The sequence below is a fragment of the Chroicocephalus ridibundus genome, chromosome 1 (assembly GCF_963924245.1).
Source record: "Chroicocephalus ridibundus chromosome 1, bChrRid1.1, whole genome shotgun sequence".
NCBI classification, from domain to species: domain Eukaryota; kingdom Metazoa; phylum Chordata; class Aves; order Charadriiformes; family Laridae; genus Chroicocephalus; species Chroicocephalus ridibundus.
Window position 1 is genome coordinate 124922917 of NC_086284.1, and position 60948 is coordinate 124983864.

The 60948-nt window shown below is 44.9% G+C and overlaps 2 protein-coding genes across 18 annotated transcripts; both read right to left on the reverse strand.

The window, feature by feature from the left end:
- Window positions 1-11603: 11603 nt before the first annotated feature.
- On the reverse strand, window positions 11604-30256 carry NFKBIZ (NFKB inhibitor zeta). Of its 6 annotated transcripts, none has more exons than XM_063349741.1 (12): window positions 19830-20187; window positions 19273-19412; window positions 18346-18382; window positions 18139-18242; window positions 17229-17986; window positions 16678-16783; window positions 16200-16346; window positions 15774-15837; window positions 14936-15105; window positions 14172-14282; window positions 13887-14054; window positions 11604-13158 (listed from the first exon to the last, which is right to left on the reverse strand). In XM_063349741.1, exons 1-12 carry the CDS (start codon window positions 20077-20079, stop codon window positions 13105-13107), a joined length of 2109 nt encoding a protein of 702 aa, XP_063205811.1. In that variant the 5' UTR covers window positions 20080-20187; the 3' UTR covers window positions 11604-13104. The 6 variants fall into 6 exon arrangements, with proteins under 6 accessions (XP_063205811.1, XP_063205806.1, XP_063205826.1 ...); XM_063349736.1 differs by having other exon boundaries at window positions 18139-18245; XM_063349756.1 differs by lacking the exons at window positions 11604-13158; window positions 19830-20187 and adding an exon at window positions 30231-30256 and having other exon boundaries at window positions 13166-14054; window positions 18139-18245.
- A 2433-nt stretch (window positions 30257-32689) lies between these two features.
- On the reverse strand, window positions 32690-59867 carry NXPE3 (neurexophilin and PC-esterase domain family member 3). Of its 12 annotated transcripts, none has more exons than XM_063349803.1 (9): window positions 59751-59798; window positions 58596-58706; window positions 58318-58370; window positions 56847-56936; window positions 56239-56451; window positions 47293-48053; window positions 45230-45303; window positions 41533-41739; window positions 32691-40606 (listed from the first exon to the last, which is right to left on the reverse strand). In XM_063349803.1, the coding sequence occupies exons 5-9, from the start codon at window positions 56329-56331 to the stop codon at window positions 40056-40058; spliced, it is 1686 nt and encodes a 561-aa protein (XP_063205873.1). In that variant the 5' UTR covers window positions 56332-56451; window positions 56847-56936; window positions 58318-58370; window positions 58596-58706; window positions 59751-59798; the 3' UTR covers window positions 32691-40055. The 12 variants fall into 12 exon arrangements, with proteins under 12 accessions (XP_063205918.1, XP_063205911.1, XP_063205936.1 ...); XM_063349794.1 differs by having other exon boundaries at window positions 56847-56939; XM_063349848.1 differs by lacking the exons at window positions 56847-56936; window positions 58596-58706 and adding an exon at window positions 53574-53662 and having other exon boundaries at window positions 32690-40606; window positions 47293-47981; window positions 59751-59867.
- Between the last annotated feature and the right edge of the window lie 1081 nt (window positions 59868-60948).

Genomic DNA, 60948 nt, shown 5'->3' on the forward strand with positions numbered 1-60948 from the left:
GAGTCTAATGTGATGTTGCGACGGTTAACACCAGACTCAGTCCCCATCTCGCAGACCTCTTTCCCCGTGCGTGCCTCATGAGCTTGCACGCAGCTCCAGGACAGGCTGTGTGTGGTGATATGCTTTCCCTCACAGGACAAAGAGCGCGTGTCTGCCCTTCATCCCCAGGCCTCCACACACACTCACGCACGCGTTTGCATGGACAGCTTTGGGAGTGGGGTCACCACCAGAGAGCAGCTTGGGGTCTGAGAGCACCCTCCTGGTGCCAGCATCCCAGGCAAGCTTCTGCATGGCCCTGGGATGCGGGAGGTGCTTCGATGCTCCTCTAAGAGAAGGAAAGGGAGAGGCACAAGAAAGCTTTAGGAACAATCTTCTGCCCTCCCCACTGCTGAGGACCTCTTTCACTTGCACCAGTATCCCTCTGTCTCCAAAACAAGGTTTAGCTCATCAGGAAGCAGAGAAAAGCATGGGAGGGAAGGGGAAATGTGAGTGGAGCGGCAGGGAGAGCCAGGGCCACAGCCTGGCACGGCAGGGGAGAGCAAGTCGAGCCATGCCACTGAGAGCTCCCAGGCTCACATCACCTCCCACCCGCTTCCGTCGGAGCAGGCAGGGGCGATGCTGCTCATGCTGCCGCGGTGCCAAGGAGTATTCTCCACACATATCCCTCCTGCTCCTCACCCACCCCAGCGCAGAGCGTGCCAAGGCACACAGGCATTGGGCTGTGGGCCAGGTGCAGATTCTTTTTTTAACTTAATTCAGCCATCTTCTGCTCAGCAGCCCGGTCACTGTGTTTACAGCTTAACCATCAATCTCAGCATCAGAGCCCATCCTCACCCCAACCAGCCATGGGGCACAAGGTATCTGCAGAAAAGGGCACCCTGCGCTGATGATCTAGGGTTTTTTTAAGGGAGTTGTGTACCATACAATCAAAATGACCAGGTATTTCCAAAACTGTTCAGTGAGGCCTTCTTTTCTGATTAGCATGTCTCGTGGAGAAAAAGCAGAAGGTGTGAAGGTCTTTAATACCTTCACCTAACACCTAACAACACAGAGCGCTGTGGTGAGGACCAGGGAATCCTACCCTACTGCCATGGGTACTGCCAAGGTGTTCTCAAGTTATGCAGCAAAAGAGGCTGGTGATGTTAGAAAATGGATATGAGGACAGCTGCAAGACCCACAGTGTTTCTCTAGGTTGCCTTTTCCCCAAGGCACCTCCACTTGGAAAGAAGGTTCCAGCTGGGCTGACAGACTTGGAAGCTGAACTTCTACTTAGCAAGAGAATAAGCCTAACACAGATTTCCCCACGGCTTTCTGATAAGGACATGACAGTCAGGAACCACACCTAGGGAGGCTCTTTCTGGGCTTGTTGCAGGCTGCAAGGTCTCTGCCAGCCCTGGCCAAGGATGGTAGGAGGGTTGTGTTGTCCCCTCCGCAGCAGCCCACCGGGATGCCCCCAGGGAGCAGCAGCAGCAGCCTCCTCCCGTCTGGGGTACGGCTGGAGCAGCACAGGGAGAGGAGGGCACCGCACTGGCTCTCGGGCACGTTTCTTCACAGAGGGAGCAGTTTCCACACAGGCGTTTTAAGAGTTTGCAAAGATTTATCATTAAGTCAACAACTCGTTGTGCAAGAGGCCCTGTGAGATGTAACAGGAGCTGGTAGATGCCATGGCACTATGAAAGGAGAGTCAGGAAGCTCTGTTCCCCGCTCAGAGATGTCACAGTGTTTTTATACCTTAAGTCATGCACCTGGTGTGTTTCGAAGGGACAAGTGACTGGGCTACATCCTGGTGACCCAAGATGTCAGCACTTTATTAAGAGGGAGACTGAAGACAGGCAGATGAGGACGTGCAGGTATTCCATTGCTTTAAAAAAAAAAAAAAAAAAAAAAGAAGAGAAAATATAAATTTCTGTGGGAGACATAGTCTCCCCACAGGAAGAAGTAGAGGTTTGTTTTAAGTGGGTTTATTTTTTTTAACATTACGAGTATTTTGTTTTAGAGGAATGGTGTTTCACCTGCAAAACCAGAGTTCATTTTATCTCCACCCACTCCTCATTAATCAACCTCAAAGAGCATTTTTTACAATAAAGAGATACAATATTAGTTAAACTAATGACTTACATAGGCAGAATCATTCCCGCAATCTCACCGAATGCTTGGAGCAAGCAGACAGGTCCTGAGAACTGACAGCATTGGCCAGGTCCAGGGTATGAGGCTCCTGAACAAGGGTTGCACCACGGGGGAATCCCCAGTCCCAGCAAAAGCCCCCAGCCTCACCAGCCCCTGTCAACAGCATCGATGAGGTACACAACCTGTACCATGAAGATGTGGCACAGCAGAGAAAACACTTAGGTTGGATATTAGGAAGAAATGCTTTATTCTGAGGGTGGTGAGGCATTGGAACATGTTGCCCAGAGAAGTTGTGGATGCCCCATCCCTGGAAGTGTTCAAGGACAGGTTGGACGGGGCTTTGAGCAGCCTGGTCTAGCAGGAGGTGTCCCTGCCCATGGCAGGAGGGTTGGAACTACATGGCCTTTAAGGTCCCCTCCAACCTGAACCATTCTATGATTCTATGATTTTCACAGAGAAGTTTTGGGAAGAAACGTCAACACCAAGGCAATTGCTGGCCCCCATGTTGAGAGGCAGGATGCAAAGCAAGTCAGAGTGGCTATTCTAGATAAAGTCCTATGTGCAGGGAGCAGGAGGGCAAGCTGCAGGCGGTGGCCAGCTGACAGCATGGGTGAATGAAAAGGCACAAGGGCTATGGAACTGAGTGAGCACTGGGACTTGCACGTGGGAGAGAAAAGCAAGCACACAACATTTCAGCGATGGGTTATGAGCAGAGGAATTTGAAGAGGAGAGTAAGATCGTAGAATAGGTTCATTCTAGATGCATCAGCAAAGTTTGGCTGTGTCTAGCTTTGACCACTTTTCCTTCCTCTTCTAGTCTCCCTAAGTTTCAATTTGCCTTCTCCACAGCCAACACTTCAGTAGTAGCAAACACGAAAGGAAATGCGTTGGTGGTGCTAGAAAGGAAAGCTTAAGCCAGTAGGATTTGCACAAATGGGAAAACGGGCAGGGGAGAAGATGGCTGCACAACGGTGAGGCTGGAATGGATGCGACCCTGGGAATAGCAACATGGAGCACGACAGAGAGGGTGGTGACTGGAAACCAAATGCTGTGACAATGTGGGAAGCCTGAGCTGGTGACAAAGGTGGCTAAATGGGGGGCCAAGATGGAGGCATGGATTTAGTTAGTGCTCAGGAAGTGAAGCAGGCACAGCGGGACTCAGAGGTAGAGCGCTCAAAGGCACCAAGAGAGGGAGGATCTGATGGCCCGAGCATAGGCATGGTGCTCCAAGGAGGACACTGAGCAGGAGATGGGGAAAAGCAAGTACCAGAGCTAGACGTGGTGGGCTGAATACAGCAGTATGGAGGCTCTTGGGAGCTGTGCAAGAAAAGAGACACCAAAGAGCCATCAGCACCAGTCTTGAGTAGAAAAGTGGCTCTCAAGATGAAGTTTGGCAGCAAAAGGGAAGAGAAAGTTGCAAAGTGTATACCACCAAAGTAATTGGGACACCAGCAGAAAAAAAAAACCCAAACCCCTAGCAAAGCAGGAAATAAGAGAGATGGGGGAAACTGGACAGAAAGAGGACATCAGAGTACGCATAAAAGCGGAGAGAAGACAGAGCAACAGAAATCCACCAACACCCTGCAGCCCTGAAAAGGCAGGTATGAAGCGGGCTGTGGAGGAGCAAGGCAGTGGGGAGCTGATGGCACAGGATGAGCCAAGAGGGTTGCAGTAAGACCATAAAGGCTCACAGGAAAGGATGGGGATGATGCTCCATAGTATCAACACACGACACAAGGAGATAGGGAAGGAGGGGCAGGGACAGCTGAGCAACTGGTCAAAGCAAGCTGAAAGCAAAGCTAATGGATTTAACAAAGGCACGGAGGAGTCTCCAGCAGAATGGCAACACTTATTAAGAGGATGTGGCACCAAGATATGATGGCAGCAAATAATTAAAGGTTGGTAACAGGCACTAATTTAAGGCTAATAAGAGGCAGCAATTTATCAGGAGACAACAAGAGTAAAGAGTCCAGGAGCAATAAATTCAACAATGGAGTAAAACCAAACAGGCATAGCAAGAACCAGAGCCACCAGCATGATAACAAGGACAACAACGCAGCAGCATATAAACTCTGTACACAAATAGAGAGCAGCTGATGGAGGCCCAGATGGAGCTGCCGGGCCTCCTCCCTCTCCTTATTCAAATCTTCGCCAAATACCCATCTCTGCTGGGAGGCCTTTGGGAAGAAGTCAAGCCAGTGACCAGGGAAGACACATCGTTTTGAAATAGGGCCCCTATTGCGCTTGTCTCTGCACCTGGCATCTAGACCAAGAGCTCTTCAGAGCAGAGGCCGTCACAAGATCCCCACCACTTGTGGGGTGGGCAGGGTGGGGATGGACACAAGGTTAGTAAGGAGGGGCATATCCAGGGAACGGCAGCCATGAGTAGATCCCCGAAGGAAGGTGCCATCGCTGGGCCTGCGGAACAGAAGCAGCATGAGGAAGGGGCAAGAGGACATTTTAGTTGCAGCCCCAGTTAAGGAACAACCAGGCACCTCCCTGGAGACCAAAGGACCGTCTTCCCATGGGAATGAGGAAACAGGAGCCCAAGTGTCAACTGGTGATCGGGAGGGCAGGAGGAGCAGGCTGTCCTCCCCATAGCTCTTACTGCGTTTTTCCAGCAGCTTCCTAGAAAGCACACAAAGCTTACTAGCCATGCTCCTGTTCCATCCAGCCTGAAGTAACCGGGGACAATTGCCATTGTCCCTGCAGCAAGGATACCTCTCGTTCGCTCATGCCCAAGGACCAAAGCCAGGCAGCGGGAGGTACACACCCGCCCCATTGCTCTCTGCCTCTGAGCTCGAAAATCCCGATCCTCAACTTGGGCCACTCCAAAGGAGGTCAATGCCCAGCAACAGCACGTCGGCGGTCAGGTTTGCTCCAGCTCTCCCTCCCGTCAGCTGTCCCCGGGGCTCCAGCCACCGCAGCCACCGCAGACCAGCCTGCGCTTACAGCTAGGGACACGAGGCGTGGAAAGAAAGGGCTGCCATGAAGCTAAGAGAAGCGCCTTGAGACACCAATGCAGAGAGCGTGGGAAAGAGGCTAACGACATTCATGTTCATCAGGAGACAGATAAAACCACTGCAATAATAAAATTTCATTATGACAGCTAAGGAAGAAGAAACAAAAATTCTTTGTTTACTGTGTCTATAATAAAGTACAAAGGTATCTGCCTTTGCGCTACTGGTTGCACAGGCAGGTTTCAGCCCTGGGTGAGGGCCAGAAGTTGCTGTATGTCATTTTCCAGGCAGCAGATGGGCTCTTTACAGCGTTAACTCAGCTCTCTGTGCCACAAGGTGCATACAAAACAACTTTCCTGGGGTCCCTCTCCTTATGGGAACAGAGAGAGGACACTGCAAGATTTACTAGTTCACACAGACTTACAGATTTATGAATTTATCAAGAGAAACGGGGAGGACATTAGGGTCCTCACCAATGGCTGAGGACTGCTTCATCCTTGCTATGCATGGGAGAGTCGACGTTGGCGTTCATTCTCAGGGCAGAAAACCATTAGAAACCTGACTTTTATTCCCTATAGAGCTTTGTTTTTTACTACAGGTCTTTACTAGTGCATTCAATTTGCAAATCCAAGGGAATAGTATGGGAAAAGTTTCTATTTTTAACAAAAGAAAGTAAAAACTTCTGAAGTAATGAACTGCTGGATAAAAAGATTAATCTTCTTGAAAGAGTTTTGCTGCCTTATGTACTCCCACACAATACATTTTACATACTTACATTTTGCATGCATATATACATACGATTCTCCTACAGAGTACAAAAATAAATTGATCCATATTATAAACTTACTCTACATATGCATGGTTTTTATTCACAGACGTGTGTGAGAAAGTTTGAGAAAATGAAAAACCATACCAGCCTGCGACTAGGGCCAGGGGCAAGGACAGAACTGGATAAAAGCAGTATATTCTAGGCAGTAAAGCATCCTCTTATCTGCTCACTTTTAAAGACACTTATCCCCCCCCGCCATTATTTTTGTTAAGAGAAGTTCGTCTATCCTGAGCACCAGAGCAGCTGACCCAATGGCAGTAACCTCCTGGTGAGTCAACTGTGTCCTGAGCTGAATGTCCCCACCCCCATCCCAATAGGAAGACTTATTTTAGATAGCTCTGTCAGAGCATTCACGGTGATGTCTTAAGCACTGTTAAAAGCTTATACCAGCAAGACAAATATTTATTTCTCAGTTTGAATCATCTCCCTTCTTTTTTAAGAAACCCATTCATGACTAAGCATGTTTCATCACAAGCTTTTTAAAATGTCTTTATACGATTCCACCTCGCTTACAAAAGGCCTTCATAGTTTTGCCTCAAATGCTCACAAAATGTAATGAGGCTCGAGACATGAGTCTAGCTCGGAGTTCCCTGCAGTCGTAGCATACTCAATTTGCTCTAGTCTATTTTTTCCTAGTCTGGCTCTGCTTTTTCTCTTTCTGTTCCAGCAATCATGGCTTAGAAAGGAAATTTTTCAGGGAAGAAGAGTTTGCAGCTCATTTTTGAGGTTTTGACCAATGTCTGATCTGAACAGTCTGGCAATCCCAGCAGTGAGCAAAAGCAGAATGCAGGCAGGGTCTCTGAAGTGAGTGCACAAAAGACATGGACTAAACATGAATGACTTGCAAAAGGATCATGAGTGACCTACAAATCAGCCATTGCTCACTGCGTCATTCAGCAAATTTAGAAAGAGCAGGCAACTAGGACAAATGCAAGCCTGCACTGCCTTTGGATCAAGTTCTTTGAGTATCTTCAGACGAGCTTCTTTCCTTCTCTCTGCCTCTGGTTTCTTATCTAGCTGATGGGATTAGTGATTATTACTGGCTTTTGAAGCCACCTGGAAATTTACTGATGAATAATGATAACAGCACACTACTATCTTGATGGTTTTCCTCAAGTTGCTCCTAAAACACTTCCCCTCAAAACGTACGTGGGCTGCCACTGGTGACCCAGTTCTTATTCCTACCTAGTATGCCCAAGTGCAGTGCAAAGGACAAGGTAGCACCATAAGCATCTCTCAAGAACATTCATTGCTGTGACCTCAAATTTCCAATTCTTCTTACAGAAACCCCAAATTTATTGGCATCACTTACTGGGCTGTTTTAAGTGGAGGGAAAGTCCTTGGGCAAGGACCTGTGGTCTGCCTGAGGATAATAACAAGAGGTACCTGCTCAGCTCCACAGGGTTTATTGGCTGGCCACAAACAGCAGTATTTATGTAGTCCCAGTCCTCTTTTATGGCAACTTGAGTTTGAAGCTTACAGGGCAGCTCTGTGCCTTCCCAGAAGGACCTTGAGAGCCCCATGAGCAATGACTGAAGGCCATCCCAAGGAGCCATGGACCAAAATGATCCAACTTCCACCTCTCTCCCAGGTCAAGTCAATGGAAAGAGCTCAGCACTGCAGAAGAGATTTTTGATCCACAGGCAGCCAACATGCAGTATTTGGTACCATGACCTACCACGGTACCAAATGGTACCTATCGTGGTACCAAAAGGTCACATATGTGACTGAGACCATCTGAATAGAACTACAAGCTTTCATTAAACATATGCAAAAGCATCTCTGCACTGCATCCATGTGAAGACATTTCACTCGGACACTTCACAGTCTGACTCACAGCCCAGACAAGTTTACAGAAGCAATGGGCAACTTCTTTCAATTTTTCCCCCTGCGCCCCTAAATCTAAAGCACCACCTTAGTCATCTTTCCCTCAGGCTCGCTGACTAGCAAAGGGGAAGGGAGACATTTCAGCAGAAACTAAAAGGAAAACCACGTGTGAAGTACAGGTTGGTTACTGCAGCAACCACTTTCTCAAAACAGCCTAGATTGCGATTTCAGAGCTAAGAGTAAGGTTTACCAGGTAAAACAAGGACTTATTCGGTCAGCCTCTTAATCACAAGAGCTGAAAACAAAACACACTAAACAAACACAGCCCAAGATACATTACCTTTCTCCAGCAAGACCAAGATTGGCGCCTGAGGGAGAAACCAACCCCCAAATCCAACTATTTGGAAACAGACAACCTCTGTCTGGTGTAGCCTCTCCACACTAGTGAGGTTCCTAATTTCATTAGTGCTGTCTTGCGTTTTTTGCTAACGGTGATAGGATCTAAAGAAATACTGTGATCTCACACACTGATCCATTAGCCAGGAAACAGATCTGCCCATATAGCCTTTGTCTACGGATGAGCATTTCCAGATAGGAACAACTTCATTTAGAGACTAGTTCTGCCTCCGTTAGAGGCAGAAATATCAGCAGTCCATCCCTTGAGAAAACTGAAACTTTCTCCTCTCAAATCAGCATTTCATCTTCTAGAAGAAATTCAAAGATGCTAAGAGAGGCTTCCTCTCAAAATAGCGAAATGCTGCCAGGTGAGCCCTCACTGCAGCCCTGGGGGCAGTGGGAAGGGAGGTGGGATGCTGCTTGGAAGGTGCCCAGACGTCTGGGGGTGCCGCTTGCCTTTCTAAACCCCATCTCAGGCCAGTGTCTGCACCAGCAATGCTGGTCCTTGTCCTAATCGTGAAAGGCAGCACTATAGGAGGCTGGATGACACTTAGCCAACTTGATGAGGAGTCAGTTGTACAATTCATCCCAGCCATCAGTATCTCGGGCCCAGACTGCCACCAAATACTCAAGAAAGGTAACAGATAACAATAGAAGAATTTGTTTTGAATGCACTGAAAGACCAGGTCAAATTTTGGCAGATAATTGCAGGAACCTGTTCTTTATCTTCCCATGTTCACTGCACTTTAATCCTCCTCAGCTCTTCTCTTATGCAGGAGAGCATATATATTTTTAAAAGAAAGGCAACCAGATAAGCAAACTGTCAGGCGAGAAGAACAACCAGTTCATGTCATATCTTTGCAGTCGCTTCTACCACACCCAACCTCTCTAAGAATGCACTCCCTGGATTTGTTTTCTTTTTCTGATAAAAATATAAAATGAGCAATAAATGTGGGAAATGTACTTTTTCCATCCCCGGAAGCAGAAAACATGTCTTGTAAATCGTGGATTGCCACCTTCCACAACTCCATCCAGACGAGTAGCCCACAAAGATCAAAAAGCAACCCTTTCATGAGGTTTGGCTTACTTAGACAAACAAATCAGAAACATCCTGGGAACAAAGCTCCATGTGTCTTAATATCCCTACTCGGACCCAAGCCAGAGTCTCTTCTGCCTCTACTCCAACCAGAGAAATAAATGGTGTGCCTGCATCCACATCAATAAAAACTATTCATCACTTTCCCAGCACCGTAAGTGTTCCAGTAAACACTATTTGCCTGCTAAATATTTAGTGTCGCTTGCCCTTCAGTGAAAAGGGATCCTTTCTGACAACTAGTTATATCATGTCAGATACTCCAGAACTTCCCAATACCATAAGGGAGAAAAATGAGTCAGTTCTACTCAGAGCAGGGATGCTTGCTTGCGAAATTGCCCGCTGAGCTCTTGAGACAGTGAAATTAGGCTCTAGGCAGATTAAATTAGCTTCAAACACTTCAAGTCAGAAAATCCCTGAGGGGACACTAGAGTGCCCCTTCCAGAAGGGCACAAGTGCTACTGAAAGTACCACACCACTTGCTAAATGCCTCTCACCAGCAGCACCTACTTCATGCTCAAGCATTGACTGAACACATGCTTATGCTCTACCACCCTTACAAGCCCAAGGTACTTTATCCCTTTGTCAGATGACTCGGTTAACACCACCCAGCAAGGAGTGCCAGGCAGTCAGATCAGGCTGATTTGAAGGGCCAGAATATCTCACCAGTAGTTCTTTTTCCTGTGTAATCATTTCTTTTAAAGAAAAAGGAAATGAAGTGGAAACAGTACTATCAGGCTCCTCATACAAAAAAAAAAACAAAAACCACCCAACCAGTTTGAAAACAAAAAGACCTAAGGCAGGGTCTCTTGCAGCAGGAGGTGCAGATGGCAGCATCTTCAACACAGTCTAGGCCCAATTAGCTGTTCACATAAAGAGGTGCCATTTCATCTTTGCATACCCTAGCTAGAAATTCAATTCCATTTCCGGTCTGCATCATCATTTCCCACTCTTATTTGCTAAACAACAAACGGCCTCCTCTCTCCATCACCTTACCTCAGCACCAAAAGACATTTTTAAGACTTCCAGGGACAATTTTTTGCAGAGAACAGCCGAGCAGAGGACCTGCAAGCACTCCCCTGAAGCACTCAACTGGCTACAAGATGATTTTCCTACATTTTCTTCTCATGAGAGGTACAGCCAGTATCAGTTGAGCCAGATGACTGAACCCATGAACCACTAAAAGCCTAACCGCAATGATTTGGGTAAAGGGTATAATCTAGTCTGGTATCAGGTCTGCAAGAGCTGCCATTAGCAAGTCCCCAGGGAAGAGCTGAGAGCAGGACAAGCCTGAAGTACAGTTGTTCTTCATCCTTCAACACCGGGAGGACTGCCTCATGTGGTTATTCTCTTTAGTAACTCTCCACAAAAAGGTCCTTCTTTTAAGTATGCACCCACCAACCAGTGTCTTGTTTCTACCACATTCTTCCACTATCTCAAGGAATCGCAACCTGTTGTCTGTTGTGTACTTGGTACCTTCATTAATAGCCTCCAGCTCATGCTGGAAACACCAGTGAGCAGAGTTCATCCCAATCCAGTTTCTCTGCCCTGACATGGCTCTGCGCACCTGTCATACCTGCTGCCAGCCATTGCTTTTGCAGCTGAAGAGTCCTAGTTTGCTCTGTCGCTCCCTGCAAGGAAGCTCCTCCACACCTCCAGGCCTCTTCCAATCCTACAACACTTTCATCTGAGAGGACACCTTTACCACACACAGCAGTAAGGCAGGGGTGGACAACAGGTTTATACATAGCATAGAAGCGCTCTTTTCCTTCAGTTCCTTTCCTACGTGAATGCATCACTTGCTTTTCTTGACTGTTGCCATCTCACCAGCTCAGTGCTCAGCAAGGGCAGTTTGTGGTGACAGTTCTTCCTCCTGAAAGGTCATGGCCAGCTCAGAGCCCATCTTTTTATTTGCGAAGCACGGAGAGTCGTTCCCCATGTGCATAGCCTCCTTTGCTCATGCAGACTTTCACCTGTGCTAAGGTGACCAGCCTGAGCCGTAAGAATTGAGGACCAAGGCAAGGAAGTCATGGGGAAAACATGACTTTATCAGAACTGCTATCATTCTTTCAAGTATACGGGTACAACCTGCACTTTGGACAACCTGGTGACCATCAGTTCTATTTGGGGCGCATCTACTGAATACACAGGCAATAGAGCTGCATGGTGCATGACCCAAAACACCCAAGCACCAGCTCCAAAACCAGCATCAAACAAGAGAAAGCATAAACAGTGGGGTGGACAGACTTCTTTTCATCCTTAACAAATGCACCTTTGCACCTACTGTGCGAGATCAGTTTTATCTCAAAGCTTGACTTCATCATCGTTATTTGTATCATAGACAGTAACCACCAAAATTTAATTAGCATGTTTATTCGAACACAAGTTACATGAGACCCTTCAACAAAAATATCATAACTAGGCCTCTGCGTATCAGATTTTTTCCACTTAACTTGTCCACAAGACATACTTTGTCAAAACAGCAAAATCAGACTAATTAAACAGTTACGGCAGACAATTGCATGTGAGGCAAAAAGAGTTTTAAGAGCAAAGACCATACAGAGAACATATTACTGGATTACAGCCCAGCATGGATCGTTCTGAAAGCGATAGGAGGATGAAGTTTTCTCCAACACAATACAAGTATACAGCATCACTAGTACACATTTTGCATTAATACCCATAATTATTAAAAAATAGAAATACACTAACTTCAAATATTACTTGGCTAGCCACTATACCTATAAGGTAAAACCATAAATGGACTAACTCTGCTTAGAAGGTGAAAAATACTAAGTCTCTAGAATTAACTAGAGCCCAATTCAGCAAACTACTTACGCATGTGCTTAAGTCCTACTGACAGTAGTGGGGCTTACACATATTGAAGTATTACAATTAACATGGAGCAATTTCAGCATGCATCAACAGTTAAGTACATGCTAAATACTTTCACTGAATCAGGATCATATTCCTTAAAGTACAACAAAGTTATATACACTATAAGAGTCACGATCTTTCTCCCTCAAACTACCGCCCTATCAGAAGACAAACCTCTACTAGGTACAAGAAAAACTGATACAGTCCCCTGAAAAAGCATGGCTTTTCACGTTTTATTAACAACTCCAAAAGCATGCAGAAATCAGTGCTAGGGACAATCTATCTTAACTTTCCTTTTGGTCTTCAGTCTTTCAAAACAACAGAATTTACCCAATTTGCACCGGTATAGTATTAAAACTCTATATGCAATTTGCAAGTTCAAGATCAAGGAACTTGTTTCTTCAGTTCATTCCCCAAGCGACCAATAAGTTCTTAGAACTATACAGCTGTACAATAATGCCAGTGATTATATACAATCCTGCACTAGATACTGGAAGAAAGCTACATAGTTACATAAATAAATGTTCAACTTCAAAAATATTTTATTTCTCTTGCACTTAATATTTAAGTGTTTTTAAAAACACAACAAAAAAAAAACCTCTGCAATGTTGACATGTATCAGCCCTCTCCAATAAAAAAAGATTTCCTGTAGAATTCTTCTTGTCCAGAAGTTATCTGCATGGCTGTTTAAATAACATCAGTCTTGCCGTAGCTATGAAATCCAGGTATCCAGGCAAATGTTCCACATACCTGGGAATGAAACATTCCCATTTTTCTCAGAGAAATTTGATTGTTGGGTTTTGGTTGGTTTGTTTTGTTGTTTGTTTGGGTTTTTTCACTCTTATATAACCCACTATATGATAGTGAACAAAATACTTTTGTTTCATAGAAACAACTAACATTTGCCCACACCGGGCAAATGGTCTATTTACAGATACATTAGGACTGCCTGACTGACAGTGAGTGTGAGTTGCTGGACTCCAAGAAACACGGAGCTTAAAACGGCGACGCTCTCTGCTGAATCGCCTTCCCTTTTAGGATACGTCTTATCTGGAGAATAGAAAAAGACAAAACATCAGTATTCATCATCCTGAAGTGAGTCATAATCTAAAATAATAAAAAAAAACCACCACACCCTAGACCCAGTTCTGCATTCCTCATTTATCTGAGCCTAGGTTCAGTTACACCAGAATTGATCCAATTTTACAGCATTTGAACCAATGAAAGGGAACAGAATCACTCAGTTGCTTAAGTTACTAGCTTCTTAGATCAACAGTCCCCTTTTTCATCATGTATTTGTACAGCTCCTAGGAAAAAGGGATTTTCTTCATCTGTTATTCAGGCCAGAGAACTGTCATTACTAATTATTACAAGAGCAATAAAAGCATGATCTCAGGCCATGCTGACATGAACAAGAGAAGGAATATTAACTCCAGTATGTTGCAGGGTTACAAAGGGAAAAAAAAAAAAAAAAAACACCCCGCTTGGCAGGAAAAAGCTTTTGAGATGGAAAAAAACCAAAAGCTACAAGTGAAACCTGTAATTTCAGGTCTTTGTATATTCTGCCTGATCCTGACATTAAAACCAAAGATCCATGAAAAAAAAAAGGCAAATCTCTTAAATGCTCTAAATCTCTAATCTCTAAATAAAATTGCTAAATCTCTTCCCTACAAGCTGCAACTCAAAATCCAAAAGCAACTTTAGGAGAGGAATAAGGCTTTTGTGAAGATGGGGACAGAAGGGACCAGAGGAAAGGGTTGTTTGGTTTCTTTTTTTACCTGTTCTCCTACAAGGCCATCAGGAACCAGATGAACTGGCTGCTCATTCTCCAAGTTTCTGGCACTCGGATCAGCTCCCTTTCGCATTAGCAGGCGCACAGCATCCAACTGACTCACCCGATACTGCAGGCTGGCAGCCACGTGGAGTGCTGTGTTGCCATTGTAAGCCTGGAGAAGAAAAAGTAATTCCATGAGGAAAAGCCAGGAGCATGCGTCTCCGGACACCGCGGTGCCATACACATGCACATCCCAGACTGTATCTGCATTACGGAAAAATCATGGTACCTTTGCGTTAACGAAAGAGAGGCAGTTGGGCAGCTCCAAAAAGAGACGAATGAGCTCTAAGTTCGCTTCTTCTGCTGCCAAGTGTAAAGCTGAGCGACCACTTTTGCGATCCTAGCAAAAAAGAAACTGTTAGTCTTCCCTGCGGGTGCTTCACCTTACCCAGGGCGAACACGCAGACAAATAAAACAGAAAGCAGAGTAACTGCAGAGTGTTGAACAAACATATTTACACTACAATTCACTGCAAGCCAATCCGAATACACATTTTAATATGAATACCTAACAAACAATGGACCAGATCTCATTTGGCAGTAAGCTTACAAAGCCAAAATATCAAATGTCATACTAAGTAACGATCTGGCCCAGCACAGACCTAAACTAGACAGGGAAGCAGTTTTTAATTAAAATTTGCAGTTCAAGAACAAGGTATCATCAGCACCATATTCCTACAGATACCTCAGAGCATTCCAAACATACTCTTACTTTTAAGACACAACCAGCTGCAGCCAGCGTAGCACCATTCTTAATCCAGAAATTAGACTGTCACCTCCCTCTTTCCCTATGGTTCCATTTGCATTGATAATACCTTGTTCTGAATAAATGCAACATTCTCATTCCACTTGGGGTAAATTAAGCTGTAGGGAAGCTTTCAAATTAGTCTACTTCCTTTGTAATAAAGCTAAGACGTGGTGTGGGAGAAAGGGACATGTTCTGCTTCCACATTCTCTCTGGATCTGGCACTTCACACAAAGCCCCTATACTTACTTTCGCTTCAACAGATGCTCCCATTTGTATTAGAGTCTTGATGGTTTCTACCAGGCTCTTGTTTCTCAGCAGCAGCTCCTGGACCTCAGGGGAGTGAGGTGGCTGGCTGTTTTGCAGCTCATGCAGCACAGCATTATGGGCCAGAACAGCACAGTGCAATGCCGTCAAACCTTAACGTTAAAAAAAAAAAAGTAACTGTCATTAATGAACAAATGCAATACAGAAGTATTGACTGGCTGCTTGGTTTGAAGGATGGATAAAGGAACTTCTCTCCCTGTTAAGCCCAGGGACGGTTCCACATTTCTAAGTGACAGTGATTGCTCTTGAATGGCTTGGGATTTGGGCTGTCCATCGCCAGAGGAATTAAGTATCAACCTACTGTGAGCTCTCAGACAGCAGATAATAAAAGAATCAATTTCTAATACTTCCCTCCTCCTCCTCCCCCCCCCGCCCCCACTGTACTTTAGAAAGAGCTGTTATATGGGAAGCGATTCAATTAAAACAGCTCTCTGGTGTCAGAAATTGTGGCTTCTACATCCACCAATGTATCGCTGGCAACTCACATGTTTTTAACAGCCTGTTACCACCTACACTCTCCATGCCAAACACAGGGATTGCATGTAAGAGGGAAGAGGCCCTGACAGGCACAGACTAACCATGTTTTTATCTGACAGATATGCCAATTGTAATGTAATTTCAATTGTAATTGCAAATTTTAACCTGGCAAAGATACGCTCCATTTTTATTGCTTCTCAACCCAGGACAACCTCCACACCAGCAGCCATAAAACATTGTAACATCCAGTAACTCTGTAAATTATCAACTCTTGACTACTCACCATCATAGTTTGTTGCCTCGAGGTCCACATACTGATTGCTTCCCATGGCTCCCTTTTGGATCGCCTACAAAAGTGGGAACAGGTATGCATTTAGGTCTTATCCAAACCACATATTGCTTACTTAAGTTTGTAAACAGCCTTACTGCAACCAAGTTGCAATAAATAACGGCATTAAGAAGATACTTAATATGTAATTGTTTTCGTAGACTAGAGGATCCCACCAAATTACTCTAAAACACTGGTGAGAATAATCTGAAATTCAGTCTCACATTAAGCCGGTTACTGCAGAGCCCTGAGACCTGCTCACAAGGCTACACAGAGAGAAGGACAAAGGGAGGAGCAGTGTTTTCAGAGTTTCCCCAAGACAACTAATACCAAGTACAAGCGTTAACGCTCAGGGCAGAGCTGCGCCTGACGGGTTCTCACCTGGAGGACCTGGGCATGCCCCTTCTCAGCGCAAACGTGCAACGGCGTTCTGCCCCAGCAGTCGGTGGTGTTGACTTGAGCCCCCAAGCTAACCAGGTCCTGCACAATGAGATGCTGATTGGCAGCCACAGCCACCTGGAAAGCACTCTGCAAACATCAAGAAGAAAATTTAAACTATTAGTCATCTGACCCCGAACAGGAAAGAGCGACTAAAACAAATAAAAAGCCTAGCTACCTGGTATTATTTAAGCAGTGATTATGAATACCAGGAAGCCAGGACAAATGAGGCAGAGCACATAGTTTTACCAGCTCAAGGTGATCCCAAGAAGTATTAATAGCTCAAGGTTAATATTAGTATGCAGGCTAAATCTTGGGGTTAATATTAAATAAGCATTTCACCACATCTTCCTCAAGGTCCAGACATGCAGAAGCACTCAGGTGCGCAAAGCGGGTGCGAAGATTTTTTTGAGAACCTCACCTGGCCGTTGTGCTCTTTAATATCCAGCATGTGCAGGGCAGCCATCTTCCTCGCAAGGACGTAGGAGAGAGCTCGTCGGCCCTGGGCAACCGCAATGTGAAGGAAGCTGCAGGAAAGAGGGGAAACACAGAGTTACACCACCACGCAAAGCTGGGGCTCAAGTCATTACAGAGATCCAAACACATGGGAGTGGTGTTACACTGCCAGCTTCAGACCTCCTCTGGGTGACTAAGACAGAATTACAGGCACCTTCTTCCCAGGGCAATTTAAAGCATCTAAATTACAATCTTTTTCTCCCCATTTACTAGATAAAAGTCTAACAATAAGTACCTGAAATTAGACAAATACCTTATCTACCCAGTCTGCTGCAACTCTGTGCATCGCAGCCCGTCAGCAAGACCATGGGTTTCATTTGACTAGCGAAACTACTGCACTCGTGACACACAAACCCTAATAAACAGCATCCATTAACAACCCCTGGTCCACCAAAACCCCCACAGAAATATTCCCCAGCCTTCCACATCAGAAGCACAGAAACAAACAGCACTCACGTGTCTCCATCCGCGTCTTTTGCAAGGAACTGGTCTTGAGAGATGTTCGCCAGCTTGTTTTCCTCCTGCTCCACTTGCCACTGAAAAAACGACTTGCCCAGCTGCGTCGTGTTTCTGGTGATGTTTTGGTCAGGCAGAGAGACATTCAAAGTCGCCAAAGAGGCACTACGCTCCAGACTACCACAGATGTTATTGGAAAGCAAGCTGAAGTTCGGAGCATGGGGGCCAACATCAGCCTGCGGGTGGGTCATGGGCTGGAGGGGAGCAGAGATGCCCTCTGAGCCTTCGGAGTCATTCAAGAGGGAGGAGAAGCTCTGTGATGGGCAGTACTGCAGCTCGTGGTTCTCAAAGGTGTTCTGCTGGTAGCCAGGAGACTGGTCACTGGAAGCAAATGGCCTGTAGTCCAGGGAGGCATCCGAAGGGTAGCTCTGTGACAAATCCTGGTTCTGCGACGGAGGGAACTGGTAATGCTGCGGTGGATCGAGCATGTGCTGGGAGGTGTGATCTGGGAACGCCTGGTACTTCTGGGATGGGGAGAAAGCCTGTGTTCCTGGGCTGTCCTGGTACTGCTCTCCGGGCGAGCCGTGACTGGGGACGGTGTGCAACCAGCTAACCTGCACCGTGTTCAGAGAAACGGGGCTTGACTCATTCTTGATGTTTATAATGTTCTGAAGCAGGTCAGAACTGCTGTCATGCTTTGGGTCGTTTTTATGCGTCTCCTCCATGTTATCCATAGAAGTTGGGGTCTGGGGTGGTGTCTGTCGGGAGGGGGGGAAGAAAAAAAAAAAAAAAAGAAAAGAAAAATCAAAACAAGCCCCAGAAAGTTAGAGGTATAATTGTATCTGTCAGTTTCTGATCACACAAAGCAAACTGAAAAATAAAGGCACAGAAAAAATTACTGCAAGCTTACCAGGAGGTGTGGGTGAATATTAGCTTGCCGTTTGAAAGAAGGTCCATCAGAAAGGAGCTCGGGAGCCTTTCTTTTGCCACTGTGACCTAGTACGCTCTTCAGCTCTGCTGAAAACAAAATAAATTTAGAATCCACTTGGAGGTTACTCTCACAATCGACTTTAAAAATCTTATCGAAGGGTGTTTAAAAGAAAGGGCTTTTTTTTACCTGTGTACTGCTCGTAATTCACCAATCCTCCTTGTGCCTTTTGAGAAAAATCCAGATTGTTCCATTATTATAATGTTATTTTAGGGGAGAAAAAAAAAAAAAGAAAAAAAAGAAGAAAGAAGCAGAGACATGCTTCTATAAACATAGAATATACCTTAGAATAATTCTAGTACATGATTGTCTAACCCTAATTTAATTGCTTTTAATTAAGGTTAGAAAATGGAAAGACTTTTATGGAACTTAAATGAGAACCACCATTTTTCTTAAGGCTTTTTAAGCTATTTGTTACAATACCACAAAACTCAAGAAAATCTAGAGAAAGACACTGTTCCTTACTGAGGTCTGAGGATTGTTGGGTTTTTTTCTTAAAAATAAACAAGCCAGCCAATTTTATACTTCTTCAATGCCGTGAACAAAATCCCCTTTATTCTTCCCATAATTTCTTTTTTTTTTTTTCCCTTGTTTCTATCTTTTCAGACTGGAGGGGGACGCCTTTATATCATGTGCTCTGCACGGAGGAGCACAACGGCATGACAAACTTCTCTTCTGAGAAGATTCCCCAACTCTCACAATGAATGACCTCACTCCAGCTAACAGGGAGTTTCTGAGGTTTCATAACACAAACTTATCTTTATCCAAACTCCCTTTAGAAAATAAAGCTTAGTAAGAATGCTTTTAGGTGCCTCCTCCTCCTCCCGCCGTAAACCTTCTTGCTAATTTCTTCCCAGCTCTGTTCTTCCACTACGCATTGAAAAGGAAAAACACTGACTCCATCCACATCAGACAAGGCAGCAAGCTCGTTTCTAGCGTTATCGCATGCCTTTTTTTTTTTTTTTAATATATATATTTTTTTTTTCCCCTCCTCCTTTTTGCCAGCTTCAGGAACCACGAAAAGCACTTATGTCAGTGCTGAAAAATGCAGGTTACCTTGCCTTCCTCCGCGGCGGGGCCCGAGGACATCTGCTTGCTGCTCCTGAAGTGCAGCAGGAGCTCCTTCACCGAGTTCTTCACGCGGACCCCTTGGAAAGGTCCTCTGTGCTGCTTCCCCCCCGCCATGTGCTGTTCAACTGTCGGGGCACGAAAACAAAACACGGATTTAAGCGACAACGGAGCTGGCGGCTTAAGCAATAGATAAACAAATAATAATAAAATAAAAAAAACACTGGTGGAAAACAACCTCAATGCCCGGTCTCGCCGAGAAGAGCCGAGGCGAAGCCCCCCTATGCCCCCCTGCACCCCCCGGTTCGCCGCCTCAGGGCCTCGCCCGCAGACCCGGCCCGATGCCGCTCCCGGCGCCGGGCACCCAGCGCCGCCGACGCGCTCCCGCCCGACGCCGAGCTCCTCCTTTTTCACCGCTTCGCAGCTTTTTAAGCCCAAAAGGGTCCGCGATCGATATAGGGGAGGGAGCGGGAACCGCGGCTCCGCGCCTTCCCCCCGCGCCGGGCGCAGGGGACCGGGACCGCCGCGGCCGGGGCTCGCCGTACCTTGCAGCGCGGGGCGGGCACCGCCCCGGGGGTCCCTCCGGCCGCCGCCGCGGCTGCTCACCGAGAGGTCCGAGTCGGAGCCCGGCGACCCCGGGGCGGAGTGGGCCGGCGAGCAGCTGCCCTCGCTGGAGTGGGGCGAGGCCCCGTAGAAGTAGGCGAGGTTGATGGGGCTGCTGAGGGCGCCGCCGCCCCCACCGCCGCCGCCGTCGACGCCATCGGGCGCCGCGTCCCGGCTGCTCTCCACGATCATGGCGGTGCCGCGGGGCGGCGGGCGGCGGCGGAGGAAGAGGGCGGCGGGCGGCGGAGCGGCAGCAGACACTGCCAGGGCTGAGCGGGCGGCGCGGCGGGAGTGGGGGGCGACAGCGCCGCCGGCGGCTCTTATAGAGGCTCCGCCCCCGCCCCCCCTCCCCCCCGGTCGTGGCCGGGGCGGGGCGGGGCCGCGCTTCCCGTAAGGGCGGTGGGACGTGGCCGCGCGCGGGGCGGGGCGAGGGGCGGGGCCGGCGGTATCGACCCGCTCCCCCAGCCCGGGCAGCGGGGTGGGATGGGGATGGTGAGGATGGGAATGATGGGGTGGGATGAAAATGATGAGGATGGGGATGATGGGGCGGGATGGGGAGGATGGGGAAGGGGATGATGAGGATGGGTTTGGGGTGGGATGAGGACAATGGGTATGGGTTTGGGGTGGGATGAGGAGAGGATGATGGGGTTGGGGGTAATGGGGTGGGATGAGAATGATGGGGATGGAGATGATGGGGATGGGATTGGGGTGGGATGGAGAGGATGGAGAGGATTTGGAGGGGGATGATGGGGTGGGATGGGAATGATGGGGATGGGTTTGGGGTGGGGTGAGGACAATGGGTATGGGTTTGGGGTGGGATGAGGAGAGGATGATGGGGATGGGAATAATGGGGTGGGATGAGAATGACGACGGGGATGGGGTGGGATGGGGAGGATGGGGTAGGATGGGATGCCACCTTGCACCCTGTCCTCCAAGGTTATCCCCAGAGGCGTCCCGCAGGTTTTGCAGCCCCCACTCGCAACACCAAATTGCAACCCCAAATTTCCACCCTCTTGTGCGGCTGTAGAGGTGGAAACCACAAGCACCACCCTCGGTCCCCCGCCGCTGCTGATACAGGCTCACATCCCCACACGCACTTACCCCTCACCCCAGGTGTGACAGCGTGGGAGCATTTGCCCTGCTCCTCCCAGGCCTCGGCTCCGGGGAGCCTGGTTTGGGAGGATGGGGATTTTTTTTTGGTCGTGCACGTCAAGTGGGCAGGATCCAGAGAGAAGGGGAACGTGAGTGGTTACTCACGATAGAGATGAGTCATCTCTCTTCCCCTGTTATCGGAGCGGGTAGTAGGCAGGGGGCAGACACAGAAGTTATTTTGTTTTTAGGTTGCACCACACTGCGGTGGCAAAGCCTCTCAGTCGAGGCCAGCGGGAAGAAGCGGGTAAGCAACACGACGCCGAAACAAAAAGCGGGCAAAACCATGTGCCTGCGATTACTGTTAACATCACTACCGAGCTATTACCAATATTCGCAGGGGAGACTTCTCAGATTTCTACTTTGCAAACAAATATTTCTGCTTTCCTCATTTCCATTGAGGTAACCATCTTGTAAAATACGAGCGAGCTTTTTTGTCCACGAGGTTGCGATTGGGATGTTTTTAGCACCGCGGCTGCCCCCAAAATATGTAGTAAAACAACATGGTATTTCTAAAGTCTATTATGCAAATTGGAGGTCTATAATTTAGATTATTATACATGTTTTAACTGTATTAAAAAACATGGGACAGGTGCAACATGAAATTATATTAATCAGCCCATGAGGAGGCAGGAGGGAATTACTTTATATTATTCAAATATTTCTTCCACTGTCAGGTGAAGGAAGGGTTTCACTGGGAATTAGCTAGGCAGTTTTCTACTCCAAGGACTGTTTTTTTTACACCATAGATTGAATTTATGCAGTCACAGTAAAATTTGCAAATGTAACCCATAAAATCAAATCAGATGCTGAGTAGTGCCAGAAATAGCACAGTCTAATAAAGGTAAAAACTCGCTTGCTCCCTCATCAGCAGCTATCTCCCAAGTGCACCTTCTCCCTCATTCAACAAACCTCTTTATGCAAGTGATGATTTGTTAAATCAGGCTGTATGTTTTAAACACGCAAGGAGATGGTTGTTCTTCAAGCCTCAGATCTCAGTTACAATACCTTAGCCTTAGGTAGATGCTTTTAAGTATTTCCTCTTTGAAAAGCACTTGCTGCTCCGAAATCCTTCAGCCCCCGAACACTCTTTGCACCGTTGGTGGCCGATGGGAGGGCCTACAACCCAGCTTTCCAAAAGCGGATCCGACTTGATCAACCTTTGCGTCCGCATCCCTGCCAAGTAGCCCAGAAAGCCAGTCATTTTTTTAATCTAGCCGGGAGGGTCCCAAACTGCTGCAGCAAATGGATCTTGCCTTTTAACGAGCAAATGGTAACGTGAATCTGAGAAGTCTATAATCCCGAAAATCAGATTTGGCATCATAGTTGCCTGCAGTTCCCTTAAAAACGTCAAGATTAAAAGTGGATTTCAAACCGAAAGTGCATTTCTCTCATTGTAGTCCTACTGTGTCATGGAAGGTCCCTAAACCACACGCAGGCAGGGACAGACAGCACCTTTACCCTTGCCATTCAGTAACGATTTAATTGAAGATTAGTCTCTATGTATGAATGGAAACTATTCTACGAAACAATTTAATGAGGTTTTTGTCTTAAAGAGGGTGTGGAATTTCTTTTTCTCTTCTATTCCAAAGTTTCTACTTTCCCGAAGGCTGACTTGCTCTCCTTTTACCAAGCAGAATCCACTTCAGGCAACACTCTGATACCTCAACTCGTACGTGTTTCATCAGCTGCATCTTATTTCTCAGGTCTTCTGGCATAAATCTACTCCCAGTCAAAGCAGATTAAGACAAGTCTAATTCCACCGAGCTCTGTAACAAAAGGCTCTTTCAAAAATACACACACCCATCGGTTGCACAAGATGAGCTGGCTCCCAGCAGCCTTCTGCTCTCAAAGCACTTCCATGCGAGTTACTGGTAAATTATTGCTACATCTACAAATTGTAATTATTAATGCTGCAGACCTTGAGCGTTTGGATTTTGGCCCAAACACTACGTAACATCTGCAGTGACCCAAACCCCGTGAGGTGTCTTCAGCCTAAGAAAGTTCCTCCTGGGCAGGGTGGTGACCAAAAGCGCTTGTCACCTCTTCTCCTGATGGGAAACCCAGCGCAGCCCGTACAGACAGCAACAAACCAGGGGAAAGGGAAGGTGGGCTGGAAAGGTGCAGCAGGCCTGTGGTGTCCAGGCGGTTCCAGCCCGCTTTGGCCAGGCTGTAGCACAGGGCAACCATCAACCTCCAGAGCTGGAGAAGGCTGCGAAGCCAGCACGGAGGAGGAGGAGGATGCCTCAGCTCCCCCAGCGCTGCCCTCCCAGGTTTTTATTGCACCACCTCCATTTACTGGGATGGATCAATAATGCCAACTAGCGGCCGGTATTAGCAACGTTTGTCCTGAAACCTTTCTTGCATACTCCAGGAAACAGTGAGATGTGCCTATCTTGGTATCTCGGACCACTGCAAAAATCAGAAACAAAACGCATTTGTTTCCAAAAACCCTGCTCCTTCCTTCTCTTCAGAACACAGCCTGGGCAAGTATTGTGGAATTAAAGCTCATTTCCACCTCAACATGAGGAAAAACTTCTTTACTTTGAGGGTGACAGAGCACTGGAACAGGCTGCCCAGGGAGGTGGTGGAGTCTCCGTCTCTGGAGACATTCCAAACCCAGCTGGACGCGTTCCTGTGCAACCCGCTCTAGGTGACCCTGCTCTGGCAGGGGGGTTGGACTAGATGGTCTCCAGAGGTCCCTTCTCTGTGATTCTGTGAAAGCTAATCAGCCTTGGTTTAGGTTATATCACTATACTTGATCACTGAAACAGCTTTGATCGCTGCTTTTGAGCGTGTGACTTGTGCACACACCCGAGCTGCTTTGCTGGGATCTGGAAAATCAGACAAGAACACAAAAAAATTCTGCTGTGTCAAAGCTTGCACTCGCTGGGTAGGGGTCCCATCACAAAAGTCAGGAGGGTTGAAAGTTAACACCTTAGACTTTTACCACCAACAAAGCGTCTAGGCTCAGCACAGTCATGTGTCTGCCTTCTGCTGCCCTGTTCAGAGCCAGCACCAGGAAAAGGTGCACTGGACCTGCTGTGCTGGGCTTCCCTCTGCATCAGGCCTCCACGGACTGTGTCCTCGTTACACGGAAACAGGTGAGCCATTGCCCTATGTCAAAGCAAAATCAAGGACCCTGCTCAGTGTTTTGAGTTGGTTTTTTTGTTAAAACAGACTTCCACGCTTCCAACACCCTTTTTAATTGTAACCATGAGACTTTCTCTCATATCTGGGCCCTCATACTGAGAGCAGCATTTTGATAATGACAGCACAAATTCAGACTGAGGGAGACATTTTGCTGCCTGGCTTTCAGCCATCTCTGGTTTATCCTTTCTGACAGGAGGTTTGCAGCCCGAGCTGCAATGCCGCGGGGCAGGAGACGACTCCTGGGCCATCCTGTGAAGGGACAGCAAAGCAGCTGAAAGGAAACCTCCAGCACAACCGCCTGGGATCAGACTGGCAAAGCCCACGCACGGCATCAGGCAGCAGAGGGGGTACCAGGCAGACAGGTCGAGCACTCTCAGCTTGGAAAAGTTTGTGCTGCAAAGCTTGGGCAGAGATTTGTGCATGCTTGTAAACACATCCTCCTAACAGCCCATGCCATCCCTATAGCTTCGAGTGTAAGTAATCACCACCGATCTGATCCCTGACGTAACTTGTCCCTACCTCTCTATGGTCAAATGATGCGGCCTCACAGTTCACCCTCACGTCCTGGTCTCAGAATTGGTAACAGTGCTCTTAACATGAGCTCAATTCTGGGGTCACTGGTAAGAGAAACTACCTCCTTTGGGTGAAGCCTGGGCATGGTTTGCTCTAGGGCTGCTCCCTAGAGGCAGCATGGGCAAGACTCTGACGGTTGTCTCCCTCGCTGTTAGCTTACTCTCCAAGAAGTCATTCTACCTTCTCTTCCCCCTCAGAAAATCCCCTGGAAGCCGTAGCTCCAGGTCACACATGTGACAGGTTGAAAGAAAAAAACCCAACCAAACAAACAGAAGATGCGTCTTGGGGAGGCCACGTGGGGCTCAGAAGCGACCAAGGCAAAGGATTGTCACACTGTATGGATGTGGCTGGTCTGCTATAAAGAAAGGGCTAGCCTTTACAGCATCAGTATGCTGCTCAGTCCCTGGTGCACATACTGGGGTGAATGCTGTAACCCCAGTTACATATATATATATATAAAAAAAAAATACATATATAGATAGATATATAGAGAAATAGAGAGAGAGTATACATATATATATATAGCTATATATAGCATACATATATATGCTATACATGTAGGGTTTCACTAACTAACTAAATACATACATAAATAAATAAAACAAGCTCAGAAAGTGGAGCTTTGCCTTCCCTGTAGAGCTGCACGTAGTCACTTTGCCAGGCACATAACCACAAGTGAGGAGCTTGCCAGCTCTCAGAGCAGACCACGGCTCAGCGGGTACGGAGCAGAATAAACATCTCTCTTCGGTCTGCCTCCTGTGCAGCAGCCCAGGACACGGGTCAGCCTCTAGGTAAGGCGGCAGAGCACAAACTACTAGCAACAAGCACTTGGTTTCGCAACACATTTCTGGAGCGGTATAACCTTTGTGGTATTTCTTAAACTGGAAATAAAAATGGTAGTTTACAATCCAGTTGCTTAACACAAGTGAATATTTGCTGTATGGATGTCGAATGCTCCTTATTCTCCGATGGGTGTAATTAACCTGCTGCTGCTGCCTGTGCGTCGCGGCATGCGCACACCACCACCACCCTGCCTCTGTACCCAAGCAGCATTTCCACCCACCACGCAAACCCCGAGCCATCCCGCGTAACACTCGGTTTGCTTATAGAATAGCATCGAGAAAAACAGAGGTAAAAGCTTCGTAACTATTCCACTCCTGGAGACCGTTCAGGATCAATACCTACGTTTGCTTTAACGGTTCAGGAGACCACACATCAGCAGGTTGGAAGTGGTCCATGACACATTTTTGCTCTAAAAGCCAGTACAGAGGAGTCAGTGTTTCTTCCCTCTTTGCTATACTCGTATTGCCACATTCTTCCCAGACGTTGGTCTCCAAGACTGACATTCTGGGATTAGCCTGAACTTCAAAAGGGGGCATGTATAATTCTTCATATTAAAGGAAAACTCAGACTGTTCATTTAACATACATCTTTTGGGGCTTGCTCCTTTGATCCAAAGAATGCCCTCAATTCTGCTTTTTTCCTCCCAGGTTGTTTGATATTTATAAATAAATAAATAGAGTGGGTTGCTACTAAGCAGATCCTTTCACACTGTGTATATAAAGCATCTGAGATCAGTATGGAACAAAAGAAACCTCAAACCCAGCAAGCGCTACAAAGCTGTCTAAGCGTATCTCATTTCTGTACAAGTAAACAGTTTCCCTGTACATACACCTTGTGCTTGTGGACATTCCTCTCAACGTACTCAGGGCCCTGGTTAGTCATGTTTTCTCATAAACTTATGTATCTCACTAGTTCATTAGCGCCTTGCAGTAGGAAGGCATGGCTAAGAAATACACGCACCACTGATGTCACAGTGTGTAAACACGGAGCAGAAGGCCATTTCCCCATAGCAAAGGGCAACGTCATATGTCACCTGTAAAGGATATTGTGTGTACATAGATGAGGTAAATATTTTTTTTTTCTCGAAATTTTTTTCTCATTACGATATTCCAGTTTAGGAAGGGAGTTAGCACAGTTTCTCAGTGCTGGTAAGGAGTCTCAGTGGAGGTCTAAAGGGGTAAGTATCAGTTTTCCTTGTGACCCATGCTGAAGACGTTTTTCCTCCTAACTTGAGCGACCAACCCGTGTTAAAACCTCTCATTCTGATCCCACATTCACAGTTCCCTGGAAGTGTTCAAGACCAGGCTGGATGGATCCAGTGTAGTGGGAGGTGTCCCTGTCCATGGCAGGGCGTTTGGAACAAGATGATCTTTAAGGTCCCTTCCAGCCCAGACCATTCTATGATTCTATTTTCTGATGTCAGATAGGAGAAGGAGCCCGTGCTGTAGCCACAGTTCTGGTGGACTTCCATTTCAGTCTTCCTACCCAACACAAACAAAAAACTCTCCAACCACCTGTAAAACAAAATCACTTTCTAGCAGGGACTGCAGAGCTGTCCGAATGCAGTATCACCACTCAACTCTTTAGTACAGGAACAAGAGGAAAAACTGCTTTATTACAATCAGACTAACGCAGAAAAATATGATTTTTCAAACGGCAATCTACCCAGGACCCTGTTTTTCTAGTCTCTCAATTTATGTTTAGTAATGGATAACCTATCTAAGGTTAAGGTTGACATACATCCAGGCTTTCCCAACATGTGTTTTTCCACTCAAAAACATTGCCCAGGGCGTTTTTTAAAATTTACCCACTTCTTGGACACGGCAAATCAGTCACACCTACTGGACAGCAGATCTAACTGGGCTGACCAGTCCAGAAATCCCAGGCACACTGGCAGCACGGGTGCAGATCAGCCGTGCTGTGGTTGCATGGCAGGATCGGGTTCAACACCTGCAGGAAGCCTCAGCATTGATTTGCACAATCCCACACAGCCTGTGAGCACACCCTCCGCTCAAGGGTGCAGATCGGCTGCAGGAAAGCCCAGGCAGAAAGAAGACAACCACAGTAAAAGACACTTGTACCACATTAACACTGCAAAGATCATTGAAGGGAATGCCCTCCTCTTATGTCTTGATCTTATTTCACTGTGTTTTCCAGCTTACAGAATTTAAATGCCTTCAATTCATAATTCCATTCACTAGAGAAATTCCAGCTTTCAAAACACATGGCTGGCTGGCCTTGGGAAAGTCCTGAAACTCAGCTGTAGAGCTGTCCTCCATTAGTCAGACAAAAATTCAATAAACAGGAAATTTTCTCATTTAAAAAAGCACCTAAACTAAGGCAGCCAAACAAAATCTTATTACGGTAGGGGAGATGTCAGGTTGCTTCCAAGCAGCAGTACAAAAGCTTTCCTGGTGCTTGGGGTGAATTGCATATACTAGGGCAGGTTTTAACTTCAGTTAAATGAGTGCTGGGACAACTGGGACAACATCGCTCCATCTATGGGTCAGAATTTACTGCCACGTAAGTCTCAACCACAGATGCCCTATGTCTGCATAAAGGATCTTAATATCATGGAAAGGATACTAATACTATGTTCTTTCTGGCTTCTACAGACTTAACAGCCAGTTGCTACACATTCAGAAAGAAATCCATGACAGTAATGACAAATTCGCGGTAATACGTAAATTGCGCAGCACGAGTTAGCATAAAGCATCAAAAAAGTTGGAAATAAACTCTTTGATTTGGTGGGGCACGGTGTGGAGCTCTGTTCCCAGGCGTTGGCTCCCTCCTCCAGATCTCAGCTGGGGAAAGACACGGACCGAAGCCAGACGCATCCTGTCTGACAGGACACTGCTCTTCACAGAAGCCGGCCCATGGATGTTCGAGTTTCCTTTTCATTTCCTGCCAATTTCTTCAGAAGAAAGCAAGAGCAAAGGCAAGCTCTTGTTTCTACCTCGCACGTTTTTGTCTCAGGAGCTTGTGACCGTGAACGCGAAAAGTCACGGGGGACGTTTCTCAGCAGCACCTTCAGGATTGAGTCCTCCTGCCCCTGAAAGCCCGGGGCTGGAAGCAACGCCAGGCCCGGCCACCTGGACTGCGGCAGGAGGGAGAGCCGAAGGCTGGGACGGGGCTGTGCCTGCCACCACGCTGCTCAGGGGTGGGAAGGGAAGCTTCCCAGTGCCCAGGAGAGCTGCTGGAAGCCCATTTCCAGCAGACATTGGATGATGATGATGATGATGATGATGATATCCCAACCACTGCCTGTGGGGTGGCAGCGGGGCTTTGATGTAGGCAGGGCAGGGTGCAGGGCTGCGGCCCTCAGCACCCAGGGGCAGAGGGCATTTCCTCCCCACACACCCCCTCCTCCTATCCACTGCCACTAAACACAACAGGAAGCACGTGGCTCGCTGTAAAGAAAGTCAATAAAAGGTCTAACGCGGCAAAAAGAAATCACTTGCCTCAGGAACCAAGCTGATACCAGAGTTTTGTTTGCAGCAGAAGTATGGCCTTCTTCCCAATGTGCCTAGGTGATATTTTCCTTGACCGCTGGTCACCTGGTCTGAGCCCAGAGTATCACCCTATCTCTGCCCTCTATGTGTCTCCAGGCAAGCTACGATGTCCCAGCTGAAAATACCTGGCTTCCATCTAAAGTACTTGCAAGCTACCCATCCCCAGCCACGGACAAGTCTCCGATGACACCATGGTACAAACATGCCCCCAAATTTGGAGGGGGGGGGGCGCGCTCTAAAGTCCAGACCACTTTTCATCCTCTGCAAGAAGCTCAGTGCTGAGCTGCCTCTTCCCTGCCTGCCAGAAACAGGCACGGGTAATGAACCGGGGTGCTGCATAATCGACCTCATGTGGTAAGCCAGAGAAACCCTCACCAGGCGATGAAAAGCAGCTTATGGTTTGGTTTAATAAACCCCTTAACATAACAAATTTTAAAGTGATGTTTAAGTTCATTAAACTTAGTTCTTTTAATTCCCACAGATATTCTGGTAAATTACAAGAAAGTAGGTGTAGATCCCTATTTTTATATACGTTTCCTTGTGTTGTCTCACACTGCACTTTACTCCTGTCCTGTTGAAGCTGGCAGGCTCGTATGCGGATGATGCTCTGCTATTCTAAAATTACTGATGAGGTGCCAGGAAAGAAACTAATCAAGATTATACAAAACACCCGCTTCCACTAACAATGTTTCTTCCATTCAGTGCTCTTGGAGTTTAGCTTTCCATCCATCTACCCACCCAACCATCCATCCATCCATTTAAACTCTGGAAAGCTACTACATCCTCCCCGTGGGAAAAAAAAAAAAAAAAGAATATTGTTTCAGAGAGATTTGCACAAAACAGCTACACTATTTAGAGGTATTTTACCTCCAGATCTACTGTGGGCTTTCAAAAATCCCACCGTTCATTGCGATTTCCTTCAATATTGGTTACCACCCATTACCTTACTAAAAGCCAGCCACGCTTCTGTACCCAACCCCAAAACATGCACAGACAATTACAGCATGAGACACTCGCAACGCTATTAGAAGTAAAAAAATAATGAGAAGCCAATATCGTTCCAATCAATGACAGGGTTTAAGCAATAGAGCAAATAAAATGGTAATAGTGTACCTTCATGTCAGAGGAGTGAAGTTAGAATTAGCTCCATGGAAAACAAGCCAGTTCTTTGCTCCCCACTGGGAATGGATCGTCCCTTATGGCCACGTCTCTGTGAATGATTGAAGAGTTCCTCTGAGGTTTAATGATATGAAACAGAGAAGCAGCAGCGAGGAATTTTCCCCCCCGGCTCACAAAAGTCCTGCTTACTCTGTCTTTCTGGTCACAGAGAAAAACCCCATATATGTTAAAAAAAAAAAAAAAAAAGTACCCTAAGCAACCCTCCCCCCACCAAGTTTATTACAGCTCCAGGCTGAGTGCCCACAGGGCTCTTTATTGCAGTGGATCACACATCATTTATCTTTCAGCGCTGTTTCACCGTGGGGGATGTTATGACATGTGAGAGGAAGCGGCAGGGTGGAGGAGGAGGGTGGTGTGAGTGTGGCTCCCTGGACTTTTTCTGTGCGGTGGAATTTCCCAGGCGGGGTAAGCCCTGGCGGGGACATTCCCCTGCCAGAGAGGCTGGCAGGAAACCCCAGCCTGGCGTAACGCTGCCAAAAAAGGGTCTAGAAGATGCTGATGCGAGTTCCGCGGCAAAAACAATGAAAAAGGGCTGGGCAACAATGGGGCGAAGAGAAACCTGCAGCGTACAACGCAGCGGGGTTTCTTTCCTGACAGGGTCAGGTTCTCCTCCTTGCCTGCCTACCTCCTGCCTGCAGCGCTGCCTGTGTACCTACACACAGCCAAGCTGCTTGGGCACTACCGGACAAGCAGGTGCCTGCATAGCGGTCCCACAGGAAGCGAGAGAGATACACTGTCCCACAGAGTAAAAAAAAAAAAAAAAATAAATAAACAGAGGTAGAGCAGGGCAAACACCTCTCCTTGGCAACTGTCTGGAGTTCAGTGGGATTTGTCCCTCAGAAAGGTCGGGATGAGTTTCACAGAGGCTACTGTCACTTAGCGTGAAAGCTCCAGACATCCAGAAGCCTGATTAAAATGGGGGAAACAGTAAAAAAAAATAAGGGGGGGTGGGGGAGAGGAAGTACTCTCCTTTGTCATAGATGTATCAGATGTCACCTGCTTCAGTTGATACAACAACCTTCAGCATGGAAGAAGTTTCCAGGATTTTCCTCAAAGGTGAGCAGATCCTTTTCTTCTCCTTTCAGCAGTGGCCAAGATGCACTACGCTTATCAACTATGGCAAGCAAGGACAGGACACCCCGATGTTCTCAGAGCAAACACCCCCTGGCTTCAGTGCCTTTCCCTGCCCCTTCCCAAGCACAGTTAACGCAGACGGTTCCTGGAGGCTGGAGCCAACAAGGTAAAAGCACTGAACCACTGATCCCCCTGCTCGTTGCATCCCCAGTGCCTTCTGCACTGCAATGTAGATGTTAAAAACAAACCAACCCCCCTCAGAGTTTACCCCCACCCTTGCCCTGCCTCAGCAAGCTGCAGGAGGGAGGTAGGAGAGAATGTCTCCTTCCCAAAGGCGATCATTTTGAAACCTTCCCCCTGCAGGCAGGAAACACTGCGTGGGCTCCATCTTCCTGTTCGCAGATGTATTATATCACTGGAACATGTTCAACTGGTAATCTCGATGGGCTCAGTACTTTTCTTTGAAACAAGAGCAGTTTGTTCCAGCCGGGGCTGGTATTTGATTGCTCGCTCGCTGAAGGCCGGTGGTGCCCTCAGTCTTGTCTAACGCATGGCAGGGCAGTGCCCGGCCAGACCCTGGCCCTGCTCTCTCCTGCAGCAACTGTGGAGCAAAGTGTGCTGATACTGGGGACCTCAGAGGCTTCTGGGGGCCTTCACAAGGTACCAAGACCTCTCCTTGCAAAGAGGGAAGGCTGCAGCCCCAGAGGGACACGGGTGGCCCAACATCAGCGGCAGTAGGAGCAGCACCTGGAGCACCACTCACCTCATCCAGCTTCTCCAACCCTTCCTCCCCAGGTGTTGCTGTCTCTTGAATCAGGGCAGCTCAGGTGCTCTGTCTCCTAAAGCCATGGGGACAAGTGTTATCAGCTGTAAATGCACCTTCCTGAGTACCACTCACCTGTGCAAATGGGCAATCCCTGCTCCAAAGGAAAGGAAAGTCCAAATAGGGCAAAACCCAAACGGGGGGAAGGGCAGAGTAACAACGCCATGGCCAAACAGCTGGCCACGTCTGGCGGTCCAGGAAGAAAAGTTGTGACTTCAGTCAGAAATCAAAATGCCTAGTTGTAGCAATATTTGTTGCATGGAGGAATTTGTTGATGTAAAAAGCCTACATTTCAAATGGTGGATATGAAATTGTTGGAATTGGAAGATACACATATACGGGACACACTTTACAACAATGTAAAATAAGTGCAGTATCTGCTTTTTACTGGAGCTCTTGAATGTTTTTCATTGGATTTCCAAGACAGTATCTTTTTTCCTTGAAGTAACTTTTTATTTCTATTTTTTACTTAGCAAAGCAAAGGCAAAACCGAGACACAGCAGAAGCAAATAATAATAATAATACAAATACACAAGGCAACAGCGATAAAGGTGGAGCAGAACGAGAAGAAACCATTGGAAGGAAGAAACAGCTAAGACGAAAATAGCTGCCTCGCCAGCAGCAAGCAACAATTCCCTGAGAGAAGCTGACTCAGGCAGAGAAGGAGGGCAGGCGGGACTGGAAAGCGTGACTCACATGGACCAGGGAAAACCAGAGGGTAGGAAGGAGTGGAAAGAACTGAGCACAGGATGGCACGGCCGGGGTGGGGGGTGGGGAACCTGTGAATTTGTCGTCATTCTTTCACTGCAGGTACTTTTGCCATGCCTCTCACCCGCTGAACTCCAACGGGCATGTCCCACCTGGAAGGTCTTTTGTGAGATCCTTCAGAGCTGGCTGCCATGCTGTGGGAGAGCAATAGTGCTTGTCATACAACTAGTCCCAGTCATCGCAAAAAAACCTGCGGCAGAGATTTAGAGTGAAAAAGGAGAGCCCCGCATCAAGCTACACCAAAAAATAACAGGCTCATACGGAGAGCCCAAGCATGAGGGCACTGGGCAAAAAGCACTTGTCTATTTTCAGAGTGAGCCAGGGAAGGGAGAGGATAAGAAGCGGAGGGACTGGACAAAAATTTTAACAGATGGCTGTACCAGGGAACGCTGAGTACCATAGCATGGCCTTGCTGTCAGACCATACAGTCTGCTAAATTTTCCATGTTGCAGGAAGAAGTGACTTGAGATGGACTGTTCTATCCCAGTAAAAGTTTACTCCTCTGGATGCTTTTGTGACACAGTAAAAAAATAATCAGATTTAAGAGAACATTTAGGGTGAAAAAAATCATCCTCTGAAGGATCGTTTTAAGCCAGCCTAAGAGTTACCAACATCTACATCATCAACTGAATTTCATTCTAAAATGAACTCCAAGTAAAAGAGCTTCATCCAGTGGTGTTCGTGCCATTTGGTTTCAAAATGCAACTACCCAGGAGTTAGAAAACAAACCACCACCGAGACTACTACATTGTGGCTTATGTTTTTCATTTGAGAGTCATCCCAGACTCTCTTTCAGTGCCTCAAAGCCCTCTTCTGGCCACATTCATTAAGGATTCACTAATCTATTAAGCCCACGCAGGCTGACACAGTCAGGATGTGCGGGAGGGCATGTTGTACTTCCACCTGGGTTTAGTGATGTGCTCACTCTCCATCTGGGGCTCATACAAAATAACTCACTCCTCATTCTCTAGCGTCCTCCCGCATATCCCTCTCTCCCATTCCAGGCAGAGAAGGTCCTGTGCGATTCGCCCTGACAGACTCACAGAGCAGACCGGCTTATTTCACCCCAAAAGGCTATTGAATATGCCCACGAGAGGCTTGTAAGACCAACAGTGAGGGAGGACACAGTAATTTGGACAGGATTTTAGACAGTCACTGCCCAGAGACAAGCTAGGCTACCTTACGTGAGAGTTCAGGTCTGGGTGACAAGCACTGCCGTGAATTAACATTTCAGGAAAGACTCAAAGATCCCGATTCAGGGAGACAATAAAACATTCCCTCGATTTCAAATACATCGGTCCTGTATTGTGCGACAGCTAACGTTAGAAGTTAGGTAATACCTTGCTAATTGGGGAGGCAGCGTTAAGCCATGGGATGAGCACGAGAAGCCCCATTCCAACCAGGTCAGAAACCATGTGGCCTCAGCTCTTTGCCAGCCCCGGTGAGCCCCCTGTCCCTCTGTCTGGCCACGGGAGGCTCACGCCCCTTCCCTGCCAACCACCTGTGCCATCTCAGGCAAGTTACGTGCCTTCTCTGAGTCACCACAGGCTCTGAAGAGCACACAACACAACGACGCCTGTGTCCTCCTCCTTATTCTGGTTATAAATGCTTTGGTTTCGTTTTAAAAACTTCCCCGTCTATGATATGTCACGTCTACAAACATGTGAAAACCTGATATACATGGCTTCAAACCAACGGTAAGCAGGAAGTCTGGAACAGTACCTAACACGTGATTGCTATGACATTGCTGGCAGTAGAAGAAGAGGTGGGTGAGCAGCCTGGGTGGGAAGAACCGTTCCTTTTTTGGCACATTTGGAGAAATACATGTATATTTCAGTGTGCTATATCAGAGGCGTGACTTTTTCCCACATGACTGATATCGCCTTTGGAAGCCTCCACATGACCAAATCCCCTACTTTCTTCCTCTCCCTGATGTCACAGAGCAAGACCTTCGCACGTTGTCCCTCCTTCCACCCCATCCAACCCTTACTGCTTCCCCTCATTCCCATTTCCCCTCTAAGCCTGCCGGGGGCCTGGTCTCACACCCCACTGAAGAGCAGCTTTGCAGCCTCTCTTCTCCGTTACGGCTAAATGAAGGCTGACGTGGGTGGCGCACGATGGCAGTACACTTCGCTTTCAGTTTCCAGAGCGAGATGCTGGGAATAGGGTACATGTCCTTTGCCCTGTTAGCTACTGGTTAGCTGGTGGCATTGGCAAGAGCACCTCTGTTTCGGAGGAACGTGAGATCAGCACCCTAGGTCACGGGACCGGCCATTGCCCCCTGCCCTGCCTCCTTCAGCAGTCACCATCGAGTCAGAGGGGGAACAGAAAAACAGAGCAAACACTTAGCAATATTTCTGCAGTGTACTCTCTTCTAGTTTCCAGGAATTTGTAGTTTGGGGATTTTTCTCAGTCAAACAGGCTATTTTTCCCTATAGATATAGGAAACCAGAGCACAGGGTGATGCACCCTGCTTACTTCTTTCCCAGCTGTGAATCCTGGCTGCAATGTAACTCCAAGGCAGCCCTGTAGCCGTCCCCCAACTCCTCCACCCTGTCCCTCCAGCCAGACCAGGGACTCCCTGGTCTGCACGCTGCAGCCACCCTCTCCCCATGACCCTGCAAACACAGCTCTCGTGCTCACGTGGCTGCCCTACAGCCCCTGAACACACCGGCTGACTTACAGGACAGATCTCTCCTCAATTTTTCTTCCATTACTTAAAGTAAAAACTGTTCACAAGCTAGAGAGGGAATGACCGCACTGCACCTCCTCTGGTCTTCATGCCGCTTTTTCACATGAAGTGGCTTAAGGACTTCCCGTTGGCCAGCTGGGTTGCAAAAGTCCTCAAAGAAGGAAGCCTACATTACGTTCAAGCTTTTATTGTGTGTCAGGCCTGACACACCGACAACAGGAAACATCAGTCAGGCTTCTGCTGCTTGCACAGATCACTCCCCTCCAAACGCACATCATCAGGGGGCAAAAAAAAAAAAAAAAAAAAGACTTTTTGAAGTGATTTTAATCTGTAAACCATAGTGTGAAACTTCTACCCAACACGCAGAAGAAAATTGTGATAGGTCAAACTAAGGGAACTACTACGCAACTATAAAAATACAAAGTATGTGGGGTTGCGTCAAGCAAGATAAACTGAGACTAGATGAGATGAAACAGTTAAGTAAACTTGCCCTCTTTATTAGGAACTGTTTATTCTTTGAGCTTTTTGGCTACTTAAATTGTTTTTCTGATCACATCAGCAAAAAGACATTAGAGCCTTCTTTGTATCATAAGCATTTCAATAATATGCATGTAACAGAAAAAAACCCCACAACTTTGAAAACAAGTTCTTCATCTAACAGACAGATAAGAGTCCTTTGCTGCTACCAAAAGATAACAAGAGCCTTCCAAACAGTCTAAATATGTATGAGCAGAAACTAAGCATTAAGTGACCTGGCCTTAAAAAGTGCTTTATAAATTAAATACACATTTGTGATTGAAGTTTTTTGCTGTTACTTAAACTGTCATGTACGGAACAATGTTTTAACCCACAGTTCTGCAACAAAAACAAAGCAAAACCCCAATACCCTCACCCTTCCCAGGAGACAATTTCAAATCTTCAGTTTTCTCTCATATACATGGAATTGTCATCTGTAGCACATAAAAAGTCATGTAGAACCTTCTGGTAAGCAAAGTTCCCATTTTTAAATGCTTACCTCCAACAAGCAAAAACAATGAAAAACAATACTTTGAACCTCGTAAAGCAGAGCTGCAACAGTGCTGCGTAGCAGATGAAATTAGAAGCAATTTAAAACTTGAAAAAAGGGCAACTTCTGTTTTTTACCGTCTCTTTTCATCAGCAATTCAACGAACTTTACTAAATTTCTAGAACGTAGAAATCAGCCTAACACGATATGAGAAACAAGATTCTCAAAACATCAAGTGCAGAAAATCACTGGGTTATCAGCCTAATCTGTAAAATGGAGTTTACTTATTTTATAAATAAAATTGCTCTGCTATCTTCTGATAAACACCATAAAAATACAGTCTTTTTCACTGGGATTTGAGTGAGCTAGATTTTGAATAAAGAAATTAAAAAGGAAAAAAAATCCCTGTATTGAAAGGTTAATAATCAAAAGGCTCAGGACAAGAATGAAATTATCAAAAATTATATAAATTTCTTCCCTTCAAATGAAGAAAACGGAAAGAAAAAGAAGACAGAGCTTTGAAAAATCTCATGAAATACATTTTTATGTGTAAAGGAAGATAGTTAACTGACAACTGAGAAATTCCTTCCCAGTCCTGTTCCATATTAAGCAACTTAAAAAATAACCAACCTCTTAACCTAAGTCCCTATTAAAATCCATGTAGAAGCTTAAAGGTTTAAAGAAACTCATTTAAAAATATTTTATTGCTTCTATGTTTCCATATACAGTACATACACAACTAGTGCAACTGGCAACAAGACAAGAATATAAATGAAAAATCATTTATAAAATGAAAAATCATTTATAGTTCAACTGAATGACATATAAAAGCATAGTGTCCCCAGTCTTCATCTTAAAACATAATTAAATGCTCATTTTCTCCCTTTCTCCTCCCTGTCTATTCCAGAGCCTAAGGAAATTAAATACTGGTCCCCATTCCAAATCAACTGGCAGTTTCCCTCAAGTTGATTACCTAAAAGTTAATCTGTTATTAAAAAATTAATCTAATAGGGAGAGGTTCTACCAGAAAGCAATTAGACATCATTGCTAATAGCAGTCGTGTTCTCTTTTCCTCAATTGTCAAAGCATCCAAAAACCGCATGTTTCTCTCTGTCGTGGTTCTTGGTAGCTAACAGCGATATAAAGGTGCTGTTGAAGAGCAGCAGTGAGCACTGCAACACTCAGAGAAGAAACACGCCGCCCCAACACTCTCACACATGGTACGGCTTTTTGACGAAAACCAAAGGGTTAGTCCACAAATTAAGTAGTTTCCTTCAAAGTAAAATTTGAAGTCTTATTTTCATTAACACTGTTTGGATAGATTTGGTATTCGGGATGAAAGCCTTATCCTCTACCTATTTGAAAAAAAACACAGCTGGAAAAGATGAAAGGTCATTTTGCATTGTGGTGGTTTACCATCCCAGACCTGAATTGGTGTGGTCTCTTTTTAGCAGAGGATAAATTTCCATGAACACGTTAAAGAAAGAATCGTTACCTGAAGCTAATGCATGGACAGATACTACATGAGGCAGTCGTCATTAGGAACAGGCAAACTGGACCTCCTTAGTTCTGATTTAAAAAGCTAAGAATAAATGCCATTTCAGTGTATGCGACTCCCCCATTTTTAAATATTTTAAAATTGGTAAGTCTATAGATGGATTCTACTGACAACCTTTACATGCTAAAAGCATTTACATTTGTTTTTAAAACAGTTCTCAGTTGTCCCTTAAAATGAACAAACCAAAACACACTGTTCCTGTAGCCATTAGCTTTAGCTCTCTTGGGGCTCCAGCAATAAGAGCACAGTCTTCCTAACATAGCAGCAAACCTGGCAAGGAATAAAACATTTCTAATATGAAGACATCGCAATTATTCCACTCTGTGCAACCTACCGATTTGCCTTATTAATTTTTATCTTCTAAGTTTGCTCACAAACACTCAAATTCCTTTTTCTCCGTAAGCACGATGAGCTTCCTCAGAAGAGTTCCACTACTGTTTTAACACATTTCGCAGTAAAGCCACTGGTAAAGACAACCTTTGGCCCGAGTAGCACCAGAAATAAGACAACATGGAACACTTCTCTGCTGTTTAATTTGGGGACTGAATTTAATCGAAACTTTGTTTTTAAAGCGCTCCTAGTTAAAACTATAGCCAGGCCTCTATCAAATTAGCAACAGAAAACACCACACCAAGAGGCCCAAGGGCCACCTGCTTTCACACCAGCAAAACCGCAAATGTTTACCAAGCATCTGTACCAAGGGCCACCTTGTGTGTTTTGGCTTTTGGGTACGATTTTTTGACCCTTTATACTGGCAGCAGTGAAACTCATGAATAAGTGCTAAAACTGCCAAACACAGAAGGGGCATGACTGCATGGCCTTGACACCAGTGTGCGCCAGTTGCTGTTACCCATTGCCAAGCATCATCAAGTGCATTCAGGCCACCTGGCTTCTCCATATGGACACAACGTATGAATGATGTACAAGAGCAATTATGAGAAGCCCAGCTTTGCAGGAGCATAACAGAATAGCTTTATCTTACAGGGAAGGGAAACACCTTCATTAGCAGATGCTTCAAGTAGGCACGCCTGCAACTTGAACTCGCAGAAACTGCCTGAGACAGCATCTTCACTGAGGTCATAATACGCACATTTCTCCATCACAGATAAACCAAGAAGTAGACAGTGTATCAAAGCTCAGAAGAGATTCAGTAGTACAGGAAACCAAACTAAAATGTCTATTTGCACTATTTAGCAGCCATCTACTGTAAACACAAAGGTTGCCTAACTAGAATGCTCTATTAAATTTCAGCCAATTCTTGATGACTTAATACTATAGATATTTTGATTGTGCTTCCTTGATTAATATTCGTGATTTTGGTATACTCCCTTCATATTTCTAATTAGGACTTTGAAACAAGAACATTGTGCTTCCCTGACATACAACTGGAGGGGATGTCCCTCAAACTGTGGAATGTTGAAAGACTGCTCTCAAAATCTTTCCCAGGCTTCACACAGAGTTCTGAGCAGCAAGACTCTGGCAACAGAATCAGTGTCGTATGGATTAAATCAAGTATACAGTGTAGATAACCAGTAAAGCTAATAACCCACATAATTTCTTATGGATTCCTGTCAATTTAATTTAAGGTGCTCTCTAGTAATCTCAGGTATGTATGATAAGGCTGAAAGAAATCAACCTCGCAGGAAGATATGGCCTGAACGGCCAACTCCTCTTTACCACCCTTCACAGCTACCCAGAGTTAAGGCCACCCTACTTATACTGCATGCAAGTACAATAGCCAGAGTTCTTCCATGCCATCTGGCATAATTCCATAGCTCTGACAAAGAGGAACTTTACTTCAGTCACAGCAAAAGATGACATAGGGATATCCACTTGTGCTAAGTTTGCAGAGGGCACACGTAAGATAAAAATGCATCTATTTGATTTTTAACAATGACTTCTTTTGGGTGCAAGTTATGTGGCAAGTAATGAGCCAGAGACATCTCCCAAGCATCCACAAAGTGCACAGCAATCCCTGAGAACATTTTCCTCATGACAGAATCAAGCTGGAAAGAATACCAGTCACTGTTAAAGAGGCTCACTTCTGGCCCAAGCTCCTGAACATTAGCGGTTCTGATGACGATTAAAGTCTTGGGACTGCGATCCAGCAACTGAATAATTGATCTCCGAATGTTCCTCAGCCGCCGGATGTACACTTCCACAGGGAAAGTGCTGAAGTGGGACCATATAGTTATGGCTATTACCGTGTTTCTCCCACCCACTATGCCATTCAGTTCGTTGGCAATGTAGCGCAGTTCACTGCTAAAGACCGTTGAAAAGCGAATGGGTGGCCCGTGACAGCGGAACTTCAATAGGATATTGTGCTTCAGGTCCACAGACATGAGAGGGCCCACGTTCTTAGGACTCCCGAGGTTAAATTCCACTAGATCTGAAAACCCAAGAGCAAGCATTAGTGAAAGACAGCCTAAGAGATTAAAACTATCAACAGGATGCTAGGACCACAGGGCAAAAGTAGCAGTAGAGAAGGAAATTTGAACATAATTCTAAGAACTCTAAAATGAAACAGATGATGAGCATCCTACACGTGCTAGCTCCGTATTTCAGATTGGAGTTTATGGGTGTTGAAATTTGCAAGACAGAATACTTGAACTTCACAAGGCTGTCAATGCATTTTCCAAGTTTTCCAAACTATTTTCTGCTCTCTTTCTCATAGAAAAGAAATTTTCCAAACAGACTCCTTCAGTCATTGTTGCCCTATGAATCCAGCGTTCACAGGAACACTTCTGACTTTAGGACTCCATTAAATTTAAAGATGACTTAAACTTGTAGACATTAAAGAGTCTCCAAGTCTGTGTTCCACACAATTTACCTGCTTTAGGGGCAAGGGAGAAATATCAGATTGGCTACTGAAATTCTGTTGTTTAAGTTAAAGTAAGGGAAACACAAGAAAGGGTCCAAAACCAATCAACAGTAATAGAAGTCATTTTGCTACTTTATTCCAAAATTACTTGTGTTACTGGGATGCTGCAAGGCCTTACACAGGCACCCTAAGTGACTTCTGCCGTGCCCCTTGGGTGGCCACCTTAACTCACAGCCACAGCAGAGGTCCTCACTGGTGAAAAGCTTTACAAGGACAGCTTTGCAGATACCTTGTGGCCCCATTTCCAAGGCCTACATGTTTCCAGTGTCTGCTCAAACATTGGACTAACTGCCTTTCTGCCAGCATTTCTGATTATGATTTGTCTTTCCTCTTCCTTTGTTTTGTCATTCAGTAAGATCAATTCTGTGTCAGAGATGGGAGAAATAAAGCTTTGCAAGGGTCTATAAGGACAAAACCAACCAAAAAAAAATAACCTGGAACAAATGCTGTCAGATATTCAAACCACTGCCTTATTGTAGAGTCTCCAAACAGGTGGATGACTTTTCCTTGCAAGCACTTGGTTATATCATCTGACTTGTTAAAATGATGGATCCAGTGTGTCCTGGACCTCCACTCGTCTTCATAATAATAACCAGAAGGGGAAACTGTAGGATCTTCATCTCTGTCCGTATTGCTTGACTCTGGAAGAAAATAATTCTTTGAAATTAACACGCAATAAAACCAGTCTCCGTAACCTTCATGGACATGTAGCCAGTGATGTATGAACATCTCTAGTTTAAAGCGAAAGAGTATGCTCCACCAAGTAGATTAAAAAGCTTGATGCATCATACTTCCATAAACCCAAGGAGTTCACCTCCTATTTCTGCAGCAAAATCTGCAACTACTGACAGAGTTGGATGAACAATTACAATTTAACTTGGTTTAAATTAAATGGTATCTCTGATGAGAAAATAAAATATAGTAAGTACCTGACAGAGAATCATAGAATGGTTTGGGTTGGAAGGGACCTTAAAGACCACCTAGTCCCACCCCCCTGCCATGGGCAGGGGCACCTCCCACTAGACCACGTTGCTCAAAGCCCCATCCAGCCTGGCCTTGAACACTTCCAGGGATGGGGCATCCACAGCCTGCCTGAGCAATCTGTTCCAGTGTCTCACCACCCTCACAGTAAAGAATTTCTTCCTAATATCCGATCTAAATCTACCCTCTTTCCGTTTAAAATCGTTACCCCTCGAACTATTGCTACACTCGCCGATAAAGAGTCCTTCACCACCTCTCCTGTAGGCCCCCTTTAGGTACTGGAAGGCCGCTGTAAGGTCTCCCCAGAGCCTTCTAAGTCTTTCACACTTAGATAGAAATGCTCAATCGCGAATGCTTGTAAAATGTAGAGAGGAGCACAGGCAGAAAGATCACCAGAGCCCCTCCTTCTTCCAGCCCGGGCCAGATCCCACCGTCCCTCGGCTGCCAAGACCCGCAGCCCGCCCCGTGCCAAAGCGCGCTGCTCCCCTCTAGCGGCCGGCCCACAGCCGGGCAGGGGCGGCGGCGCTGACCGCTGGCGCTCCTCCGCCTCCGCAGGCTCTGCCCCTACAGCGCAGGGCACCAACCCCCCGGTAACAATCTGATACCACTCCGAAAAAAAAAAAAATAAAAATTAAATATCCGTCTATGGAATAAAACACAGACAGACACTCCTCCTCCAACCACACGTGCTAGAAGAGTGAAGTCTGAAGCATAAAGGCTCCAAAATGAGGAAATGCCAGAATTAAAGCTATGACTAAGAATTTCATATGTGCCCTTTGAATGTATGAATTACAAGAATCTCTAATTCCATAGATTTCATACCTTCTCTCTGCTGTCTATCCCCTTCCCCTTTTACTGCCTGGGATAGGCTAACCTCCGAGGATTAATTAAACTACACCAGGGAAGCTCTGTTCTGCAGGGCACCTATTTAACTCGCAGAAGTTGGCCGATACATTGCAAGCAAGGGCCAGAGATTACAGGAAGAGAAGCTGCAGTCTCACGGTTATGTCAGTCAAACATTGCCACGTTTCTCTTAGTATCCAGTGTGATAATAGTGCATCGAACTTCCATGAGGTTGTTATACAGGTTTCTCCTTTACCACGTGTATTCAAATACCGAAAAACTGAAGAAACATGGGGCAGTTCCCCAGCACAAACACCAGCTGTTTAAACATTTTTTACCCACCTTGGCGTGGAGATGACCTGTTAAGAACAGTCCCTGGCCTGTCCTAACTTGCAGCTGTTTGGGAAAGCACACGTTACCACAGCCAAAATCATGCCAGGGACCACTCCATGTAAAAGTGCAGGCAGTGGAATTCCAGTGCCTAGAGGCGTCCTCTAGTAGATGCTTCATTATAACACAGGTGTAGCCAAACGCTAAAACACTCAAAAAACCAGGCCATAAGCATCTTTAAACACCCATCCCTAATAGGCATTTCTGGTCTCACAGTTTCTATACAATATTCTCTGTGTCTTGCATTGGTAGATGTTAACCTCCTGAGACCTCACAGGGACGCTGTAAGAAGCAAACTACTATTATGTTTGTATAACATGAAGACGATAATCATGAGTACTACAGAAAAAGCCATTTAAAAATTTTATCTTTGGATGATTCTTTAAATCAGGCAACAGGACCAATGAAAGAGGAGAAAAAAACCCAACTACTAATGTTGACTCATCCAATATGTATGAAACAGGAATCCTACAAAGAAAAGGAAAACACCCTTCCTATGGTCATGTAATTAAAGAGTAATTCATAATGTGAATTCACAACTTTGGTTCGTTTGTTTCTTAAGTTCTGATGTAAAAACATTTCCATTTTTACCTTTTAAATTGACTCCTAGACCACGCATATATATAAAAATGCTACTAGAACTAAACCTAATACCATGATTTCAAATCTGTGTATAGTACCATATCAGTTTGGCTCCAGAATTCAGAAAGCCATTACTTTGGGATTTCACAGAAGAGAGTAAAAGCTCCAATCCTAATAGTTACAAACTGAGAATAGAAATAAAAGCTTTTCTTTTAGAAAAATAAAGTTTTAAAAATCAACTTGATCTACATTTACCCCCAAACAGAAAAGTATATGCAAAAACAACAGCAGAACAATGAATTTAAGGGTGCCATCAATCCTAACAAATCTATACATCCATGATCATTATACCAATGTATTATTTATTCAGAGACTGTTCTTCTTAGAAGGAATTTCCCTGAGGAATACTGCGCTACTCCTACCAATCCTTTCTAACCCATCATTAATCTTCAGGAAATGCAGGCAGGCTTTGATCATCTGCAACTCCTGAAAAAGGGTGATAAAAATCGAATTTCAAATTCGCAGCAGTTTCTGTGAGGAAATATATAAGATAAAAGAAGCAATGAAAAACATGTCATCTCAAGGATCCGGAAAAAGAAAATGGGGAAAGCACTGCTGGCCTAAGAGCAGCACTCTATTTTTTTTTATTGTTTTTTTTTTTTTTAATGAACAGCAAAACTAAAAGGAAGAAATGCTGTAGGCTGTTTTCTGTTAAGACTTTATTGCTAAGGTCAGGAACTCTACCTTTAAAGTCTCCTACAACCTTATAGAAAAAACACCTGAAAAGCTTTCAATTAAGAAGTAATACATTATGTATCACATTTTACACAGGCTTTCTAGAGGCATAAAAAGCATGCATGTGGATATAAATGAGATAAAAATCTCAAAGTTTAACTTAGTACAGTCTCTTTGTTCTTCTGTTTTTAGACAGGGTACAGAACAATTAGGTTCTGGTCCACAACTGTAGGTACTGACATCCTGTGGTAACACAAATTATAGTAATACTTAAATGCAAATTGTCAAAATCTGTTAGACAAAATTTGTAGCAAAGAAAGAAATGCTAGAAAAAAAAGACACTTTTGCCAAGAGAACAACGTTTTTTTTTTTACTTGTATTTTGCTAAAAATCCCATTTGTGTAAGGAATTTTAGACAATTTTGTTATTAGTACTGAACTTACATTACAGTAACACCCAAAAGCCCTCATTTTCTCAATACAAAAAGTTAATTTATATTCTGTGCTATGAAAACAAACAAATGATTACCTCATGCATGTTGGGTTTCTTATAAATTTAATTATGAATTACAAACAAGAATCTTTATGAAGTTCACTTTACCTGTAAATGCCTTGGGCTTTACAATCACTGAATCGAGTCCACTGGAGAATATCGGCCTTTTGATGTTCACATCGCTTGAACAGAAATTAATAGTAATAATATAGTAAGGCACTAAAATTGCAGGTAATATTAATCTCATTTTTTCTTATTCCACTTCAAATAAGCACATAGGCCTCACAACAAGAATTTTTAACTGTTAAATTTACTCTACTTCCTACAGTTGAATTAATTCTGTATTAATTTCCTCAATTAGTATCACTGTTCTGAAGCAGAATTCAAAATTTCATAGCAGTAGGACACAAATCTTGCGCGCACTGTTTCTGGCACAAACCTAGATAAAGCCATCAAGCTATCAGAAGTCTGCAAGCAGCTTTGGGGGATTTACCACAAAGATGGGAAGTTGCCAAGCTTGTGGTAGGTGTACCACTGCCAGGAGACAAAGCACTGCACGGGTATGCTGCAGCAGCAGCTCCCAGCTCTGCCAGCCCTCCATAGGTGCTTACCACAGTAAATACCTCTGTTCAGGTATTTACCTTTCAGCCCCCATAACCCCACAGCCTGCTCCGCAGTACGTAGCGGAGCTGGTGGCAGTCCAGCACCACCACCACCTGCGGTTCTGGCTCTAGACAAGGCTGGCAGTGGTGTGTCCTGCCTCTGGGGGAGAAGGTCGTACCAGTCAATGTCCAACCAACTTCAGAGATCTCCAGCAATAAGATCTTCCAGTAGGGCAGCAATTTGCTGAATACAGAAACAAAGCTCATTCCCCTAAACACTAAGTGACCTCAGAAGTACTTGTTTGTGGACATCAATGCAGTCTAATCATTTTGTGTTGGACACATACCACTATTGTACAGCTGTGAGAGATGCAGAGATTTAATTCTAAGCTCTTGTTCTGTCTTTTGTTGCTGTTTTTAAAGAGAATCCCTGTCTAATGTTTTTCTCTATTTAAGAAATAAATTATTTGGAATTTCTATATGCCATTTCAGTCAAGGATCTCAGAGCTGAGGGAAACAAACAACAACAAAAGAAGCAAAAAAAAATTCCCACTCCCATTTGGAAGCATCACCGACCACTGAGGCACAGAAGCCAAAAGACCCACTTACAAACTTGATAAAGAATAGCCAAAATCCAATCCCGCTGATACTTACTTTTGATTTCTGGTCTTCAGGTACAAACATGCACACACACTTTCCTAATTAACCTATTTGGAGCTGCTACTCTAAAAATCTTTCCTGATTTAAGCCTCAAGTGGACATACTGCTGAAACACTTTCCTTCAACACCTTTTTTGGAGAGCAAGGCAGTACCCTACAACTACAGTTCTGGCACTACACAGTAACTAACTTTGTCTAATTTCGGCTGAGGGTATATACAGAAGCAGTCCTACCACATCTACCCATGCTCTAAGAGACGTATCTTTTTAAAATGCTGAATGCAGAAGAAAAAGATGATTGTGAAACTAATTTCATTTGACACTTTATATAACATGCACAGATCATTTCCACTTGCGCAGGTATCGCTCAGCAATTTGTTGTACCAGGTGTTTTCTTCCTGAGTGACTTAAAATTATTCATAAGATTTGAAAGTCATACTGAGCAACAAGCAACATGTGGCATTACATGTGAGATGACTTTTGCTGAGGATAACAGCAACTGGTATTTTGTGTAAAAATAAGCCTAAACTCTGGACCTTTTTAGGTAGTTCAGACTTGGCCACAAATACATCTCAAAGTATTGCAAGCGTAGGTATGGAAACAAAAAATAAGGAAACAGTCCCCCAAACCACCACCAGATTTAGACAGCATGCTCTTGTGATATTTAGCAGGTGCACCAGGGTTTAATTCAATGCATAGAGAGAGAACTACACTCCAAGTTTCTTTAGTTTCAGGGTTACTGTGTTCTTGCATGACTGAACAGAGGGAAAGAAAACATTCAACAATTCACATCAAACACCTGCTCCTGCAGATACACACCTCCTCTAAGACAATGTGTCATATTTTAGCAATAACCTAAAGTTTGTCACAATTACTTGGCCAAGTATATATAAATTCAACAACATACATACCTTTGGAAGAAGAGGCTTTCCTCTTGTGTCAGAAGACCTTTTTGATATCCACCCTTGGCATGATTGATTCGGCTGGCACAGGACAGTTTTCGGGGCTTATAACAGAACCATGGCTCACCTGTGTAGAGATCTGTGAAGTTACAGACTGGGAGATCTCCAGGCAAGCAAACATTGCACTCAGTGGTTTCTGAATACCTCCCAGACTTGAATGAGCTTTTGAAATAGACTCTGTCTGGCCTTTCTTCTCGTAAACGCAGGAGGACTTGGATTGCTTCGCTTGGATGGACAAGTGACACAGAAACTTTGACCTCTCCTGGCCAAAGCAAGGTAAAGAAGACTTTATAAAGGCCGTTATGGCAATCTACAATCCTTCCTGTTGCTCCAGCTTTCAGCAGAGGAGAGTGAATTCGTGCCTGAAGGTAGTCTCCACCATACTGCTTGAGTTTTCCTTGGAAATCCTTCATACGAACAAGCACCTCTAACTGATCACCCACCTTGAAGAACCCGCTGGGTTTCACAATCATGAAGTCACTACTTGCAGGATCAGTGCTTTGTACAAAGGCAATTTTGCGACTGGGGGGTTTTGGCCACTGTATTGCAGCAAGCAAGGATTCCTGCTCCGCTTGTTCTCTTTTGGACAAAGTCTGCTGCTTATAATCACAGTAAGGCTTCCTGGTAGTTTTGGTTGTCTGTGATAGAGAATGCTGGACATTATTTTCTGTTATCCAACTTGATCCTGAAACTATGTCATCATCCAGGTGCTGTAGAGGAAAAAGACTACCTGAAACTGTGCTATTAAATGAAACACTACGAGTAACAGACGTTTGTCAGGAAAGGATCCTAAGAATCCTTTGCTTTATAGAGCTTTGAATCTGACCAGATGAAGCAACTTTACTAGAAGACACAAATCTATCACTTTCACTGTGGGCTTTCTAAAGAAACAGGTGGGCAACCTGGGTGACCCTGCTCTGACAAAGAGGCTTTTATATAAATCAGGCCAAATATTTTCTGTGGCAGTATTTTGGCTACCAGTGTATTCTGTAAATATCAGCAATGTGGAAAAAGTTTCAAAAGGTTGTATGAGTAAATAGTAAATTGTATCTCATGTTTCATTTTCTTACTGTAGTAATATTTTAGTCTTAGAGCCCAATGAGGTCTAATAGCTGCCCAATATAATGCAAGGAAATAGGGCTTCTTTGAGCCGTTGCACTGCAGATGAAGCTGATGCTCCCCCTGCACATGACTTCTAGAGAAGTCTGCTGCATGTAGCAGCTGCAGTCATTTACTTGGTCACACTCACGTTGCTTCTTATCTAATTATCTGAAATACAAGTTTCTCTGTAATGTACAGATTGAAATAAATGGAGGAAAAGAAAAGAATGCTTCAGGAACAATGAATTCATGAACTGGTGGGCAAGCAAAATAGTCTAGGACAAGCTAGGACTAAACAGGAAAAAAAAATTGTTTATTTTTAAGATTTTAAAATTTATATACAGCTCCTTCTAAAGACAAATGAAACACAACCAGAGCATCCCAGAATCTACACAAGAGTTTAAAAATTAAAATAGTTAAATACAATGCTAGACTAAGAGAGGGGGCTTCTGCTGTGACTTGAGATCAGTGTCCAAAACTATATTCTTATGCAAATAACGGGCAGAGATACCATCTTCTTTTTGCAGGTTTGCATTAGGGAAATTCAAAAAATAGCACAGTCTAAGACTCCAGAGCTACCTGTGAGACTTCTAATCAGCAAATCCAAACTTTCACTTCAAATATGCACAACATCAGCAGTTAAGGAGTACTTAATTGTCAGGTGTGTAACTTACCCATACTCGTATTTCACAGAGAAGTAAAATACGTCAAATCATTTTTCAAGCAAAGATTTGAATGATACAATGCACCGTTCACATGGCATCAGAGAACGTGCTAGTTTAGATTTGAAAGACGGATAAAAAAATTAAAAGTATACTATTTGATTTTTAAGATCATTGTACTTACCAATATCATAGTGTTCTCTGTTTATTTCCTCCATAATTAACTGCTCAGCAACATACTAAAACTCCCAGCACTTACATTACAGCCTTAATTATTATTATAAACCTTTCTTAAGTCTGTTGAAATATCACCTAGAATACATGTACATACTAAGTAGTTCCCCCCCACACTATATTTTACTTGAATTTGCCAGTTTATTAAAGTCATTTGAACACCACAGAGATTCAATATATTTTTTAGAAGTAAACCTAACAAGCAATAGAAACACACAGGCTTTTGAAGCCTGTTACATAAGTTGGTTTTGATCAGCTTAAGAGTAAGAGGATAATGAGCACAGTAGGCTGTAGGATGGATACACAAAATCTTATCTGTTTGATATCCATGTTAACCATAAAAATCTGAAATTCTAAATGTTTACATTTTATAGTTAAGATGTAAATTGATGGGTACCCACAGATACACAGAATGTTATTATCACAATAGAAGCTTTTGCTTCTGGTTTACATTTCCACCCAGGATTTAACAAATTTTCCCTGAAGGGCATCTGAGGTAATTCATAATTATTTCTATTTTCCATCACAGCAGGCAAAAATGCAAATGTGTCACTGCACATTGCTTTTATTAATCCAGTAAATTTCAGGCAAAACTGAGAATGAATCTCAGGCACAGTCCTACTTTAAATCTTGCCTACATGCATTCTTGAATTAAGCCAAGATTCTATTTTTGGATACCTTCACAACTTCTTCCTTTCACTTGCTCATGCATATACATAACACAGAAAATACTGCATGGAATTATTTTTAAGAGTTAGCTATATATATTGATGCATCCAACAAGCTGGTAACCGTGTCTCAGTCAGGAGAAATATTTAAGCATTTACCTAAGAAGGGGTGGAGAGGGAGAATACGTGTCTTTGATTAATTTGTGCTCAGTGTAAGCTCTCAAGAGAAAGTTTCTATATTTCAGTTGGTTCTTCAATGGTTGGTACTTCAAAGAGGCGTGGTGCATGGGAAAAAAATCCTTTCAAATGAAGATGAGAGATGGGTATCAAAGAAGATCTTAAAAACAGACCTATAACTATTTTAAACTTTCTATAAATTCCTTCAGGGTTCTTAACTCAGTCTTTCTATCAGATACGTTGAAGATGTCATTTATGGCCTAGTTAGCCTTTCTGAAGTCTTTCCAAGGGCCTGTCTATATCTACCAGTGGAAAAGGGTGCAGAGAACACCAAGCCAACAAACTCATACACTCAGAAAACACAGCAGAGACCACAGTTCAATGTCTCTAAAACACTCCACCAACACAGCCTTTTTAGCAAAGCACCAAGCCAAAGCTCTTCACTTTTATGCAGCTGAGGTCCTGGACAAGCACTGTCACTTCAACTCCAGCATCTCCAGGTTATGACCCAGCAGAATAGATCATACCACAGATATTTCCTCAGTCAATCTTCAAGGGAAAAAAAATAATAAAAAATCCCTATGAAGGTAAAACCAGAGCTTCTTCAACATCATGAAAGACCATTCTTTCTGTAGCGTCCTTCCTCATCTTTACAGCCCTCTCCCAAGTCCAAACATGACCATGTATTATTGCATGAATTGTAAGCTTACATGTGAAAGTACATCATGTATGCTATTCACAGGAGAAAATATTACAAAGATTCCATTTTACAGTTAAGGCAGGGAAAGCTTCAGAGTCAATTAATATACTGAAGATCCTTCACTGAAATTGAAAAGCTTTCTAAACCATCTTCCTTTCTTAAGTACTTCCCAGGCTCATCTCCAAACAAGTACTCAAGCTCACCTATCCCTATGGATACATGTGGCTTGCCCTGAGGCAGATTAATAGCTTAGTGTGTCCCCACTCTATTCCCTACCCTCTCTTTCACTGGCACTTCCAAATTTCTCTGGTTCCCATATGTTAACAAGTCATACTGAGCCCATGCAGAAGTGTGGGCTTTCTACTCTAGTTAGCAGCCAAAATAAAATAAAATTTCTTTAAGTAGGGCAGATAAAGAACATTTCTCAAGATTTCTCAAGAGTCCTCTTCCTTTATCTTATGACACAGATTCTTTTAGTTTTTAATACAATCTCCACGTTGAATAACACTTGCCCTGCTTTGCTTATTTGCACATATACTCCATTCAAGGTGTCTTGATTTTGAAAGCAATTACCAAGAGGGTTTTTTTGTTTGCTTGCTTGGCTTTTTTTTTTTCCAGTTTGTGGGAGGGATGTTGTTTTTTGGTTTGCGCTTTTTTTATTGTTTTTTTTTATTTGCTGCATTCTGAAGTTAACCAGAACCCAAATGTGTAAGTTAGTGGATGTCTGACAAGTAAGCAGGCAGGACAGAATGGATTACATGTCAATTAAGCACAAACAAATCCACAAGCTGTTGCTGGTACATGAAAGATGTCATAGAAAGGAAAGAAAAAAGGAAGCTGTATTTTCTGGAGAACTAATGAGTTTCAGCTCAACTACTCAGCTTTTAGTATTCTCACTGCCAACTAGCAAAAATTACATAGAACACAGAGCTCCACCCAAGCAATCATGCTCTCAAAGATATTCTAGAAGGGTCACAAGTTAGACCCGTGAAAAACACCTGTCCTCAGTTAAACGCAATAATGTTGGTGGCTGACAAGAAATGTTGAGTATTTCAATTGCTGCTGAAAAGCTGGAAGTCATAGAATCATAGAATCATTTAGGTTGGAAAAGGCCCTTGGGATCATCGAGTCCAACCATCAACCCCACTCTACAAAGTTCTCCCCTACACCATATCCCCTAACACCACATCTAAACGACACATTCAGGGATGGTGACTCCACCACCTCCCTGGGCAGCCCATTCCAGTGTCTGACCACTCTCTCAAAGTCCAATATTTTCCACCAGCTCCAACTCTTAGCTTGGCCTAGTACCTTCAGAACAATTGCTGTAAACCTGCACGTCACTAACATTAGAGCAGGAAACATCACCGGAGATTCCCAGGTGACAGGCAGAGGAGGGGGAAAGTTCCAGTTTGCCCAATAGAAAGTCTCAATTGACGCAGCAGACAATATTTGAAACTGAACAAACACCAGTTACTGAAAGGTCAGTCATCTTATTTTCAGTAATTTTACACTCTAGGTACTTCATCCCTATTTGCTGTCTAAGACAGGCATGAGATCAGTTTACTGTCTCTACTGTCTCACAGCACTGAGTGGGTGCTAAATTAGTCTAAACGTCAAAGCCAATCCTAAAAAGCCATCACCTGGCAGACAAACGTTCCAGCAATAATCCGAATAAGATGATGCAGTTATCTGTTGTAGGCACCTGCAATTTAGCAGCAAAAATAAAAAACTTTGTTACATAGTTCTTTTGTTCACCTTCAGGTGTTTGTTTCTATATACCATTCCTTCATCCTTGCAAGAAACTTGCCCTCTCCCCATACACTCTCTTTTCTAAGTGCTTTTAAATAAAAGAATGCTCACAACCAATGCTGAAGTCACTCTAAAGGCAACTGGTACAAATATACAAACTCTCCTGCATCCTAAAGGCATGATGTTGCCCCTTGGCAACAACCTGATACTTCGTGGAAAATTATTGAACCTTTTATCTGTCTGGCTGTGTTGGCAAAAAAAAAAAAAATACATTTCTTCTGGTGCTATAATGCAGTGATCCACTGTGGACCTCAAGGGAGGAGTTACTCCATACTAAAAAGCAAATTAAACAATAAGCAGACTATCAAATGTTTTGTGGACAGCTTGATTTTTTGGGTTTGTTTGTTTTTTTAAACGTAAGGTAAGAAATACATAATTCTGACATAGGTAGGACTCTTGAGAGTGTATGATTAGTAGCTTAAGGATTCAAGAGGGAAGATTCCAACACGAAAAATTATAAAATCCTAAAGAGAAAGAGCAGGGAGGCAAGCTAGGGGCTAGCTGATAATTGCCTTAGTTCTTTAACTTTAGCCAGATAGATTAGATGATCTGGGGATGAGAAGCAGGTCTGATGCATTCACAAACACATTTTCAACAGTAACAAACAATAAGCCCTCCTTCCCGAGACTGAATGGATTTGGTAACAGGCATTTTGTGAAAGCTTTCTAAGACTGATCTCTGAGTGAAAAGAATGAGCACACTAGACTGCCTGGAAAGCTATGCCAAAGACAGAGACAAATACCAGAGCACAAAAGTCAAGACAATAGAAGGGGTGAGAGTTGCATGTTACGGCATAAAGATTTACCAGTAAAACAATAATTAACTGAGTTTGGGATATCAGATATATAACAGTCAACAAAGCCATGCAGATACTTACCATGAATAGCGGCAAGAAAAATAGCACAGAGTGAACACCCATATTGCATTTTTCATTTCACTCTCAAAGCTCTGTCAGAGCCCTTTTCTCTAAGGAATGTAATTTTAAAAAAGGAAGAAAACAGTCTAAGATTCAAAATACCAAAACTGTTCTTCACATAACATCCTAAGCAAAAAAAAAAAAAAAAAAAAGGCAAAAGAGACAACAAAAGAAAATCTACGTTCTATGTTACACAAAAATTACCATGCTACCTCAAACCAAAGGTCCATCAAACACAGTATTTTGATTTCCAGCAGTTTCCAACAGCAGGTATGTGGGAAAAGAACACAGGCCAAACCTGTTATACTTCCTCCTGAAGACATAACCCAGTTCCTAGCACTTTGTAGCTTAGAGACTTATTAAACACTACGGTTGACATCCTTAAGATGTATTATCCCCTAAAGGATTTTTCTTCTATGAATTCATCCAGACTTTTAGCAGCTACACAGTCTTACTGCAAGGACTTCTGCAGCTTTGCTGAAATCCACGACACACACACCCCACCCCACTTCCTTTGAATTCAGCATCTGTAGTTTTTTAGTGTCTCCACTAGTACTGGAATAGGCAACAAACATTCATTCTTTAGTTATTGATCCTGTTCCACTTGTGACTTTAGACCTCTCAAACATCTTCCTTGCCCTTATCTGAATTCAAGTGTATCTTTTAGGGAGTGAGACAAGATTTTACAACCCCTCTTTTGGATCATTTCACATGGGTCAGGAGAAAAAACAACTCTGCAAGCAGGATACACACAACTTAAAAGCATAAAGCAACTATCTATTGGCTAACATGCATAAAAGATAGCGAGAATTTAATAAGGCATTAGGCTAAGCATTATTATTAGAGAGGTGGGCCCGAGCAAACCTTATGAAATTCAACAAGGCCAAGTGCAAGGTCCTACACTTGGGTCGGGACAACCCTCGTTATCAACGCAGTCTGGGGGATGATGTGATAGAGAGCAGCCCTGCGGAAAAGGACTTGGGGGTACTCCTGGATGAAAAGCTGGACATGAGCCAACAATGTGCGCTTGCAGCCCAGAAGGCCAATCGCATCCTGGGCTGCATCAAAAGAACCGTGGCCAGCAGATCCAGGGAGGAGATTCTGCCCCTCTACTCTGCTCTGGTGAGACCCCACCTGCAGTACTGCGTCCAGCTCTGGAGCCCTCAGCACAAGGACACGGGCCTGTTGAAGCAGGTCCAGAGGAAGACCACGAAGATGATCCGAGGGCTGGAGCACCTCTCCTATGAGGACAGGCTGAGAGAGTTGGGGTTATTCAGCCTGGAGAAGAGAAGGCTCCAGGGAGAGCTTATAGCAGCCTTCCAGTACCTGAAGGGGGCCTACAGGAGAGATGGGGAGGGGCTGTTTGCAAGGACATGTAGTGATAGGACGAGGGTCAATGGTTTTAAATTAGAGCAGGGTAGGTTTAGACTAGACATTAGGAAGAAGTTCTTTACAAGGAGGGTGGTGAGACACTGGCTCAGGTTGCCCAGAGAGGTGGTGGAGGCCCCATCCCTGGAGACATTCAAGGTCAGGCTTAACGAGGCTCTGAGCAACCTGAGTTGAAGATGTCCCTGCTTACTGCACGGGGGTTGGACTAGGTGACCTTTAAAGGTCCCTTCCAACCCAACACATTCTATGATTATGCTCACCCACCAAATGCCGCACTGGACAGTCTCGCCAGGCACGCAGCCAATGGGCAGAGTCAGCCTCAAAGGCTTCCTGGAACCAATCCTCCATGTTTTAATCTGTCTTGAGTTTAGCCTGGGGTTGTTGACTAATGCAGTTTGAAAGTACCTTTGCACTACAGTGAAAAGTAAAATGAAGAAATATGCAAGTCAGACACAACAGAGGGAAAATGGAAAAGGCAAAGAAAAGTTGCATCAGTACAGGCTGAAGATAACTAGCTAGCCAACAGCTCTGCAGAAGACCTAGGGATTCCGGTGGACAGCAAACTGACCACGTGTCAACAGCATAGCGTTGCGGTAATGAATTAACAAGAGCATAACCAGCTGATTGAGGAAAGTGATGATTCCCCTCAACTCCACCTTGGTGAAGCCATATCTAGAACACTGTGTCTGGTTTTTGAACACCCCGTATGAGAGTCTAACTGGAGAGACCAGCTAAGAACCCCTGAGATGATTAGGGGACTGGAATTACATGACCGAAAGGAGACACTAAGGGGGATCCAGACCTTTAAAGTCTGGAGAAGACTGAGAGGGGATCTAACTGTAGTCTTTCACTACCTAAAGAGAATTTATAGAGGAACTGGAATCCGAAGTACTTACTAAAAGGACAAGAGGCAACTTCCACCTGCACATAACAGAAACATGCCTCTTTATGAGAGGGGCGTAGCACTGCAACAGGCTGCCCAGGCAAGTTAGGAAACCTGACCGTCCTCGCAGGCTCTCAAAACTCAACACAACAATACCCTGCACAATACAAGGTAATTTTGAAGTTACCCCTTTGAGGAGGGTGTTGGATAAAATACCTCCAGACATCCCTTCCAGTCGGAGTTTTCTGTGATTCCAAGTTGTAGCTAAATGCTGTCAGTCACAGCTCTAACCCTACACTCAAAAAGGAATAATGTTGCTCAGGCCCTCCTAGAGAAGAAACAGGCTCCACTTACCTCTACCTGAAAAAAATTATGGACCAGCACCACAATAGCCAGTACTGCCATAAGCAGGCAGAAGATTTGCAATTTGAACGAGTCACGCCACATTGTCCACTCATCTCTTTCCCTCCCATGTTAGATGCTGCCATGACTTCCGTTCACCACAAACATGAATGTCATTTTGTCTCAGTAGCATACAAGAGAATTCAGCTGACTTCCACTTCATTCCTGCAAATGTATTTGCAAAAATTATATTAAGTCCTCAAAATATTGTTAGAAATAAAGCAGAGTTTAACACTAAAAGCATATAAATCGTGGAACTTTGCATGGCAACTATGAGTACAATGAAACTGTTAAAACAAATTTTTATGGCCTTAATCTGAACAGTACTATCTATTATGTTACTTAATTCTCTTGGGCATATCAAGGCAAAACCTTATCATAAAGCCATTCTCACTAGCATTTGATACAAACAAAAAAACCAAAAGAGCGCAAGATTTCTTTCTGACAACCAAAAAACCAAAACAAATAACCACCACCCCATTTATCCATTAGGTCACGCTATCATCATGAGTCCAAGACTTTTAGCAGAAACTTGTGGGTTTAGACATCTCCCTATTTACCTGATTAAGAGATTCCAACAAGTTGTTATTAAAGACTAAGGTCTGAAGCAAGTCTGGATAAGCAAGATAAAAGATACTTTCTCCAGTTTTCTGCTGGGAAGAGGGGAAAAAAAATAGCTGTAACACCTATTGGTTAAACAGGAGGTATCTAACAGAGTTGAATGCACTAAAACTGAACCTCAGGAATCTGCTGTGATATTAGACTGCATCCTCCCTATTGGTTTTTGGTTTGTTTTTTTTATAATTCCTTTTACATTATGTATCTTATGCAGCTCTAATGGTAAATAAGTAAACTTCTGGGAAGAATGCAAGGTGCTGGGTTTTGGTTTTGTTGTTTGTGATTTTTTTTTTTTTTAAGGAAAATATAATAAAACTTAACAACCGTTAATAAACAGTTGTCACAGCTTAATACTTGTTCAGTTTGACTTTCGTATCTTCCTTCTTTTTTAGAGGGGCAATTTTAGGGAAGTCACTTTGCAAGCAAAAAGGGTACCATTCTCGCAGAAGGAGAAGCTCTAAACTTGGAAACAGACAACAGATGGCAAGGATAAACAGTCAAAAGACACCAGTCTCGTCAAACCTAACATTCTCAAAGCAGCGTTACTCATACCATCCACCAAGTGCAACAACATAATCAAACGATTAGATAAACTTTGCATAACTTTCTATAAATAGTATAACTGCAAAGTTATACCATTTATTAAGATTCCACGAAGAATGCTGCATATATGTAAATTAGATATAACGATACATTAAATATCAAAATCAGCTAACGAAATCATTCATTACAGGAACATAGACTAGAAAACTAAAATATATTACTGGTATAACCAGGACAATCTCAAAATAGACCACACATGAAATTGCTTTACAAGGATTACAGGGATTATTACTTCAAATGCTTTGCTGAGAATCACAGAGATTGTATTTCTGACTGATGAAGAAGCAATGAAAGAGCAAGATGTCTGTTAAAGTAAAGGTATCAAACTGAGAACATGCGACAAAACTGCAGCTTTGTTGGAACAGTTCTGAGCTAATACAAAGTATTAAGTTTGTATAAAATATCAACTCAGGTTTTACATAACTGAAAACAAATATATTTAAATACATTAAAATGCTAATTTAAGGCGATGTATCACCATTAGAGGAACAGAAACAAATACATTAGAGAAAAAGAACGTTGCTAAGAATTGTCTTCAAATCACTGAAAACTAAGAGAATGTCATTTCATATAACTAAAAAGGCCACAGAGAACACTGCCACGTATTTTTCTTCAAAAGTTTTTGTCCATAATTTTCTGTATTTCAGTAAACATCACATGTCCTAAAACATTCAAATATACAGGTTTAGAGCTTTCTTTATACTAAAGGCCTTAACATACTCCCAGTTTCATCATCCCTGAATAACTGATCTAGTTCATTTTTTTACATAATGGAAGCCCGTAAGTGTGCCAAAAAGCTTAGATTCTTACCCTATTCCTGGACCATTCTCTGAAGCCATCCACACAAAAGGACAAAAATAACCCTGGAAACAATACAGAAAAACCAAACATATATATACATACATAGAATATTTTTTTTTTAATAAAATCTTATACATTGTTGATTTGCTTGCTGTGACACAAAGTAACATGGCAGTTAAGACTCCTCACGTGCAAAATTAATTTGTTTCTACAATGACCGGGGATTTTTTTTAAAGGTATTAAAATTTTAACTTCAGTCCTGTACCTTTGAATTTTCTGCTACTTACTGTTACACGTTACTCCTCTCAGCTTTGTTCCGTGCTATTACTCGCCCAAGGTTAAAACCAAAAACCAGCTCACTGATATTTTTACGAACAGCCTTCAAGTTCTCTCGCGCTCTGTTACAGGGTTGGAGGTTTTTTTGGTTGGTTGTTTTTTTTATGTCATTAAATATTGTCAGCTCCCCGCCCCAATACTTCTCTAAGCCGGCAGCGCTACAACAGCCCGCGTTAGTGCAACCCCTTCAAAGGGCTGCCACGCACACCCCTGAGGCAGCCCTGCCACCGACTCCGTTGAGGCACAAGCTTCCCAGGCCAGTCACGGGGGGGGGGGAAATCAGATTTGCGGGTGTTTTTCCTGACTCGGCCTCGCTCCCCAAGGAGGCCCTGCGGCACCGCTGCCACGCCGAGGTGGCCGCAGAGGGCTGGCGGCAGCCGGGCTGTGCCGCAGCTCCCTGCGGCGGTCCCGCGACAGCAAAACAAGCGGCCTCTGCTCCGCGCTCACGGAATACGCACCCAGGAGTAAGGGACAGGGACGGGGCGGGCTGAGGAGAATAACAAGCAAGCGGGAACCACGCCGCTGCCGGCAATGTAAATTGTAAAGCTGCGTTTTACCGCTGTGAATGCGGGTTTCTATCACCGCCCTCTTCCGAGGCTCGGCAGCCCCGCGGGTAGCAGCCCGGGCACAAGCCGCGCGGCCGGCCTCCGGCACCCTTCCGGGTAGCGGCGCAAGGGGCAGCCCCTGCACCGGCAGGAAGCAGCTCCAGCCGCCGCCGAGGCAAAACAGCGAGCGGGCAGGCAGGGCGCCCCTGAGGGGCAGGCGGGCCCGGCAGCGGGGAAGCAGCACCGGCCGCCGCTGCCGAGGGGGGAGATCTAAGCAGCACACCCCAGGAACCCCCCACCTCAGCCGGACACCCGCCACGGCGCCCCAAGGCCGCCGGGCCTCCCTACAACTGCCCCGCTGCCGCCCTTCACCACCACCACCGCAGGCCCCGCCGCCCCACACCCCAGGAACCCCCCACCTCAGCCGGACACCCGCCACGGCGCCCCAAGGCCGCCGGGCCTCCCTGCAACTGCCCCGCTGCCGCCCTTCCCCGCTCCCTCCCTCAGACAAGCAGCACGACCGCCGCCGCCGCAGGCCCCGCCGCCCCCGCGTCCCCTCACCGCAGTGCCCCAGCCGTGCCCCCGGGGCCAGGCGGCGGCTGGCTGTATATCCATCGGCCCCCGCTGCCCCGCCTTGCTCCCCGCCCCCGAGACGCACGGCAGCGTCTATCGCACCGCCTCCCCTCCCTGCCCCGCCCGGCGCCAAACAGTCGCAGATAGCGGCCGCCGCCCCGGCCAGGTGAGAGAGGGCGGGCAGCTGCTGAGGGACGCGGCCCCGAGGTGGGGGAGGATCCCCTGGTGGGTTTTTTGCAGCGGTGACTACGTTGACACAGTGATCCTATGGGGGAAAAAAAATAAAAGCATAACGCGGCACGCACTGATTTCTGGGCATCCTTTTTTGCCGAGAGGGGCCTCATAATCTCGCCCTGGTGGGGGTGGGGGGGGTGGCGGCAGCTTCCCTGTAATTTTTGAGGCACAGTAGGTGTAGCCAAAGAAGCCGGCATGGGGGGAGGCTGGTGCGGAGCCCAGGCTGATGGCCTGGGTGGCGTTACCAGGCTCCTGTGTGCGGAACCTGCCCGGCTGCACCCCCAGTCAAGAGACAAGGCTCTGACGGGAGCCATCACAGCTCAGACAATGCTGAGCCTGGGCCTGAAGGTGACTATGGGAGGGGGCTGGGGAAGCAGCGTTTTGAACAGCAAGAGGGTTACGAAGAGGGGAGAGGCAGGGCCACAGGCCAGCTGCAGGGGCTGAGCTAGGGAGACGGGTACAGGACAGCAGAATTGGGCAAACCCCGCTGCTGTAAAGGCAGCACTTCAAAATGCTTGAGGAGATGCACGCGGTCAGTGTTGAGTTTAGCGACCTGCGCTTCCAATCTGGTAACAGGGCATCTGCAGTTGGATTTGCCATCACTTGTAAACGCCGTGTAAATCTGGGAATACCTCTTTCCAAAATACTCACCTGCTAGCAGTTGTCTGCATGAGTACGGGTTCAAGGCTCAATCGTACTTTTACTAAGGAATACCCGGCATGCTTAAAACCAGGAAGAGAGACAGAGCAGCTGAAGTATTCTTGTGGACATAGTACTTCAGCCATTATAAATATTAAATGTCTACTCGTATCTCCTGGCCCCATCCCCATCAGCCATAGCTATTTCGAATGAGTTAAGTGATCTCACTTCTACTTTTCTCTTCCTTTCCCCACATTACAAGGGTGGTTACCTGGTAGAGATGGAAAGCAGTCATCTCAACAGGCACCAGCTT

Coding starts and splice junctions, on each gene's coding strand:
- NFKBIZ (XM_063349717.1), bottom strand. CDS start 20,079: ATGATCGTGGAGAGCAGCCGGGACGCGGCGCCCGATGGCGTCGACGGC. Junction 15,106..15,773: donor CGAGGCAACAAACTATGATG/GTGAGTAGTCAA, acceptor TTTAACGTTAAG/GTTTGACGGCATTGCACTGT. Junction 14,283..14,935: donor GAGCATCTGTTGAAGCGAAA/GTAAGTATAGGG, acceptor CTTTTTTGCTAG/GATCGCAAAAGTGGTCGCTC.
- NXPE3 (XM_063349788.1), bottom strand. CDS start 56,331: ATGTGGCGTGACTCGTTCAAATTGCAAATCTTCTGCCTGCTTATGGCA. Junction 41,740..45,229: donor AAAGCCCAAGGCATTTACAG/GTAAAGTGAACT, acceptor ATTTTCTTCCAG/AGTCAAGCAATACGGACAGA. Junction 40,607..41,532: donor TCTGACAGCATTTGTTCCAG/GTTATTTTTTTT, acceptor TTGGGTTTTCAG/ATCTAGTGGAATTTAACCTC.